The sequence below is a fragment of the Rhipicephalus sanguineus genome, chromosome 9 (genome assembly GCF_013339695.2).
Source record: "Rhipicephalus sanguineus isolate Rsan-2018 chromosome 9, BIME_Rsan_1.4, whole genome shotgun sequence".
Classification (NCBI taxonomy): Eukaryota; Metazoa; Arthropoda; class Arachnida; order Ixodida; family Ixodidae; genus Rhipicephalus; species Rhipicephalus sanguineus.
Genome location: NC_051184.2, coordinates 19,974,678 through 20,037,179, shown reverse-complemented (window position 1 = coordinate 20,037,179; position 62,502 = coordinate 19,974,678). Strand labels below are relative to the sequence as shown.

The 62,502-nt window shown below is 44.9% G+C and overlaps 2 protein-coding genes across 3 annotated transcripts; one reads left to right on the top strand and one right to left on the bottom strand.

The window, feature by feature from the left end:
• The first annotated feature begins 4,522 nt into the window (after positions 1–4,522).
• Positions 4,523–5,410, top strand: LOC119404707 (heat shock protein Hsp-12.2). The gene has a single exon (XM_037671353.2). It carries the CDS (start codon positions 4,608–4,610, stop codon positions 5,142–5,144), a length of 537 nt encoding a protein of 178 aa, XP_037527281.1. The 5' UTR covers positions 4,523–4,607; the 3' UTR covers positions 5,145–5,410.
• Positions 5,411–15,245: 9,835 nt separating this feature from the next.
• On the bottom strand, positions 15,246–49,498 carry LOC119404705 (piggyBac transposable element-derived protein 4). Of its 2 annotated transcripts, XM_037671352.2 has the most exons (10): positions 49,200–49,498; positions 46,652–46,761; positions 45,714–45,766; positions 39,442–39,571; positions 27,821–27,927; positions 27,145–27,196; positions 25,771–26,036; positions 23,458–23,799; positions 22,203–22,571; positions 15,246–19,017 (listed from the first exon to the last, which is right to left on the bottom strand). In XM_037671352.2, exons 2-10 carry the CDS (start codon positions 46,752–46,754, stop codon positions 18,952–18,954), a joined length of 1,488 nt encoding a protein of 495 aa, XP_037527280.1. In that variant the 5' UTR covers positions 46,755–46,761; positions 49,200–49,498; the 3' UTR covers positions 15,246–18,951. The 2 variants fall into 2 exon arrangements, with proteins under 2 accessions (XP_037527280.1, XP_037527279.1); XM_037671351.2 differs by lacking the exons at positions 15,246–19,017; positions 22,203–22,571; positions 23,458–23,799; ... (2 more) ...; positions 27,821–27,927; positions 49,200–49,498 and adding an exon at positions 31,694–33,631 and having other exon boundaries at positions 46,652–46,739.
• Positions 49,499–62,502: the final 13,004 nt, after the last annotated feature.

The window sequence follows — 62,502 nt, the reverse complement described above, 5'->3', positions numbered from 1 at the left end:
CTTCTGAACGAATACAAAGGCTCTGTCGAAAGTATCACAGTTTTCTGACAACACTCCGGTCCCAGCTACGAAAGTGCAGTCCCCAAAGGTGATTTTTCGGTTACTGCTAACAACGTACGCGCAAATTGCCAGCTACGAAATTAAATGTACTCGCCGTATCGCACTTCGCAGCCTCGTGTGCGAGCAAAGCCGGAAATTGGAAATAATGATAAATATGCAAAAAGCGATCTACTACTCGGCTGCTCTGTCGTTGGACCTGTTTCAGCTGAGGTAGCGGGTTCGATTCCATATCGCTACGGAATCGCAGTCTTCTGCGGGCGGAACGCCACATTGAACTTGTTCCGATCTGGCATGGCTTCGAAACACATAGTCAACCTAACGAAACTAACAGACAAATAAGCCAAGGAAGATATGGGGGACATTGCTTGTATGTTTTAACTGCTAGATTAGTAATTATGACAAACGGAAAAGAATCAAAGTGGACGAAAAATCAACTTGCCGCCGATTATGACGACACATTTAAACGGGTGCCAATCCATTCAGCGCGGTGGACAGTCGTCTCAGAACAATCTTCAGACCAGGGAACATCGTAAAGTTTGCTACAAAAATTCTGAACGAGTACAGAATGCTATTCACAAGCCGACGTGCTCCACATATTCGTCGGTCGTTCGCACCGCGTTGCACTGTCGTGCGCTAACAATGCAACAACAAAAGCACAGCCGCAACTGGCCGGGCAAGTCATAAGATGCGTTGCAGACGATCAGCGCACGGCGGACGGGCGGCGACGCTGTAGTCTGGGGGGTTTCTTTTTTACTCCTTGTTTTGTCTTTGTCTGGCGCCATTCACCGCCGCTTTATACTCTCTTTTTACTCCCCCCTCCTCTCTCTCTCTTTGTGCAGTGCGCCGGTGAATAAATGTACACGTGTACAGTGGGTTCAACGACCCGCACATATCGGCCTCGGACGACAGAGACTGCGATACGACCACCGAGTATTAATGCAGACTACTGCAACAGGTGCGCCGATGCAAGTGCAAATAAGAATGGATGCTAGGGGTGGGCAAAGATATACGCCCCTCGAGTAAGCTAGCTGACAGGTACGTAAGACAGGGGCGTAGCTAGGAATTTTTTTCAGAGTTGGGGGTACGACGTCCTCACCTTCATGTAGTACGTTTGTGTATATTTGTATATGTGAATAAAGCACGCAAAATTTCGCGGGGAAGGGGGTTGACACCCCCCCTCCTTAATTCTAACTATGCCAATGACGCAAGACAACGTCGCCTTCGGGATATTTGGCTGAAGCGAGATCTCACAATTAACCAGTGACGTTTACGCAAAATCGCATGGGGAACGCTCCTTCACATCAGTCAGTACCACTTCGGCCTGTCTGTCTATCTGGCCTCCACTGAGGTTGGGGAGGGGGGTGGGGTTCAACGCACCCCCTTCTCCCCTAAAATTCGCAATTTCGCATGCGTTTATATACACGCGCACATACGAACACACACGTTAAAGAACAAAAGATGGTCTATATTTCCGGAGCCCTCCGCTACGGCGTCCCTCGTAATCATATCATGGTTTTGGGACGTAAAACCCCAATTATTAACCATTATTATGCGTACAAACACACGCACGAACATGCGTAGAGGGTGGTTGACCCTCCATACCCCCCTCCCCCCTTTCCTTCAGGGAAAAATTTCTGCTGGCTAGCCCCCTACAGCTAATATATCGAAAAAAACAAAAATTCGGCATATTCCAGTTGCCGTGGGAATCGATGTTATGCGAAGCATGCGGCGGGAAGGTGACAGTGGCGTAATATTTTACGTTGAGCGAACCATGCAATTTAAATCGAGTGCTGGATGGATGGTGGAACTCTATTAAATATAGTCCTGAGAGACGATGGAGGTGACTGCCATTCCATATGTCTTAAATCATGACGGAGAAAGAGAACTCGACCAACAGTCAAATCTTCCAAAGTTTTAAATCATGCAGTGCCCAGCAGTTGATTATGGTTTAAACGAAGAGGCAAACGCTGTCTGCAGGAAAAGTAATGCTGGGGTGACATAAAGAAAGAAAAAAAGAGACACTCAGTAATTAACTTTTTATTATTATTACAGGCATGCGTCATAACCGCGTGTAATGAAGCTCGACAGGTGCGTGTCCATATGCGCCTTCTAGCAAAAATCAGAATCGTAGTAATGTATGTATATCGTGACAGATATCAGCCCTCGAAATCTGCTTTAAGAAGATGGTGTGACATTACTGTTAAGGTGATCTTCAAGTGATTAAAGCACACCCATAATTAGCACCATAAAATCTTAAAAATCTGAAACAGCGAGTATGGTAGAAGTATACATCAGGGCCTGCGCGAGGGAAAAAAAAAAAAAAAAAAAAAAAAATATATATATATATATATATATATATATATATATATATATATATATATATATATATATATATATATATATATATATATATTAATGAGATAAATCACTATGCATAAAAGGAAGAAACTGGTGTGATGTGCATGCGATTCAGTAAACCACCGAAAACACAACAACAACAACAACAACAACAACAACAACAATAATAATAATAATAATAATAATAATAATAATAATAATAATAATAATAATAATAATAATAATAATAATAACAAAAAGAAGAAGAAGTAAAACAATTAGAGACATATCTATCCAGAATGCATTATTTACCGCGTTCGAAGAACATTCCATTTCAGCTGGTTATATGGAACTAGTGTGGTTCGATAATGGTAAATGTCTAATCGTGTGTCTGGTTTGCTGCTCGTCCAAACTACGCATGGCGACACTCGCAACACATATTTCATCAGACAAATGCGCACTGCTATCGCGGTAGGGGAACCGTCGTCTAGATTGCTACGCGCAGCGAGTTACAAGTCCGAGTAACGCGCATGCGCCTCCCAAAACCGTTGGAAGCTGGTGCCGTACGTTGTCGATTTTTTTTTACGCAAAATCATTTTACGCCCCTTAAATTTTGCGGGAGCCAACAATTATAAACTTCGCTAAATAGCTTGTTGTCGCTGTGTTTGTCTTCTCCTGTAACTCCTAAAATTTGCCTGAATGAGCGAGGATCTCTCTTCTCGAGGTTGTCAGAACAAAAATTAAAAGCCGCGGAACACCAAGCACACCCGACTTGCCACGGCGTCAGCGACCACGAAACGGAAGTCCTGCTCTTTTTTTTTTTTTACTGGATCGTGTTAAAAATTAAGCTGCAGTACTGAAAGATCACACCGTAGGCCAGGAGGCGTAGGCTTTCCACTTGACACCCCCCCCCCCACCTTTCTAGTGAAGGGGGGAGGGGTGGGGGTACGACCTTGCAGTTGATGTCTTCTGGGGTAAGGAAGGGGGATATCACGCCGTAGTAATTACGTTGAAATATGCACGCGGAATAGATATGTCGTTGTGATTGAAATATGGTAAATTGATTACACAAGGTCCTCAATAAAGTTATACGTCCATCCTTCCATCACAAGTACAGAAAAAGCAAAGGCAAAAATGAAGCCGCTAATTAGTGCTGTGGAGAAAACTGAAGTTTGCTTAAGCAAGCTGTTCATTGCAGCAGCATGTACAGTATGTCCCAAATAAAACGGCAAAATGACGTCTCCCCCTCGCCTCCCTCAACTAACACTTTTGCGGACGCCAAGCGCGACACAACCACTTTTCCCCACTTCATTTGACTGTGTGCAGAGTTCGCTGTACCAATATAAGAAAAATGCAGTATGCAGGGTTCGCGAACCAGTGTAACATCCATCGCTATCAACGCGTACACGTATGTCGTCGTATTTCGGGCATAACCCGATTAAACAAGCGCCATGCAATCTACATCGAACTTCGAACGACCAACAGCATTCACAGCTGTTAACAGAAATACAACACAGATAGGAGCCGAACTTCACAGCGCCTGTGTTGCGTGTATCTCAGTTCGTCCTTGTTTAATTCTTAAATTTGCGCTGCCGTTCTACCGATTATGTGCAACCAACTAGCCCGCCAGCACCTCCTAAGCATTCAGTGTTCGAAAATTTCGCACTGAAGTAAAAGAGCCGCGTATCTAATGAGACGCGGTTTGTACAATGCCGAGATTTAGATATCTCTTGTGAAGAGCGTGCCAAGTGAAACCATAAATGGACGTGCCAGCTACTTGGCCGGGTCTTCGCTTGTTTGCGTCATTAACGAATAGCCCACGATCCCCCGATGCGCAAAATGAGTAACGCGGGAACAAAACAAGCAAATGCTACGCAAAAAAAGAGCAGAACGCCACACCGACGCGCGCGAAAGCGCGCGAAATTTCTAGAAACCAAACAACCACCCACCTGGAAAACAAACCGAAACGCATTCGCGGTCTCGCCCACGTGGCTCTTCGGAACCAATCAGCGTTCGCGCCGTGTGAGACAGTCTCGCGCTCTCTCTCCAGCTCTCGTTTGTTCGAGAACTTTCCCGAAACAAACGCACGCCTGTATAAAAGCGAGCGGGAGCGCGCCGATCGGGTCAGATTTTGACGATTCGTCAGCGTCAATTCTGAGTCTGAGGACTTGCATCTACGTGAACGCAACGCTCTTAATCGAACAGCGATAATGGCTCTGTTTCCCATGCTGTACGGAGACAACTGGGGTCCCTCCGATTTCGCCCGGCGGTTCTTCAACGACGACTTCGGACGCACGTTCCTTGACGGTGAGCTGTTCGACCCTCCGTTCTTCCACCAGCGGTTCTACCTGGAACCCAGCCGGTTGGGTCGGGCCGTCGCCGAACTTCAGCAGAACCAACCCGGCGAGACGGTTGCCTGCACTGGCGACAAGTTCGCCATTAACGTTGACACCCGGCACTTCTCCCCAGAAGAGATCACCGTCAAGACTAAGGACAACAGCGTCATCATTCATGGCAAGCACGAAGAGAAGTCTGACGACCGCGGCTGCTACGTGAAGCGTGAGTTCACCCGCCGCTACGTCTTGCCAGAGGACGTCGACCCGGAGTCCGTCAAGTGTCAGCTGACCCCGACCGGCTACCTCGCCTTGGAAGCTCCTCGCAAGAACCCTCCTCCCAAGGTTGACAAGAGCAAGCCCATACCCATCGAGGTTCGTCACGAGTCCAGCGGCAGTGGAGACAAGAAGTGAGCACGAACTTTAGCTACTCTATCTGTACCGGTGACACAGAACATCTCGGAAAGGTGCTTCGTGTGACTTGAGTGACACCGCTAAGCTAGCGGCTACTTCGGACCACCGGAAGCCAAGTGTGTAAACCAAAGCGGGAAGATCGAGTTGCGAGCTGGTCTCGAAGCAAACTTCCCTTAGGACTGTTTTCTTCTTCACTATGAACATTTCTAGTGCTCACAAAGTTTCATGTTTGTTGTGCTGTTAATAAATTAAGTTCCTTTCTACTAGTCGAGTGTGCAGTGTGATCATCTTCGGTGCGTCAGTGTAGCGGCGCTACCGAGTGGTTTCACCGGTGTAAAGTTAGTGCGTGCTTACTTTGCTCGAATACAGAGAAGAGTGATGCGAGCCTAATTCAAATAGAGCGAGAGCTAGCTCCTCAGAATGAGCGCAATGTAATCAAAAGAAGCACTCGAAAGAGGGAAGTTTAGTAACCAATTTAGATCTGGTTGGTGAAATTCAAGATATCAATTATGGTGCTGTAAGCTGTCTCCTATGACTGCATTGCTTATGGTATGTTCCTCGATTGCATGGTCCAATACTTTTACTGAACGAATGCAGATTAGTTAATTTTGTGGTGTTGCCTGTGATGTGAAAGTGCACAAAAGTGAATATCTGCAGATGCAAAGCGGACTGTAATGTACACAATGCATCGGAGAGATAACTAACCCCCAGACAAAAAGCAGTGCAGTGTGCACTTCGATACAGCTCGGTATAGGAACAAAACTCGATGAAAATAAGACACGGAAAGGTAGGAAACTGCAAAAGAACAAGACACCATGTGCCAACACTCGTCGTGGAGCTGTGTAAACATTATCTCTTGGATGTTTGAGCATTATTCTGATCGACAAGTATAAATGCAATATGGGGAAATTAATATTTTTATAAGCTTGACAAAGCCGAATAATGTAGAGACAGTCTGCTGCTACCTTGTATTGTGAAATTTATACACAGCTGTTAACTTGAAATTAAGTTTTCAAAGATTATTCTGCTTTTCAGGTTAAACAGCACATAGAATAAATGTTCGAGTTGAGGTGGTATCTAGTACTGTAGTGTACGTAGCAGCGACCTGTAAGGAGAAAGTCGATATCAGTTTTTTCATAACACAGGGTACTGTTATTTGGTAGGGCAAGATGGACTGTTATCAAGGAAAGTCCGGTATCGACACCTTGGTCTAGACCTTTATGTGCAATCCCAGCTGCGGCAGCCGCATTTTCGACGGAAGCGCAAAATGTTGAGGCCCACGTACTTAGATTTAGGTGCACGTTAAAGAACCCCTGGTGGTAAAAATTTCGGGAGCCACTATGGCGTCTCACATAATCATGTTCTGGTTTCGGGACGTTAGACCCGAACAGTCAATCATCAGACCTTTGCACCCAAACCACAGCACTCATGCCGTCGACGATGTGTCGTGGATTCTTAAGCTGTTTTTGTTCATTTGTGCGAGTTTAGTATGAATGAAACAAAACTTTATTCCGCACTTTAAGAGGAGGAAAAGAACTTCGGGTGACAAGCTATACTGTTTCAATTGTACCTTGAGTGTTGCACAGGTACGGAGCTTTTCAAAGCGTCACAATCGTGTCCTTGATAATCTCGAGCACATATGCATGAGCCTTCTAACTGAAAGACAAACCTGACACTGTCATAATGTTGACATCGTACAAAGCCGGCATGGGAGTTTCAAGGCACACGGCCACCAGCATGTCGCAGTATAAGTCTCTGCACAATTTCTCACTAGCTAACACTGGCCCAATTAACCACGCAACCATAGTTTAACAAGCACTCTTATCATTTAATCATCTTCACTAGCATATTTGATGTACAGGATGAATGCTACTCCCAGCCAGCAGTCTCCGTTAACGCCCATCTTTTGCCAGCTGTCTGTAGATCTACATATGCCTACAAATTTCCGAATTTCATTCAACCACCCAGTTTTTTTTTATATCGACATAGAGTTGCCCTTAAGGCAGAATACTTTTGTGTTTGTATGTGTATTAGGTGTGTGCCATAACACTGGTGTAACAAGTGAAAGAGCGTCTTGTGGAATTTCTATGTATCCAGAAGTCATAGCTAGTCGTGTTACTATTGGAAAGGCTGGCTTGCAGTAGCAGATGGGAGCGTTCTGAATGTAACCCTTGACATGTTCTCAACCATCCACAACTGCACTTGCTGTTTCGTGGCACCAACTCTGCAACTCCACTTATGCGACAGAACACCACTTATCCACGACACGCCAAACATAGCCTGCTTATTATCACACTTATCCACCACAGTGTTGGCTACAACCATTTGCTTCGTAATAATCAATGCTGCCGTCTTTTAGGTCCATCATTTCTCGTTCTGTTGGTCTATATAATTTTCCCAACCTTCCATTTAGCTGAATGTTTGCACCCAGTGTTTACCTAATGCAACGATTTTCTTTCGTGCACTGCGGCGAGCTGGCGATGAGATTCCGATTTTGAATACAAGGTTGCAGGCTCCATTTCTGGTCATGACAGTTCGAAATTACAGCTGGAATTGAACACAAGACACTTCCCCATTTAAGTCTGTCAGTGATGATTTTGACTTGTATTATTAACTGCTTATGACATATGGTACATATTTTTTTGCTTTCACCCCCTTTCTGATGTTATCATGCATTCAAGGCATAGAGATGAATACTAAGCACATAATGAAGTTCAGTAATGTTGAAAGTTGGGGTGAGTTGGTGAAAGTTCATTTTGATGTGTGCAGCGGCTGTCCTGTCGAATCGTGTCTTTCTTTTGTGTCTTGTCTTCGTGTGCTGCTTCTCACGTTGAAGAGCATATAATGGTTGATGAATGCATATTTAAAAAATTCCCAGCTGGTCAGAAGTGATCCAAAGTGCTTCACAAAGAGGTCACCCATTGTCTTGTGTTTGTTTTAAAAATTTAAAAGCTCAAAAGTACTTTTCAAGAACATTGGTTCTAATGCGCTACGGTCGACAGTTTGTCAAGCCTGACGAGAATTGGTAGCAGCAACCAATCTTCTAGCTATTTAGTGCACCTGTGCATTTCATGAACTGTGCATCTTTTCAGCATCTCTATTTCGCTGTTTAGTCTGGAAGACTCCTTGTTCTGTGGGAGCAAGGTGCTTCACAATACTGAAATCATCCACGGGCAGCACTCGCATACACTTAAGGACTAAAATAATTAGAAAAGGATAGGAGCCTGTTTCTTGTTAGTGTACATACTTTTACACTAGCTGCCTCTTATGAATCACGATTTCTGAACAAAGGAGCTTTAAAACAGCACAGAACAGGAGAAGACGAACATGAAGAGCACTCATGTTCTTAGCTTCTCTCTGTGCTTCATGTAAGTGCTTCCCTCTGCACAAGATACAGGGTCTGTCCGTAAAGTAATGACAATGGGTCTGATAAAAAGAATTTATTGATCCAATCGGTACATATTATTGGAATTCTTCAATATAGCTTCTTTCTTGCAAAACGATACACTGATTACAATGCGATTCCCATAGGCTCTCTGAAAGTCGGCTGCTGTGAGCTCTCTCAAAGACAGTGACAGCCGGTGGATGGAGAGAACACTGTCGAAACAGTGACAGCTTTGGGAGCAGGAACAAGTCTGCCATGCTCATATCAAGGCTGACGTGGCCCAGCAGATTGGCTGAAAGCAACCCCTGTGACCTTTGTATGCTGACAGTTAATCAGTGTATTAAGCCGTAATTAACAGTTAAATGATGCGAGGAACGCGACCAGGGGCGGCAGTCACAACGGGGGAGGGGTAAACACACAGATTGCAAGTGATGACATGCAAACGATCCCTTTTTTCCCCCAGCGCGTCAATACCGTCAATACTTTATTGCGCAGAACTTCAATCTGGGTCGCATCGTACGTGAAACACTGCGTGAAGTTTGCGTCGCTTGCCCAATGAACAAATGAACACACAAAAAGGCTGACAAGCACCGAAGTTTTGATAACATGGCGACGTGACAGTGGTTAAGAATGCCTTCTCAGCTTGCGGCAGCACGAATCTCGCAAGTGTAACGTCACTTGACTGCCTCGGTATCATGTGTGCGCTCGCGATGCGTGACAACCGCGTACGAGCGATTTCAGGCGTAGTTGTGAGTACGTTGTGCGTCGCGGTGCAATATTTTACCTTGTTTTTATCACCAGTACTTGGAAATGAACAAGTACATGACCGACAAACACTCCTAAATATGACAAAGAGAAGAAACAAGCAGCTGTCACAAGTTTCTCAAGCAAATTTGGGCGCTAAAGCGATATTTTTTTAAACACCGCGAACACTGAAAACAAATAAATAAAACGAAGAAAACGCGAGCGCGATCTCGGGTGCACCACGTGACATAAATGGAATATACTGTGTTCACGTTCAAGACGATGTATTTAAATAAATACTTCTTCTTTTTTTGCCTGTTGATTACAAGAAGAAAGGGTGCGAAACTTGACGTCACCACTAGATTGCAGTACGGGCGGCACGCTTTTCTGCGTTGGCGCCAAATTTAACCGCCGCCATTGCCGCCCACTTCTTCGGTTCGTTGCCTTCCGAAACTAAACCATTGGATAGTCGTCGTTTAGCCAGTTTAATCTTCTTGTAACGCCCGTAGCAGACTAAGCGAGGGCTCGGGCATGCAGCAAGCAGGTATCGCTACTTCTTGCACAGTTTCGCCATTCAAAAGGAGCTGTACAAACTTCTGGCGGAGCAGTTCGGGTTAAAACTACGGCAGGAAAAAAATGCACCTTCGCACTGCCGTAAGTACTATACGTTATTAGCAGTTTAGGGCTCTTGTTCTGGTGATTTCAACGATTTCAAGCTAGGACGTCATGCTTGCGACGACCCAAACGCAATTTACCTTGTTGCTACAGTGAAATAAACCGTGGTAATTACGGGATGAACGTAAACTTAACTAGAGTAACGGTGCTGACGGATCGAAACGCGACAATTTAGGGTAAAGTAATGAGCGTACTTTCATTTACACCGTCTTCTGTCCCTGTCGTATCGGCATAATTTTTACTCGATCACTTATATCAGAGCGAACATTACCTTCAGAGGCCATATTCATGGCGATATGACGCGGCTATCTAGCGCGATTGCGCATGACAGTCGTTATACTAAAGATTTTTATATCGCGTTGCAATCCGTGAGCACTGTACACAGATATGAATGTAGTGATCTTTCAATGGCTACTATAGCTATAATATCTGCTAATGAAAAAAAGAAAGGGGTGTTGCTGGTGAAATAAGCACCTCGAATCAATAGGAAAAAGGACATTTATTTTGGGATGTACGACATTGTGCGCGCGACAAACACAAACCTAACATGAGTATACATATATATAAAACTTCAGCTATATATTTGGTTGTAGCTATTAGACGCTATGTGTCGCATACGACTAAGCAAACAGGAAAATTTTTCTCGCTTGCACATGCAGTATATGCAAGACAACTTTTCACAGCGGCGTGTACTTGGCAAACTATCGCAACAGCGACGAACATTGCAGGTTTTGCTTTCGTGGAAGCGTGCCGTGAAGCATTCTCGTGACTACAGTTTCTGGGTGGTACATGACTAACAGTGACTAGATTTCAGCTCTCTTTTATACACTCTCAACTATAGCTAGGATCAGCTGTAACGTGATAGATACTCCGATATGGCAATCACAACACAAGTGATAACATAGAAGGCAAAACCACGGGTGTCGCAATACGTTGTTTTGCATGAATAGGGTTGCCACATTTGCTGAGAAAAGAACTGGCACGGTGGGATGGGAGGTGTGTTTAGATACAAACGCAATGAAAAAGGGGATATCCTTGAGCACGAATTTTTAGATGACTGAAAATTTTTTAGGGTTTTACGTAAATTTTAAACGGGTCATAAACCAACACTCTGGCTTGGTGAGAAAACACACCCTGTGGAAAGCAGAAACATTTATGAACAGCTCAGCCAAATCTTGCAATCGTGCATGGCAAGGAGGGTACAGAAGTCGAGCGTGAAGTTATCATTTTATAAAACGCCACGATTCTCATACAGAGGCCCGTCCCCACTCTCTTCGGTGGGCGGGGGCACCTACTGTTGGACTTCGAACAACAGATAGCATGCTATTGGCCTATGACCGACATGAATCAAGAGTGGTGTTTGGAATAGATGCACCTCTTGGCAAGGGGTGTTACCACGAGGTGGCGCCTACGCTCCATAGTCTATTGACATTATACAGTGAGCAACACTCGCACACACGAATTGCAGCGAGAGAGAATGGTCGCGTTTCATCATGCGTGCTCGAGGTCATGACACGTGCTGACGTAGCTTCTTTCCCCTGTGTCGGCCCTCCCTGTGTAGCTTCCAGCGTGCTCGTCGGGATGAGAGAAGAGAGAAAGCGCTTAAAGCATGCGACAAATCCCTCTAACTCCGCTCGTTCTTGACTGATACGAGAAATCTTTGCGGTAATCAACTTGTGAGGCAGTAAACATTGATACTGATGTCATTCGATGATTACTTAGAAAAGTGGTTCTGGACCCCATTGACCCCATTAAGAGACTGAGGTGTAAGGAAAACAGCTCATTGACTGTTCCCGCAGCACAGCGAGTTGTGGGCACAGGAGAACGAACAGGACTAACACTGACTAGATTTCTACTCTCTTTTATACACTCTCAACTATAGGTAGGATCAGCTGTAACGTGATAGATACTTAATCTTGCAGGTGTGGACCATACTATCTGCGTCAACCATTGCAATAAGCATGAGCAGTGGTTGGCTGTTGAGAAAATGAGCTGAAGGGAAGCCGCTAGAAGTATTGTGTAGGAAAGCGAGACACGGAAAGACGGGCGCCACAGAAGGAAACCAGACAGCATAACACGGCGCGTTCCTCTTCTCTTGTGTTCGTGTCTGCTCACCTTACTCTACTCTGCAATCAATCCCTACCAACTCAGATAAACTTTCTGTCATTCCACCTAGACACGGTGCTCGATTCCATGATAGAAGGCTCTGAAGAAAAACCTAGTAGTCAAATGAACACCTCAATCTTGCAGCTTCGCATAACACGACAGTTTCAAGACAGCAAGCCATTTGAAAGAATTGGGATTGAATGCAGTCGCGGCAGTTTAGTTGTTTGCCCTGGCTTAACAAAGCACTTGTGATGGACATTATAGTGGTCGTATTCAGGGAGAATCTGATGTCTGGCAAATGGGGTATGCCACTGTTGGAGTGAAAATGGCATCTTGCATAATTAAGGAAGAAAAAAAAAACGTGGCTGTGTTGGCGGAAACCAAACCCGACTGGGCCAGGTGGCAACCCTATTCATGACATGTAACGAAACATCTAAACATGAACAGCACTAGACTGCGGCAGTGACTAGCAGTGGCTTACCAATGGCAACAATACTCACTCTAAAATCTAAACTTGTCTAATGCAACATTAGGGTTTCTCATGCACAGGAATCAAGTGTAGGGTAATAAAGGTGCATCCAACTAACAGAACCTCCAACAAAATACTCAAGGTAACAAAGGTGACAGCAACAATATTTGATCAGCGGTGGGACTAAACAGTTTCGAGCTATCCAACAGAACTTTAATAACTACGTTTTCATAACATGAACAAAACCTACGAAACTTCAGTTTTTCTAGTTCATTTACACCAAGCTATGTCGCCAAACAGTTGTGTGGGCAAAAAAGGCACACTCCAGTCATCTGCAAACATCCAAACAGGCGTGTTACAGAATGGAACAGGGGTAGCAATCTAACAGTAGCGCATAACATGAACATGTCAGTTATCAAGGACTATTTTACAGAGTGATGGTTCATCTTTTTTGACACTGTGTGGGCCATCTGTAAATAAATCTGTGACGGGACCTCCGTGAAATGCATGCAGCGTTCCACATAGGAAACCTTATATGGGAACTTAGACACTTCTTTTACCATATCTGTACACTTATAATCAGGAAAAAGAAATTCCTTTGTGAGAAAAACCAGTAGTAATCACCTTTAGCACGAACCTAGAAATGAGATTCGTACCAATTTCTAAGAAAAAAAGGCTTTCTCAGTGACAAAAAAATTCGTCCTGTTCCGAAATTTGATACCGGGTTTTAAGTCTTTCCATGGTCATCACTCTAACGCCTGAACTTAGAAGATTGCAGCTTGATAGATAGATAGATAACTTTGTTGCATGAGAGCGAAATAATTAACACATTAAAGCAGATGGACCAATCAATATGGCAAGCCAGTCCTGGCTTTGTGCTACAAGCTTGTGAATGACGATTCCCCTCTTTCATAAACGTTCCTCCACCTAGAGAGCTTCAGAAGAACCAATTTTTCATATTTTGTGTTCCTGTTCATTGACTTGTCGATCGATTTGCCCTCGCGCTGCTATCTACTAGTTTCCTGATTCGCTGAGATGGAACAGTGACCGCCCCTAATGGGTGTTAGTCTCCAATTTCAAATCCCGGATCAGGACGAACACTTTGCCAACTGAGAAGCTTTCTTCCTCAGAGATCCGTAAGCATTTCATTGCCATCTCTGCAACACCAATGGGCACTACCAATCTTCCTCTTTCAACAACAGTAACACATTCAGTTTTCCATGGTAGTAAAAAACATCGATTCCGGAAGCTTTTACAGACTAGCAACAAGTTCTCGTATGTGCAACATGTTGTCTACAAACAGCTACACTACTAGTGGATGGCTCTTGCAATTCTAATGCTCATAGACAACAATATGGCAATGATATGAAGTGACAGCATACGGGTATAGAGTGTGCTACAAACACGTTAAGAAAAAAAAAAGTCTTTCTTTAGGATAAAATGTTCGTGCCCTAGCGTGTCTACTCGTTACGACAGTGTGTGGCATGATTTGGAATATGAAAAAAGAAAAGTTACCATTTGTGCGTTATGTTAATGTGCATAAAACACCAGGGTATTTCACCTCGTTTAGAATCACCAGATTTCAACAACGAGAAGTTGTCAAACGGGGGGGCGTCACCAAAGTCAGACGTTTTGACGAATGCCATAACAAAGACGAGCCTCATTGTTGAAGCTCGACTTCCAGTGACATCCCTCATTTGATGACATCTCAGCACTTAAAAAGCCTCCAGCTTCTCATGATGTTCCGTCTTGTTTTAAATTTCAATGAGGAACAAATATAGTTGCATTGTTTAATTAAACAAATCACGACTTCTCCTTGCTATGTCGCTTGCTGCATTGTAACCTACTGTAATACAAGGACTGACACTTAGGACTGTTTGTAGTGCCAAGCAGGTGTTGCCATTTCTCAGTGGTTGCTATAAACAAAGGATAAAGTGTGACATCAAAAATTCATTTTCTGGAATCGCGTCCGTCGACTAAAGCGCGTCTTCGTAGGAGAAGCTTCTAAAGACATTTTGTTTCTTTCTTCACCTCTTCTTGCTCACCTCTGTCCTTGCTTAGCGGGCACTGACAACATGTTGCTGCTCATAACACAGTAGCTGCTACAAATTCTTTCATGTATGAAGACACTGAAGCCTTCACACTTCACAATTCTAGAACCTGTAACAATCTTTGAATTCCCAAGCATTTCTATGGTATGTCATGCATTTCTTAAACATTGTTTGTAGGCTGTTAGCTGTTCGGTGTATCGGGTGAATGATTGAGTCTGGTTTAAATAATGCTTACTGCACCCGGCAAACGAACAGCGCGAAGAGTTCTAGCTAGGACGAGAACATCACAAAAATGACTGCTCACATAGAAATGAGGTTTTACTACTGTATCCATGCTTCTGTGCACGTAATGTTTAAATCTCAGCTGGAAGTCGACCACTTTTCTTTATACCATTGCATTTTGTGACAGTTCTTGATCCAAAATTATTACGGTTTACAAAGGTAACTCAATGGGTACTAGCATACTCACTACACTGCAATAACAGCTGGACGATGGTAAAATGCCGAATTCTCTTCCAGCACATAGCATATATATATATATATATATATATATATATATATATATATATATATATATAAAGAGACGGACCAAGCGCTTGGTCCGTCTCTTTCACTGTCCTGTGTGTCGCGCTGTTTGTCGTATCGTTAATCAATATCATTCATTACACATATTGATGCTGACTAGTTTGTATCAGCACTGACATGCCAGAGTGAAATAGGAACCGTAATAAACAATGTGAAACGCCTCTTGCACTTAAGTTACTTAAAATTGCAGTGTATTGTTGTGGCTTAACAAGTCTCACTTGGCCAAAACCGGAACATCATCAAATGTTTCAAAACACACCTCTACATGCAGAAAGGAAAATGTAATCTGTAGCTTGTTATCTCGTAATTACGTTTCATTTTTGCATGTTAGTGCCACCGGAACGTAATTGATATGTTCCCAGTATGTATATTTTCATTTTTCGGGTTCATACCTCGACAATAAAGAATATTTGACACATTCTATTCAGATCAAACGATACTATAGGTCACACATTTCATAACTCTATATATTTTCCTAGCTCTGTTTTTAAAATGCATCCTTAAATTTCTGCTGTATGTGGTACTTTGAGACGCCATGGTCAGTTGTACTGCTGTTTGACGGCAGAGAGATTTTGCAACTTTAACTTGATGCAAAGCTCAAATGCTTTAAACTTTATCAAATGAGAATGATTTCCCATCTCTCTCGCAGTAATTAACATCCTATCTGCAAGCAGATGCTTTGTACAAACATGCAACAGTGTTTCATACCATAACATATTTTAGGCAATGGTCACATTTGCGGCTTTCCTTTGCGAGTAGCGATAACAGTCACAATCGAAAACTTTACAGACTAGACAACATATGTAATCGCCATCAAAAAAGGGTAAAAATACATTACAAGCATATGCAAGAAGCATGGTCTAACCAAGTACACAGATTTCAAAGATTTCAGTGGCTGCATTTTCATCATGATATTTTTGGAGGTTGCAAAAAGAAACAATTAGTGGAGTTAAAAGACAAAAGTTTTCTCAAAATGAAAGGAAAATTTTCTGTGTACATTTATAAGAAAAGTAGCGAGTCGTATTTAAAAGAAATGCCGACGTTTGCAAACCTGTAGTCCAACTTTACAAACGGTGCCAGGTATCGAAATTGCAGGTGTAACATTTGTACTGCTGTGACTGAACATCCTCCGGTGGTCTATTTTCCAACAACAAGCAACAACGGACTTCTTTGCACTTTTCTTCAACATTCGTAAACCAGTTGGTTCGCTGAAAAACATTCTCGTAACACAGCATAATGCGCTGACAGTGGTATGAACATTTTGGGCAGGGGTAGGACCAAGATCAGAGATTTACGGAAAAAGCCGACTTTTCAAGCAGCCAGTACAACTGTTCAACCTTAAGTTTTTTACATGTACACAGTCAAATGTCGCTATAGCAAAGCCACAGCCGACGTGACAATGGTTACACCAATATGGGGAGGAACTATCTTAGATTTACTTTCTTATATCACGTAATTCATTATATCCACATTTGTTACATTGAGGGTCGACATACTACTAGTACAGACCAGTAAGCATAGAGCCAGGCTGTTGAAATAATCGGCTTCTTCCTGGAGCCTTGCGATCTGTAAACATTTGATGCTGACTGTGGAATGACAACACTTTGAAGACCTGGGACCTCAGGGCCATGAAGCTTTAGAGCGGCGCTAAAAGGCAAGGCATATTGTGTCTGCCACATTGTTCATTTACCCTAGTGGATGTGGTTCTATCATAATAGCTTTGAGGATTAGGAGTGTGAATGGCTGATAATTACCTCACAGGGTAAGAATAGTTTTAGCTTGTATTGTTCTGAAATACAGTAATTCTTAATAGCATTTATAGTATGGTATTCTATGAGCCTGATCTTGAGATGGTTCATATTACCACACCTGTGTGATTCTCATCCATTTGCACGCATGAATCTCAACTGTTTGTACTCAATAGCAATTTGCCTTTACTGCTAGCTGTACTGTAACCACATTGTCTGCTGTAACAAATCCTTACACTGCAGTGTTTGGTGACTCGCACTTAAACACTTCTGCAGTTGAAATCCCGAAAAAGGGGTGAGATAAAGCAAACTTTTCACTTTCTGAACATTCGCTTGCTGTTTCTAGATTCATCGTGTAGTAGCACGTTTCCGTCCTGCCTTGCTGACAGCTGGTGACGAAAAGCATAGCGCCTGATGAATCACGAGACGGCAAGAGAGGTTGTGCTTCTGCAATCTCACCCCGGCCCATCGGGGATAACGTTTCTTTGTACACTTCAAGGCGGTTTTTCCTTCTTTTTTTGTACTCTACACTTCACAAAGGTCAACTCTTCCCTTTCTTTCTTGTACGATATTTGTAAAAAGCGTTATGGCAAGTCCTGGAGTGACAGGAAGTGTTTATAGTTTGCGTAGTAGCAGTACTGTAAGTGCTGAAAGCTCCACAGCTATTTAAAGAACGAGAGCGCTACTGCTTTTTCTACGCGTCGTCAAAGTGATGAAAATGCTACGCAGTACTGACTAAATTAATCCCGGAATAGACATATCTGTGAGGACAGAGTTAAACGTTCGATACGGTAGTACATTCATGAAATTATACGTTCAGGTTTGCACTTCCGAGGAACACTAAATGTAAGTACAAAGTTGAACTAGTGTAGCGGATTATATGTAGCTGGAATTACTGACACTAGCATTATCTGTAGCATGATGAAAGGCCTGACACACCAGAAAAAAAATTTCCGTGCAAAAAGTGAGCATGACACGAAATTCCTACGACTGCTTCCAAACAAGACGTCATGCGTTTTTTGTGCTTACTAATTTCTACAATCTACTGGTTTAGTTGTGCGTAACGATTATGTGGCTTCCTAAACTAACGTCAGCTAACCTTCATTGCCTTCTTTTACGCGACAAAAGGCGCTAGTGATATTAAATTTAAAATTTGTGAGACAAGTGGCTATCTCATAGGCAGAGCAGTCGAACAGTGACAAGTTTCGTTTACATTGCATTGCCAGTAAGCTTGACTTTATCAAAAAACAGTTTAGCGAGACTAGCTATGACGCTGCAAAACTCTCACGCTGGCCCATAGGCCGGGCCAGCTTTGATTCTCAGCAGGCTAGGTGTATGTGAATATGCCTCTCTAATCTAGCTGGACAATAATGAATATTCTGTTAGGACAAAATATTTGAAGTCCATGATAAAATAGTATGTTGTCAGACTAGTTAAAATGCAGTCAAGTCCCAAACTTTAATTTATATCGGACAGGATGGTTGAATGAACTTTCTGACAAAATACCTTTGCTAAAAGACTAGTTCAATGTACCCTCAAGCCTGATCATAAGGCCAGTTGAACTTTGGTTCTCAACAGGTAACATGGCTATAGGAACATTAATTAAACTTTTAATACTCTATTCTTAATGGCATGTTTGCACTCTATGACTATAACAGCACAATGATTTACACAAGCTCACCTAAACTAACTGATGCTGAGCTGTGCTGTTTTGGCGTGACAAACAAAACAAACCAAAACAAACAAAATAACACTTGGCAGATACTCACTTGCGCTATAGTGCGACAAACCAGCAAAAAGTTATAACAAAACTGGTTTTCAACATTGAATCCAACAGAATGTCTGTGGAATATAATGCCCAACTCCCCGACAAGTTTTCTGCAACAACGGTTCCGTGACTGCAGCAAGGCAACTGCAAAGTGAATATCAGTCACGGAGTTAATGAGTAACAGCGACGTAGCAAGTCCATAGCTCAACGATGTGCAGTATCACCGTTTGTTGTGGAGGGCCTGCCAGATATCCAGTCGATCATCGCATTTTTTTTTCAGGTCCCAGGTACAGTTGATGGTGCTACTGTGTCGCCTGGTAGACTACTGTCTCTTGGTTTGATCTGTTTGAAAGAGAGGGAACAGTTAATGGGGGTAATGTGCACACTTGTTCATTTCGGTGAAAACTTTTTGTCAGGATTTTTTTCAAAACAAGTAGAAGCCGCTGTGGCGCTGTAATAGTTCTGCTACCATGGCATTGATGGTTAGTACATTGCATTGATTCAATAAAATGGAAAGCCAGAATAGCTCGTATGGCCCCACATAGTAAAAGGCAACACGACAAATCCAAATACTAGGGATGTGCAAATACTCAAATACTACTCGAATATGAGGATAGTTCAGTATGAGGAATATTTGAATACGAGGATACGCAAACAGTTTGATTCGTAAATAGAATATCTACTATTTGATTTCTCGAATACTCCTGAACATATGAGGCAGCCACTCTTTTTGCATGAGGACTTGTAAAGATTGAGGCCTCTGAAAGTAAAATTTTTCATACTCGACATTCGGCTTTTTTTTTTTTTCAGTTCAGTTCGATATTCAATTTGAAAGCAACTACGTATTCAATATTCGCACACCCATACTAAACATGAGAGAGAAAATCGCACAATGATTGGCAACAGCCAACTGAAAACTTTAATACCAAAACAGATGCTATATACTGACATCTATCACAAAGCATGGGCAGGAAGGAACAGTATGATTGAAAAAAGATAAGCCTATCATCACATATCGAAGTACACAAGTTCTTTGCAATTCAATCAATTTGAGGGCTGCACAACACGTGCTTCTGACAATTTGCTGATATGGGCTGCTTCTGTAGTTTCCCATTGTACCCGTCCCCTGTGACTGTGCAAAATAGCAGTGTTGGCAAGTGGCAGAACTCATTCACGATCACGGTAGTGATGCGACAGGTGCGAGTTGGCCTGTCCTCCCTGGAAATTGCAGTGTTCTTGCAGATGCACAATAGTGCAGTGCTTCGTATCTGCCCAACAAATAGCACGCAATTTCGCGATAAAACTTTCAGTTGGCACTCGGATTTTTTTTTTCCCCTGTGTTTTGTTTTGTTGCAGTTTTAAGAATGAAATTCTTTTAGCTCCCGTTGTCGGCAGCCTTCAAACAACATTGAGCCAAATGCCAGAGCTGATATCCGGCCACTTCAAACAAGACATCCTGGAACTCAAACGAGATTGTGCGGGCATTCAGACAAGAACATCCTGGCACTCGCGCGAAAAAAAAAAAAATCGAGACCATATACATCCGGGCATGTAGCCAGAAAATTGAAAACAGCGCGGTCTCTGGCACAGACCCTTTCTAAAGGACCTCATTACTTATGCTAGTTAGTGCCCAAACAAGCTTTAAAAAAAAATATTGCTTCCGAGTTCCTCTTAAATGTTTGTTTGCAATACTGTATCACTGAAACTGTAACGTCTCGTACTCTGACCTTTTCTCTGCGATTTTCAGTGATGTTCCAAAGGCAGGTACACGACACCGTACACTTCATTTTCATCTTTTTGTGCAGAGAGTGGGTCACCTGAGCTAGGAGGCTGGCGCGGGTGAGTCGCGCTACCTCCGAAAAATGGCTCCAAGCTGCGTGACCATGCCACATGCATCGTGCTTGGGTGAGAAGACGCTTGCATGAGGTTTAGTTCAAAACAGGTTCATTCTAGCTCAATAATCTTTCGGGCCTGCGTCGCGTGATTGCCTTGTACACTAGGCAAAGCCAAAAAGTATATTATACCACACAGGGATAGCAAACAATGGCGTGCATACGGATCAGTGCACAGTACTGGTGCGGTGTGCGTTCGCGAACATGGACTATACCCATTTTAAGAGTGTGGCTATTATCGTGGCCTGCTTTGCCGGTAACCATTTCATGCTTACATCTACACTTGATTACAGGAGATCCAGCCATTTTTTTAATGACGAAAGTACATCGGTGTTCATAATCTATGTGCTTACTGCTTCAGACTTTCCTGTACTGCTAATTATTATACCTTATTGGTATTGGCCTAGATCTTCAAGCACTTGTATGACAAAATATCAAGGACATTAGGGACTGCCTCTTTTACGCGGTAGCCTTTGATACACAATCCCCTTGTGCTGTAATATAGGAATTCCCAGTGCTTCTGGCACTTTCCAAATGTGTTCTGTAAGGCCTACTCTCCTGTATGAGCAAAACACTTTCTGTGATTTCAGCTTTATTTCAACGATTGTGCCAAAATGCTGACCTCTGGGCGTGGCTTTTAATTTCGGGGAAAGAGCAAACTTAGCGGGCGCAACTTGTGCACATGGAAGAGAAACTGTGTTGCCTCTGAATAAAAACTTGCTTGTGTGGAGAGCTCTGTGGTAAGGTTCTCATGCACCGCAGACAGAGCTATTAATGCGAGAGTGTTAAAGAGCCTGTGTTGCAGAAATTCCGGTGTCGGCGGTGTTGTCCTTGAGCAAAAAATCACAATGGATTCTAAGAATAAATATCAGCAGTTCGAGACAAGATCGAACCCAGGCAATTCTGTGTGGCGGTACCACAGAGCCACATCAGTGCTTCAAACTGCTTCAGAAAAAAACGTATACAGGCGTTGTGTAGTGCAAGCAGTTATGTTCACACATGTAATATTGCGTCACACATGTAAACGTCAGCCTGAAATGAAAGATTGGGTGCTGAAATCGGTAGACGCAATCTTAATTTCAGACAGGAAACTAGTAGAAATTAATGAATTTAATGCGTTTTGCACGAAACTGCCGTGTCTAGTGGCTGCAGCATGAACTAGAGGAGGTGAAGTTAATGTCACCGGAAACTGAGTGTGCCAACAGTGCCAGCTGTCGCCCGCTGATTTGCAACCTGCTCAGCTCCCATGACGGTTCCTAGAACCACTACGAACAGCCCTGGTAGCGAACAATGCTCCCGGGTGGGGTAAAGCCCTTAGGAGTGGGGCACATCTTGGCACCTTTGTGGAAGGGGGAGAGTGGGATGTAAAGGAGAGGTGGAGAAAGGGAAGCAGCAAAACAGGAAAACGTGCACCCTGCATCCGTTGCGATGACTCCGCCGTCACGGCTCATGTTGGTGTGAAGCCGCCGCGAGCTGACAATCCTCCAAAAATACAGCCAACTGTCCGAAAATACCTAAATAAACTCTGTTTATCGGAATAGTCGCAGCCTTCCAAGTAGAATTCTGATGTTTTCGTAATTTTTTTCTATTTTTGTTCAGTATCGCTCTAAGCTACATATTTGCATCATGACTTACGGTGACTGCAGCTCTCGCAATGGCTCCCGGTCTCCGGCCGTGCCGAGGCACAAAGTCGTCTTGCATGTCGCGCGGGTCGCTGTACTCGAGGCCGTGCTGCGAGCGGACGTGCTGCTGCCACTGGGTGACGACGAGGAACCCGCGTTGGCACAGCGTGCAGATGTGTGGGTACTCGTGGGTGTGAATGCAGATCTCGTGGCGCTTCATGTTGCGCAGGTGGCTGAAGCGCAGCGGGCAGTGGGGGCACTGGTAGGGGCGTTCGCCCGTATGCGTGCGCAGGTGCACCGTCAGCGCCGAGTTGTGCACGAAGGTCTTGCTGCACTGCGGGCATGCATATGGCTTCTCCTGCACGTGCGTCCGCAAGTGAACCTGGGAGGGGTAATGAGGTCACATGGTACTTATATGGTGCACGCGTCAATATCGAAGTAACCTGAGTGAGTATAGGCGTGCTAAAGGCTACTTCCGCGCCACTTGAACTAGAGAGAGACTGACATAGGCGCAAAATTTCAGCTAGATTTAATGGGAATAAGTGGAATAATTTTATACGTAGACATGTGACATAGCTTGGAAAAAAAAGAAACCAAATTTAGAAATATACAGGGTGTTTCAGCTAACTTGCACCAAGTAAATTTTTAATTTCGCACACTCTAAAGAAAAACTGGAAAAAAATGAAACAGGACAGTTATATTAGCATTGATAAAATAATCTGACATTGCTCAACAAACGTTACAACTTTTCTAGTGGATATTTTTCGTTCGAGTTGCTATTTTAAAGGTTAATTAAGCAATTTTTGTTACTTACCGAGCTTTAAAGACTGGAAAAAAATATCCTGACGTGCGGCTCAGAACAATACTGGGCTAGTTCGACACACGTGGCACATATGTGTGTTTTTTATATACTAGGCGCAAGATAGCTGAAACATCCTGTGCATGTGGAATCGCACACACACGAAAAGCAAAACCAGGCAAGTAAAAAAAAAAGACTGTACAAAACCTTTACAGAGGTTGTAAGCATTCTTACTTCCTATGAAATGCAAGTGCAGATGCAGTAGACCGAGCGAACCGAATCCGGAAATTGTTCAACCTTGTGGACCAGATTGAATACGATCAGACACTCATTGGATCTGATAAGACCGTGTTACACCTTGCCCTTCCTGCTTGGGCCACATGGCCCGCAGTATGGTGTAAATAATAAATAAATAAATAAAAATGATGGCTGGCGATGACAAGCTGTTCCCCACACTGCCACGTCTCACCTGCAGGTAGCTGGAGCAGGTGAAACGGAGGCCGCACACGTCGCACATGTAGGGACGCTCCCCTGTGTGTATGCGCATGTGCGTCCGCAGGTTCCCTGGGTACTTGTAGCTCTTGTTGCACTTGGGGCACGCGTTGCTGCTGCCGTTGCTGCCGTCCGAGCTGCCACCACCCGCCGCCCCGTCAACCGCGTGTGCTGCCTGCGCATGCTTCTGCAGGTGCTGGCGCTGCGTGAAGGTCTCGCCGCACACCTCGCACTCGTGAGATGTCTTGGCTGGAGTCGCCGAGTCACTCGGCGTGCTGCTGCCGTCGCCGCTGGCACCGAAAACGCCATTGTCTCCCTTCTGAAATGGGTGAGTGAGGCATTCTGGTTGTAGTTCGCATTGGTGGTATAGTGCTCATGTGGCTGAAGAAACGTACACCCGCCAGCTAAAAAAACACAAGACAACAGAACTGACGCTTTGGCACCCAATACGAAAGGATAAATAAGAGAAGAACCCAATGTGTCCATCCATTACCTTAATGGATAACGAAGATTTTTTGTTAGATAGTGAATAAGATCTTCTGCTACTTTGTGCCTAGTTTACTGGTTACGTTTTACTTTTGCGGTCTGTATGTCTACTATGACAATGCTTAATTGCGCAGACTAATATTGGTGAGAACTAACAGACAATCAAGCCAAGGAAAGTATAGGGGATGTTATTTGCCTGAAAAATTACCCTTAAAATTGCTCTTAGAATACCCCTTCTTTCCTTCACGAGCCCTTGGAATTCCCCTACTTGAGTTGCGCAAAGTAATTTGAGTTGATAGACTATAAAGGGCCAAGGCCGGGTTGGTCACGAAGTGCTCAGTTCGTGTTTTTTTATGTTCTCACTTTCTTCAATATTACTTCAGTTGAAAGTCAGCGCTGTTAGCCATGATGAATCTATACCAACTCGCCCAGTATTCTATCCTACCCAATACGAATGCCTTGTTCACATTGAACGAATGCATGGCAGTCTTTATTATATATTCGTTGAAAGACGTAATACGCTTGCGTATAACTCAGGGAGTGGACCCACGTGTCCGATTTATCATATCAGTAGTAGTATGCAGAGTGATTCAAGGAGCAGGTGGGATGATAATTTTTTTTCTTGTTTTTCGATGACTTATGCTGATTGCCAGTCAATACTACGGTATGTCCAGTTTTTTGCATGATGCTCAGCCAGGGCATTGAAAACCGTGTGTCCTCTGGCGATTACGGTGCTGCTGCGGCCTTCTTTTAAAGTTTCCCATCTCACCTATCAGGGGCGTAGCCAGAAATTTTTGGGGGGGAGGGGGGTTCAACTATACTTTATGTATGTTTGTACATGCGTTTGTATGTGTGCGTGTATATATACGCAAGCAAAACTGAAAAATTTCGGGGAAGGGGGGTTTGAACCCCCCAACCCCCCCTGGCTACGCCCCAGTCACCTATATATAGCATGCCTGGCAGTCTTGTTCTTTCCTCGCCAGATGAGTTTTCGTCAAAGCTTAGATTTTATAGTGGCTACAGTGCTCGGCTGCTAACCCGAAAGTCGCGGGTTCGATCCTGACTGCGGCGGTCGCATTTTCTATAAAGGCGAAATGCTAGAGGCCAGTGTACTGTGTGGTGTCTGTGCACGTCAAAGAACACCAGATGGTAAAAATTCCCTGAGCCCTCTACAATGGCATGCCTCAGAATCGTAATGTGGTTTTGTCACGTAAAACACCAGATAATATTATCAGACATTTTGATTGTATGCCAGAGTTAAGACATTGGTTCGGGTTGGGGACGGTGTTCTCGAATGATCGCTTTTGGGGATGCAGCGGCCCGACTGAGATTTCTGCCGACTTCGCACTGTGAACACAGGTCCCGGCACAGTGCTATAAGTGCTAACCCATATGTCATAATAATGTATATTATATATTGTGAAAGCAAATGTGTCCTTGAAACCTCAATTCTTTTTTATGATGCAATCAATGCAACAGTGTATAAATTGCGCAAGAACGTAAAGCCTGCTTCAAAAGGCCACAGCTTTCTACTTTTTCAAATGTTTATGAAGTATTCATGAACTCCACATGCTACACACAACTGCGAAATTTGGCAGAGGTGTTCGCAACAGCTCCATGGGATGTGGTTTCCTCATCAAGCCCGAGCTGAGGCCCAGGACTCCATTATCTAAAGGAAATCAACAACTTCGAAAGTATAGGTCAAGCTACTTAGCCAAATTCCTTAGTCGGCCAACTCGCTTAGTACTTCTCTTCTGCCGGGGATTCCCAGAGACTCTTATCACAGCTGCAGTTGCACTACTCACCTTGTCGTGCAGGCGCAGGTGCACCCGAAAGTACTTCTTGCGGGAGAAGCGCTTGCCACACATGGGACAGCAAAATGGCCGCTCGCCCGTGTGCACGGGCAGGTGCTCGCGCATGGTGGTTGCATTGTGGGTTGTGTACGGGCACAGCGGACACTGCAGTGGCGTGCGACGGCCGCTCTTGATGGCCGCTGCCGACAGAAGGGGTTGGCTCTTTGTAGTCCTCCCATCACTGCTGCTGCCACCACTGCCATTGTTGTTTTTGTCCACTGCAGTTTTGACAGAGTAATCAAATGTCTATAGTTAGAAAATAAATTGGAAAAAAAGGGGACTAAGTATACTCATGGCCTTCACGACCTAAGCATTAAACGAATTCATAGTGTTCATGTGGGGAAGCATGTGGAGATGACCTGACAGTAAGCCACATCTTATTTTTCTTGCACAGAACTTGATACAATAAGAAAAAAATTTTTCACACCATTCTACAATGAACACCTACCTATTCACCCGTCACTGGTTTTAGGCAAAGGTGCTACAGGTGACGACTGAAAAGTTGACAGGCTTCTTAGAAACAACTGTTCATGAAGTCAACGTCTCAGCCCAGGACTGTGTGTGTGTTTGTGTGTGTGCGTGCATGTGTCAGATGGATGCAATGTGCATCAAATACTGAAGTTGGTCAGACCAGGTTCTATGGTTCTGACTCTTATTTTGCAGACATTTCTACAATTGCTGTGCGCAAGCATTGTGAAACGTGTCATTCAGAGCATGTCCTGAGGAGAATCACTCCGCGATGCCCTTTTACTGGCTTCACTACCAGTTCTCTTTGTGGTGACATAATGGTGCCATTACAGGTCCTAAATGGCACGGTAAAGCATTTACGCGTGCCAGAAAATAAGGCACACCCTCGCATGGAAGCACCTGTGTATATATAGTTTTACACAGTCCGAGCTACACTCTAAGGGAAACAAGAGTGTTTGAGGCGTCTTTCTGCCGCGCAACATAGCTTGCTTGCATTTCCTTTCTAAAAAAACTGTGCGCTCTTTATCTCTTTTTCAAGAGTGCTGTGTCACACGTCATTCGTGACAGGAAAATACCTGGCTTGCAGTGATAATGTGAAGAAAATAAGTGAGATAGATGGCGATTATTGTTGTGTGGCAGAAATATGCCCAAAGTATGCCTTTTTTTTGTCTTAAAGTGTAGGCAGATGATTATTTCCTGTTTGGGGACGAGACGCACCCAATAAAGTGTAAACTATGTTTGGAACGTGCTGCAAGCAGTAGTCCAGGCAACCAATCTTGTATGACGTTTTTTTTTTTTTTTTGAAATACGTACTGCCATACATTCTCTACTTATACGATTGAGCAGTAAGGTTCTCACCCAACGAGTCGCTGCCAGAGCTTGCGTGATTGTTGACCCAGGGTCCTGCGGTCTGAGAAATATCGATGTCATCATGCTGACCCTCATTATTTAAAGCGTTCCTCGGCACTGTGCTATTTACAGAGGGCCATCACTGACAACCCATGACAATCCGGATTTCAACAAAGTCTCGGGCTATCATTTCGATTTGAAGGGGAGTTTCACGTCATGTATCGAGAAACGTATCGACACTGATCACCAGAATGACTGAAAATCAGGACGCCGATTCTGATATATATAGTTATTGTTCCACGGTAATGTTTCGAAACATTACCATGGAACCGCACCACATGGGGTGCCGAACGAAAAGAATGCTTGAGACCAGTCATGTCTTTGTAGTTCATGAATGTACTTATTAAGAAAATTAAAAGAATATGGGACGAAGACAGTCGTGTGAGCCAGGCTGCTGGCGAAACGTCTGCGGACCACGTGTTTGAGACCCCTGGCACTGCTGTGCTTCACTCATATGACTGGATGAGACGTAACTGAAGAGTTAAGTTAATCAAGGAACATCGATATTACGTCTACCAGTGTGAGATCCAAATGATGTGATGCGGTTTTGCCACGTAAGGCCCTAGAAGTTCACTTGTTCCCCATCCAGCATTTCTTTGGAGGAGAGAAGAGGAAGGTGACCCACCTCGCCAACTTCAAGGCACACTTGTAGCGGCACAGCACCACCACGTCCATCTTCAGACTCCGACTCCGTCTGGTCGCGGCTGCCGCCGACATCGTTGGAAGCTGAAGCTGCAAAACGATTGGCAACACTGATGCTTATAGGTATGCAAGAGTCAGGAGTAAGCTCACATGGAAATGCAAAGACTGCACAGTTACTGTCGTCAGCCTCTTTGCGATAGTACCATATAACTAGGGTTCCGTGTTTTCGGATAAATCCGAAAAAATCCCATAGACCAACCCAGTATCTCATAGACCGCACTTATCGCACATTTGACAAAAGGGCTTGTCGCACACGGAGTGAGAGACATGAACGCACGTAGGGCCCTGGGGAGTGTACTGGGACAACATCTTGATATATGGTCCCCTGGCGTCACTGGAGGGTGCCAGACATTGAATATACAGACCTTGTAAAGTATGCTCGCGTCTATTACAACAAGCTTTCAGGTCTTAATATGCAAAAACAGAGGTATTTTGTATTCAAGTGTCTGTGCTTGTGTGTATATGTGTTTGTGCATTAAAATCCTCCCGACAACTAAAATACGCTTCGTGTGTTCTGATGCTTTTGTGTTTAGATATTATTTCATGTAAGATATTGGACTATTGATAATAATGCAATATTAAACTCTGAATTTCAGAGGTTATGGGACTTATGAAAAAGAAACTCTGATGTACGTCAAATTTCCGTCAAGAAATAAACTCCGAAAAACACCCTCCGAAATTCAAGAAAAATAAACTCCTAAAGCACGAACCCCTATAAGCCAGCTAGCGTGGTAGTAAAGGTGAATGGCATTTGGCTAGGTAGTGTTGCGTGTTACCAAGTAAAGAAACGGTGCGTACGACACGGACAGATGTGGTGTCCCACTTGCTTTGTCCACGTTGTATGTGCCATTTGTTTACTACATAGTGTGGTATGAGGCAGCTCATCTTGGCAGTGGAGTGAAGGCTAGAGAGGCGGGGCTTCTGCACATTTATGATACTCCGCTAGTATTATGGCAGCTTGCAGCTTATTTCATTTCCAGTTTCGATTTTGCAAGCTCGCAGCGCTAACACATGTAGAAAAACATATCCATGAAAAACATCAATGGGAGCGACACATTTAGATCGTTCAGTGTACATTTCAATGTCAGAGAAATATACGGAGAATTAGTGGCCGCACATGGACCAACACACATCAGGGGCGTCACGTTTACTTTGAAAAAAAGTCTTGCAGAAGATTTGCTAAGAATTGTAAAAATAAAGAGGAAATTTTTATAAAGTGAACAATAACTTTACTTACAATAACCTACAACTTTCCATAACTGTTCTAGTCTCATTAAATAAAGCCGTATTTATTTGAGCAGGGCAAATGACAAGATTGCCAATAAAATTACCGTATTTACACGATTGTTAGTCGACTCGAATGTAGGTAGACCCCCTAATATCGCACGTCCAAAAAAAAAAAGAAAGAAAAAAGCGCGAGCGCATTTCATAAACGAAATTTATTTACGACGTCGTTGAAAAAAAAGCTAGAATTTCTGTGCGCAAAGGTGGCTTCACGGCATTGCTTTAAAGCTATACAGGAAAGGTAGTTTCGCGGCAATACGCGTGGGTCATTTTTTGAAAATTTTCCGCGAATCGTTGCTGAAGGTGCGGGTTGTACACGAAAAAAAAAAAACGATGTATGTTACAGACAGAGCCGTAACGTAAACAGAATGTCGTAACCATGCGACAACGTGACTAATTTCTCGTTGGTTTCGGTTTCGATTGTAAGACCTTACAACCGAAACTAGTTTCGGTTTCGATTGTAAGTCGACCCCCCAACTTCGGATTTCAAATTAAAGTAAAGTGGGTCGACCTACAGTCGTGTAAATAGGTATATACGATCTCATGGCGTGCTAGCAGGCATATGATTCAATTCTGTAGCTTTGACAGCACTGCCAAGAAAAGTTGTCCTCATGTACGGTAGTCATGAGAAACAGTGCCAACACTGTGATGTGTACAAAGGAAGACCCATAAAAGTGAAATACAGTTACAATCAAATATAACAAAGCCAGACATGGCAAATTATTCTCAATAAGTTGCACTGGGGAACTTACTGGGCAATACTCATGTATATGATAGCTCCTTCGTAACGAACTGGTGGTCATTGCATCTATCGAACTTGAGGTGTCTGCTATGAGGTCAACGAAAGAAGAGAATTTTAGGGGATTGTTTCTTTGCTGATACAACCTTAATGAAAACCAACAGATAATGACGTCTAGAGAGCTATAGGGGATGTTAATTGTACTGTTTTAACTGTATTGTAGTAATTACGACAAGATTGCCAAGAAAGTAAAGTGGACGAAAAGACAACCTGCCGCTGGCAGGGACCAAACCTGCAACCTTCGGATAACGTGCACGATGCTCTACCAATTCAGCAACGGCGGCAGTCGTCCTCTTGTTTTATGGGGTATTTATGTGCATGTAAACCGGTGAGAGTTAGTCAGCACCGCTCGTAGCCATGACGGTGAGTGTGGAACACACTTTTTTTTGCCAGCTGGTATCACATAGCACGTGATCTTCTTTTTTTTAATGAGCAGACAGCTCGAAGCCCTCGCATACTAGTACCTGAAGGCATCAAGTCTGCCGAAACGAGACCCTCGCTACGAATGATCGAAAGAAGAGAACTGTAAGGGCTCGTTTCTTTGTTGATAGTACAACCTTAATGAAAACCAACAGATAGTGACATCTAGGGAGGTATAGGGCACGTTAATTGAACTGTTTTAACTGTGTTGCAGTACTTACGATATATAAGTGAAGAAAGTAAAGTGGACTGAAAAGACAACTTGCTGCCGGCAGGGACAGAACTTTCTCAAACACTTGATAGTGAAAGACTTCGAAGCGAAACGCGCGAGTATTGCTAGGCTACCGACATACCCCCCCCCTTACTATGTGGCAAGTCTCCTTCGGAAATGTTGCTTAATTACCAAGTTCGTTCATGCTTGGATACTTGAGTGCCATCTCTACCTCGGGGTTATTCACAGCCTTCCAGGGACCCGGTGTGGGTGTGCTACTTCGCCCACGGGAGGCGTTGGTGTCCAGGCATCATCAAAGCCACTGAGAGTTCTCAACTGGTAACAGCCGACACTCCAGATGGGCCAACCCAGCATCACTTGGACCAGATTTGCGGGCGGGCACCTATGTCACCTGTGGCTTCAAAGGGGGAGGCTGCCGATTCAGTACCGCCCTGATCCGACAACGGGGAACAGCAGGCATCAGCACGAAAGGAGCCGTTAACCCTTTCAGGGCCGATTTTTTTCGTTTCGACCCCTCAGGGTCGATATTTTTTTTATTGCAGATTAAAACTCTTCGGACGAATCTATTTAGAAAAAAAAATTATGGTGGCTTCGCACCAGTTGTGCCAAGCCTGAAGTTTTCTTTCTCTGTTTCTAGTATCTCTTTTCTGTATCTGTTTCTATTTCTTTCTCGCTCTATCTTTATTTCTCTTTCTTCCCTTTCTTTGTTTCTCTTTGTCTTGCACTTTTCAATCTCTTTCTAGCATTTTTTCTATCTCTTTTTCGTGTCTGTTTCATTCTAGCTCTTTTTCTCTGTCTTTTATCTTTTTATGTCCTTATTCCCTTTATTCCTCTCTTTCTCTCGTTCACGTGTTTCACGTGCTCTACTTCACCGAGCAGAGTTTTCGCCTAACGCTCGCACCTGCTGTACTCGGTAGGGGGGCTTGCCCAATTCCTGTTGCGCATACCCACCTGTGGGGTTTTGCATGACGGAGCACAAGTTACCGATAGCATAAACAGCTTTGCTGTTAAAAAATTGTCATAATCTTTTAGGGTGACCACAAAGTGACAAAAAAGTCGTTTGTGTGGTTACATACACGTGGTTTATTCGTGAGATGACAGCAAGCAAAATTCTAAAGAACACTTATAGGACTTGTAAAAAATAAAAATGATGTGTTGTAATGAACATAGTTTTCACAGACGTACAAAAATGAACACACCAGAGTACTTTTCTGGAACAAAAAAATGTTCTTGCTGTGAATCTAATAACTCTTCAGCGTGTGATAGTCCTCGAAGCATGGCTCCACACAGAGTGCTTTGTTGCACTCAACACACATGTAGCGCGTGTCTTTGCGAACTTTCTTGCGCCGAGTGGTGTTGGCACAGACATGGCATCTCCTCTGGGTCCTGTTTTTCTTAGCATCGGTGGGCGGCAACTTCTGTATGAAGTGTCGCGCTGTCAGCCTCAGAGGATGGTCTCCAGTTGGCCTTCCCCGCTTGCTCTTCTCCGTGTGATGCTCCTCGATTAGCTGGCTCACTACCTGCCGTTTGAAGTCCGCAAACGTTGTAGTGGACGCGGTGTTTTCACGGAAGAGAATGAAAGCGTTCAGCAGTGACATGTCCAGCAAGTGAAAAAAAAATGCCTTGTTCCACTTCATTGCTTTTCTTATGCTTTTGGAGAAGCTCGGTTGCACGTCGACTTTGTCGACTAGTCCCATTTTTTTGTTGTATTCTAGCACGCATTTCGGCATCTTCTTCTTTTGACCCGCTCTCCAATCCACCTTTTCAGCTTCGGCAAGCTCCGCGCCGTGCATTGTGGACAGCATGTGGACGTCTTGTCTGTCATGCCATTTCAGCGCCAACATGGCGTTTGAGTGGTAGCTATCCACTTCACCTTGCTGCAGCTTCTTAGCAAATTCTGGAAGCCCTTTCCTATTTGCGTGCACCGTCCCACAAGCATTTGTCTGCCTGCTGAGGAGAAACTTGAACAGTGCTGGGCTGGTGTACCAGTCATCCACGAAAAGGGAATGCCCCTTGTCCAGAAAGTCCCTTAGCAGCTCTACCACAACGGAGCCTGTGAATCCCAGCTCCTTCGTAATGGTCACACCTGTAGTTGCTCCGGTACAGACAATGAATCTCAAGATGTAGCCTGTATGAACGTCACAAAGCACGAACGTCTTCACTCCAAACCGGTGCCTCTCGGAAGGAATATACTGTCGACAAGAAAGTCGTCCTCTCCAAGGCATCAAGGACTCGTTGATGCACAGGTCTTGAAAAGGAGCAAAAAAGGCGGAAAATCTTTCCTCTATTTTTTCCATCGTCGGTCTGATTGCTCTTAGGCGGTCCTTTCTATCAGTGAGTGAACTAAAATGCAGCACTTGCAGGAGTAGGCAAAAACGCTTGACTGAAAAGATTGACCGGAAGAATGGAGTTTCCGACATGGTGTCCTTGGACCAGTAGTCTACCAGGGTATTTTTCCGGACCAGGCCCATCAAGAGCACAACCGCTAGAAAGCAGTAAACTTCTGCAACATCTGTCTCCTGCCACGACCGCAGGCGTGACTTCCGGGGAAGGCTGCGCTCTTGAACCTTCTTATTAGCATGCTTGTTCGTTGCCGCAACAATCTCCGAGACTAGCTCTTCATCAAAGAAAAGCTTGAAGTACTCTACTTCTTTCGCATTTACTGGCAATGCAGAGGGAGACACTTGTCCAGAATGAGTGGCGTCAAATGGAAACACAGATGGAGAATAGTCACCTTTGATCCAGTCAGAATCGTCTCGCCGCGCACGCTTTTGGGAGGTCGCTCCTTCATCATCCGAGTCTGAACTCAGTAAGTAAATCCTCGTCTGAAGGGCAGACATCCAATGAATCAGATTCTGATTCGGCAGTTGGGGAATAGTCCACATCGGAGGAATCGCCGCTCGACTCACTTGCAGCAGAGCAACCAGCGCGCACTTCCATAGCGTAAGCGATCTGCATGGGCGAGTGCACTGGGGAAAACTGTATCGTTGTGGGCCCGTCTGGAAAGCAAAATGAGGGAAAGAATCTATAATAATCCTTCGTGTTAGCGCCAACGAGACCCAATAAATTTTTGTGAGTCCCCAAAACAGGAAACGCAACCACGGTGGCATCGGTTTGTGTAATTCAGCGCCTGCACAGAAACAGATGTAATCGCGCCTTGGTGAGCAATAAAGGAGAGAGTAACAAGCGGTCACTCTGTGAGAGATTTGAAACCCGAAAGCCATCAGTTTTGCGGATGCAAGAAGCGGTGACCGCCTAATGGACAAAAATAAAACTAGCCGCCCCGCCTGCCCAGATGCGCAAGCGATAGCCGGCGCGCCGCTGTAGAAAAGCATTAAAAAAAAATTACGGAGAGACATTGGTGCATGAAAAAAAATTCCACATATTCACTCAGTGTGGCAGCACATGCCGAGCAAGAGAAATGATCGAAAAAGGCGGGTTTTTTTAACGTAACAAGTGGTACCATACATGTAGGTAATTGACCATTTTGAAGGTGTTTGTGGAGGACGTACATGTACGTCACTGACCCTGAAAGTGTTAAGCCCGGCAGTTCCAGTACCCAATGACACCGTTCCTGTTTCCTCGACAACACCGCCAACATTTCTTTAAGCCGAAGAGGGTGTCCTAAGTCCGCTGGTCCTACGAAGGTACTATACCCGACTACAAAGACCCGTGCAAAGACTGCAGTTTTTCAGAAAGGCAGAAGTGACATGAAGAGCAGTGCCAACACATTTCAGACATGATTTGCTGTTTTGTGTTACGTCATAGGCAAGCAGCCAATATACATTTCGTTGTCTGCAACTAAAGCTGTCCTGCGCCTGTTCCTGGCCCGGCTCTTTCACTCTGTCACCCACTACTACCATGATGACTGCCGCCTAGCGTAATAGGGGATGTCCATAATGCTTGGTGCTCCAGCAACACTGGGCGTGTCCGCCCTTTCTCGCTGGGTGCCATCGCGGAAGCGTCTGCTAGCGGCTCCATAAGGAGAGGCCACGGAGAGGCTGAGCAAGCAGTCGTTGGCGGAGCTTTCGGACCAAAAAGGTGTGCAGTTTCTCTTGGAATCCAGCGCCGAATGGTCAACGTACCTCACTGTGCTGCCACAGATCAATCAGAACACAATATCGGAGCAAAGCTTGAAACAGCAAAACTGGACAATTGTGAAGACTAATCTGGTTGCTTCTAGGTTGTTTGTAGGCCTTAGCTAAATGATGCTAGGTTGTTTCTGCGTTGATTCTCAGTGCAGAGAGGTTAGAGTTAACCACAGGCAATCACAGACATGACACGGTTGTCCAAACTCCAGAGACAGAAACTCGCGCTGAAACCAAGCGTTCGCACCTTTCATAGGTCTATGGGCACGTTGTCGTTGGCGTAGGCCTTCCATCGCTTTGGGGGTCTTCTCGCAGCCGCCGTTGCCTTTCCCGTTCCCTAGTATTCTCTCGTTGTACGTACTCAGGGTCTTCAGCTCGCCGCCGTTGCTTCGCAGCCATTTGTTGGGCTAACTGTTGCCTCCTTCCTTTTTAGTGGAAGTTGTGTGTAGTGAGATTTATACAATTTCTGTGGCAGATACCACTTTATCATGACAGTTTCCTGATAGGCCGCACAAATTTCTGAGGCATATACCCGTTTCTTGGGCTAATTGTTCTTCATTTTTAGTGGACCAGTGGTGAGCATCAGGATTTACCCAATTTCTGAGGCACATACCTGTTTATGATGATGGTAGTTTTTCGGTTCGTCGGAAAAGGAATGATTGGCTAAACAGCTTTGCTGTTAAAACTCATTCGGACAGCAGCTGCAAGAGGGGCACCGCTTCGCAAGGCCAAAGTGCTGTTCTCTAGTGATGCGTGCTTCTGATCTGACATAGGCATTCAAGAAAAGTGTTCGTTGCTGAGTATAGATGTGACTGTCAAGCTTCTAACACAACCTTGTACTGCAATACATCTCCATTGTACTTCCCACTGCGATTATAAACACAGTCATAAACACATGTCAAATATCGAAACCCCGTTGTTTCTGCACGACATGTGCCATGCTGTGCTGCTTTTCTCGGCTCATTTCTGTGGCCACACGTATCTCTACAGCCTACGCAATGGCGTGTTTCATACTTTTTTTCAAAAGAAGCAAGGCATAGATGTGTGTGAGCGGTGTGCCATAAAACAAACAAACAAACAACAAACAAGACTGACCTGTGCGTTTCAACTGTATACAAAGAGAGCGGCTCAGGTGCGTAGTGCTCTTTTACGACACACTAGTTGTTTATAATGCGTTGTGGACGTGATCTATTGCGCGGATTTAGTATTGTCACCCTGGTTTTCTTGCAACGCTATACATGTGCATTTCTTGACATATATTTTTACAATACTGCACTCTTTGCTTTCAGATCCCACGATGGCGTTGCATTACCGTGCGCTATTGCGAACAGCATACTGAAGGCCCACGATAACCGGAATGATGAGTGCGATAATCTACAGAACAGCAAGCTCCATCCACTGTATGGGCTTCGTAACTCTAGCTAATGTGTCCTGCAGCGCATGCTGACTGAAGAAAGCTGAAGAGAGATAAGGGGGTGTAAAGCGATGCGCAGGTGCAGCATGCGGACTACGAACTTCGCTGCACACTGCCTTGTGAAGCTTGCATACAGATGCCTATTGGGGCCTTAGCGCCGATCGAGTCTCGCGTGGTGGCACTGATTTCGCGGATATGCACAGCAACGTGTGTGTCACTCATCTTTGAATACATGTGCTTCTCAGCCTAAGCCATCGATGGAGCCTTGCACACATTTATATACGTAAATCATCGCTTTTGTTTATCTGCAATGCCGATCGAGAGAGCATCTTGATCAATCATGCTCTCTTGTGGGTATGCGACATCCGTGTGCATAAAAATCCGTATATTCAGTACTGAAATTTTGTTCTGCATGTCTAGCTTATATTGCAGGCGAGCAACTAAATTTCACGGGGAAATAACCGAGGTTGAACAACGTTTTTGCATGCGCCGGTCATTCCCGAACCAAAGCGCAGCGCCGATCTTGTTGACGAAACAAGTTCGCGTCGGTACTTTTTATTTTTCTTCGTTCGGGTAATCAATACATTACATTAAAATCAGTGTTACCTCGCTCCCAGCATTGTCACGGCTCCCTCGTTCTCTGAACAGTGCACGAAGCAGTGGGAAGTCATCACTGAGCAAAGACAAAAAACCAGCAGCTAGCACCTGAGAGGCCATGATATGCAACTGGTTTCGTTTTCGCGCCCGGCAAAAGATGGCGGATCGAGCTTTGGGGCTTGTCGACAGATGGTGCTGTACACTTTGAATATCCCCTGTGTGTAGAGCATTGGGTGCGTTATCCGAAGGTTGCAGATTCGGTCCCTGCTAGCGGCAAGTTGTCTTTTTGTCCACTTTACATTTATATTGTAATTACTACAATACGTGCAGTTGAAACAGTACAATTAATGTCCTCTATGCGTAAGTGTGCTGATCACATGTGTAGTACACTGTACTATGTAAATGATTGATCAACTGATTGAATATAAAGTATATCTCCCTAGGCGTCATTATCTGTTGGTTTTCATTATGCTTGCTATGAGGTCAAACGTCACATTGCCCCTTTCACTTCTGGATGCATCTTGCGGTGCATGAAGTCAAACCTAATTGCAACAAACTTCATTATATATGAAAGGTTCATTATATATGAACATTTGTTATAAACGTTCATTTGCAACACTGTATCACTTAGATGACTGTTTTTAATTTACTTAGTTATAACTCATAATTCGTTACATCCATATTTGTTATGTTGAGGTTTGACTGTGTGCTGCATTTGCACTGTGCTGACATTCCAGATGCAGTGATATTTCAGACAGCATAAGAAAGCCTAATTTCAGGTAGTGTTCGGTACAGAGCTGTGAAACAGAAAACCTCTGTAAAACATCTTTAAAACGTTCAAAACCTCTGTAAAACACTTTATAGAGGTATTGTGTTTCATGGGGAAGAGCGTCCGGGTAACAATGTTTTATTTAGAAGGGGAAGTTTCAGGCATAGCTCACAAAAATAGCCGTTTAGCTAAAAACAAAAACAACAAAGCTGCTGTTAACACCGCTCTCGGAAAGTGACGCATGACAACGGCACGACCTAAAATGCATGCCTCCTTGGCATATACTCTGAGATCAGAGGATGTAGGAACGTCCTTGGGCTTGCGGTGCCATGGACCTAGTACATACAGTACTCACAGATTCAAATGAGACATCATTTTTTTACTATAATGACTGGTATGTGCAATTGCTGGACATAACGACGTTACGTTGCGACGAGTCTGGTCTCCAAAGATAAGGTAGGCTCTAATCTACATGTTCAAGTCTAAATTACGCTGATATGACCCAATCTGAAGACTGTGGAAACAAAAGTATGTGCGTTACTTAGCCCTAAATTGTCCTGTTTCAATCCGCGAGTACTGTATACTGTATGCTGCCAACCACTATGGCGCATGGATCACCTGCTTAGATGCTGTCTGAAGGCTGCTGACAAAAGAAAACTATACGATTACCAGCCTGGAATAATTGCTAAGGTTGCCACTAAAGTGGTACTATATGTACTGCTTGATCGTAATGAATTTAGCGCCAAAGCAAAATTGCATTGCAATGGAAAGCCCACGCAATCTGGTGCATGGAGAATGTCACTCTCGGTGATGCTCGGGAACACGCCAAGGGCCACGTGCAAAGATTACTGCTATCTACGTGCCGTTTTATTTTCAGTAAATCGATTACTTTCACACTCGTTATCTTCACCCAAATAACAGATTCACTTATAGTGAAGGCTTCACAAAGGTTTTGGGTTTGTCAGAGGAGAGACTGAGTATATAGAATTACCAGATGTAGAAAACTAACTTTTAAGTGCGTGAGCTCTATAACCGAGTTCTAAACTGTTATAACCACATTCAACTGTGTTTTCAATGTAATAATGCTAAACTTGCTATGTGAACAAGCAATACTCAAGTACACTCATATACTAATACAGAGACTGGAGCGCAAGTAAATGTGGCTTTTGAGCATGGATCATGCCACCATCTGCTTGTCTGCAGCGTGTTTCATTTTAGATGCGAAGTATCTTAAGGTCGAGCTCAATCCGGCGGCGGTGGTGGTGGTGGTGTGCGGCGTGACCACCCTCACTGCGCATGCGCATACCCTCTCCACATACCTCCTCTCCACTTCCCCTCACAATTCCCCTTCCCCTCTACCCCTCTCCACTCACCCTCCCCCTTTCCCCTCTCCACTTTCCCTCTCCACTTTCCATCTCCCATCCCCCTTTCCACTCTTCCTCTGAAACGCGGGCTAGACATGCCGAAATTCTCTCCTGCACAACGCCGCGATGAGCTCGAGCGCATGCGCGTCCCCTCCCCTTCTCTCTCCTCTCCTACGCTGCCCCCCCTCTCGCCCGCATGTCGACCGCGTTCCCCGCTCGCCCTGTGAGAATTAACGGCCCGGCTAGATGGAAGACACGACGCGCGTAGTGTCCCTCTTCGCGTTCCACGACACGAGGTCGGTAGCATGCCCAACGAACGCCAACGGAACGCGATCGTGCAAGTGCTCCGGCTTCGCATCGCCTCATGGTCCCCTTTAGCGGGAGATGGCGAAACTTTTTTTTTGTACTGGCTCAAAGCTGGTCAGAGTGCAGCTGTACTTGATGCGAGCTAAAACACATAAGCACTGGACGCGCCATATGAGGTATTGCCGAGAGCAGCGGTATATTGATAAAGCCAAAAGAAGCTGCTGGCAGTAAAATTAACTGTGCACGTATGCCTTGTAATGAAGTGCAGCACCTGGTGGTGGCGATGTGTTCCTCTTCGGTGTTCGGTGGGCAAGCGTTGCTGCATGGTCACCAGCATCTTGATCTTCGAAGGCTGGTGACCTCCTCGGTGAAGCTTCTGGCGACGAGGTGGGTTCCTCCTTCTGCACGCACATTAAGGAAAGGTGTGTAATCAGTGTGCCATAAATTACACATAAACGGCACTGGGTAACACCGAAGATCCCAAAGGAATGACATTGATATATATATTGAATTTATATTAAAAACAACTGCTGCAACTTCCGAGGAAGAAGTTGCTGCGCAGATGCTCAAGCGGTGCAGGTGCTCGAGACGCGTTTGGCTTTGCCTGTGTACTCACAGGTCAAGAATGAGTTCTGCTGTATTAAAGCCCTTAAGTTCTCTGCCGAGGGAGTTTGTCCCTTCAACTATAAACAGACTCATCGCAAAAGCAGCCATACAGTGGGTAACCGATGATGTATGTACAGTACCCACGAAATGAAACGCACAAATTTAAGGCTAAGTAATGCACATACTTTCATTTCCAGCGTCTACAGTTCGTGTCATGTCGATGTAATTTGACTTGAGTGCTTACATCAGAGCCAGCGTTACCTTTAGTAGCCAGATTTGCAGCGACACGATCTGATTATCATGAGCAACTGCTCACTGCAGTTTTTATACTAAAAAAAATTATGTCGCGTTTCAATTAGTGAGTAGTGTACGAGGTACGCCACATTTAGGGGGAACATCTTATCAATTACTATTCAAAACCTCACAGCAGCTTTTATTTAACACGAGATTTAGAAAAGCATTCGTTCATTCGTCAACATCATTGTTATCATATCACTGTTTCGGTGTAAAAACTTACAAAATTTTTTTCAACATCATTGTTAGGCATCCACATGAGGCAAATTTCGCTCGTGAAATATAGAAAAAAATGTGGTAATCATATCGGCCTGAATACATACTAATGAAATGTGTCTCACGTACAGGTAGCCATAGTATCACGGGTGAAAAATGTGTACGAAAGATCAATCAACTTTCAATCAACATCTGAAACTTTTATCACTAGTTCACACTACGCGTGGAAGTTTGAGTTTGAGTTTGTGTTATTTGTCAGGTACAGTTTTACACTAAGTGGCTGAGACGAGGCAAAAAAAAAAAAGAAGCTGCATTAAAACAGCTTGACAAGCCCCACATCCCCAGGTTCACTGTGGCAACAAGACAGCAAAAGCAAAATGCATTTTGAAGTCAGTGTAAATGAACAATTCGCATGCTGTACAATGTATAAAAAGGAAACAGCTTGCATTAAGTCGCACAAGGCTGGGTAACAGCAGAGCTGGTGGGCACCTAGCTGGTCCTGGCTTGGCTTGGCTAGGCTTTTACCCTCTCACCTCTCTTTCCCACCCCTCGCTATACTATAAGATACATCGCCATGCTCACTCTCTTCTTTTTACTCTTTATTTTTAGTCGGTGTTTCTATCTCTTTCTGTCTATACGTTCCTCTCTCTTTCTTCCCTTTCTCTCTCTTTATTTCTCTTTCTTCCTATGTCTCTTTCTCTCACTCGCCTTCTGCCTTTTTCACTCTTTCTTCCCTTTCTATCTATTTCTCACTTTCTATCTCTTTCCCTCTCCTGTCTTTTTCACTCTTTCCCTTTTCTTTCTATTTATTTCTCCTTTTCTATTTTTCTTTCTTTCCCTCTCTCTTTAAACTCGTTCTCCTCTCCTTTCCATCCTCACCCACCCACTTTTCCCTTTCCCATCCCTTGCTGTACTATGCTTATACAAGGCTATGCCATTCTCTGCTAGCGTGCCTGGATAGCCGAGTGGTTATGACGCTCACCTTTAGATCTTGGTGACGTGGGTTTGAGACCCGCCATGCCAAGATATTTTTTTCACTGAGAATTTCCCTCTTACTTTCACTTTACTTTTCCCTCTCTCTTTTTTTCCCTGTCTTTTTTTCTTTGTACTCGTTCTTTCGCTCATCAGAGGTATTGCGTCCCACGCCGGACAAATCAACGCACGTGTTCTGGGAGCGAAACAGAAGAGGAGGGCGGTGAAGAAGAGGACGAAGAGGGCATGTGCCGGTTCATGGAAATGATAATTTTATATCTACGACACACGGCAAACCTCAACCATAACAGCTTGGCGGTAAAAAAAAAAGCAAGTATTACTATGGACGTATTTAACAAAGCATACGTAACAAAGCGTCTGTGCTTGCCGCTTTTGCTTCACTTTGAGTGCTACTTCTTTCGCCGGGCTCAAGTTCGCCCAATAAGCAGTTCAGTTCTTTTCGGCCCGAGTTCTGTGGACATTATCGCCATGACCATGTGACAGTACTGGCACGCGTGATGCTAGCGAACTGGTTATCTTCGCCTCCTGCGCACGTGTTTAGTTATCGGATTTTTTTTACATAGTGCGGCATTTCAGATAAGCAAGGCACATCAGAATAAGTTCTGCGCAAGTGCCGATGTCAAGCCCGATGATGAACATGCGAGAGGGCGAGGAGAGTGTGCAAGCCGTTTTCTTTTTTTTAATCGAACGAGGACAGTCGGTTGTGGGGCGACGCTTCTTCTCGGCTCTCTATCAGCCACTGTGCGGCTCGTGTCTTGGTTTTGTTTTTGTGGGCACAAGTTCGCTCAAATAAAGACTTCTCTTGGTTGCTGCTTTTACACTATTCGTGCCTGTTTTCCTGCATCCCACTAATATGTGACATCGTTTTTGGGTGTGACAAACAGGAGATCAGATGAGGCGAGCTTTACTCAAACGCCATGCTTATTCACTGAGAAAGGTTGAACACAGCTGATGATGATAGCCGTGTTGTGTTATGCTATTGCAAAGCGGCCCTTGAGGACCACACCACCCTTGTAACACGCACCTGTTATGTTAACTTAGGTGGCTGAGGTGTTGTGCTGCTAAGCTTGAGATCGTTGGTTCGATTCCCAGCCCCTGCGGCCGCATTTCGACATGGGCAAAATGCAGTAACATTCGTGTACTTGTGATTTAGATGCATGTTAGAGAAACCCCAGGTGGTCAAGTCTTCCACTGCGGCTTTGATAACTTCAACCACCTGGGGTTCTTTGACAACGTCCTATCTCTATGACTACGGTGTGTGGTAGATATGCCCGCATAAGCCAGTGCGGAAGTGCAGGGTGCAGACAACTGCTGTCATTGCAGTGTTTACAGGGCCTAAAGAAATCTGTTTTGATTAAGTGTTCAAACTAAACAGTGTACCTGAAACTTGGAGTGAAGTGAGAATTCAGTGAGAACATCTCACTCTACAGTGGTTTCTAATGATTCACACTAGCATACACTGCATACACTATGCTGTGAAAGTGGTACTGCTTTCTTAATTATTTTCTATCGAAGTTACCTCGACACCAACATTATATGTGCACTCGCTATAGTGGTCTGGTGGTTATGGTGCTCGATTGCTGACCCGAAGGTCACGCGAGCAAATCCCGGCTACGGCAGCCGCATTTTGAGGAAGGCAGAATGTTAAGAGGCTCATGTGCTTATTAAATTTAGGTGCATGCTAACGAACCCCAGGTGGTCGAAATTTCTGGAACTCTCCGCTACGACGTCCCTCGTGATCATATCGTGGTTTTGGGATGTAAAACCCCAACAATTATTATTAACATTTTATGTGCTTCCTCTCGATTTAATAATCCTGTACACTGAGTGATAAACTAGGAACGTTAATGGAAAAAATATACATTGGCTGTCCGACTTAAAGACAACTTATATGAATACATCATTCAGCCATCTTTTGTGTGATATTGAGGCGGAGGTGAACTTGTTCAGTTTCATTTGGTCAGCATCCTCCGAGAAAAAAAAAAGATTCAACACCTCGAGGGAAAAGTTTTTTCAGAGAAGTGAAATTTTGGGTAGAAGCTTTAACAAGGGTGGCATTAATTAAGAGATAAGGCTGGTGTCGTGGGCGGAGCTTGTTCTGAAGGCCGAGTGGCGGCATTACTGTAGGTGGAGTGAGGGTGGCACTGTTGACAAAATCTTCGATCTAGCTGGAGCTGCTTCTGAATGTGAAGTGATATGGCTGTATTGTGGCCGGAGTAGTGCTGGTTAGAGCACTGCACGGGCCCGGGCCGGCCCGAAAGCCCGGGCCGGGTAAGGGGTTCTTGGATCGGGCCTGGGCCGGGCTCGGGCCCTTGGTCTTCGGGCTCGGGTCGGGCCTGAGCCAGGCCCGTATTAGGCCTGGGTCTCATACGTATAGGTATAACTGCGTGTGTACGTTGTGTGGCTTTGTTTTTGTTGTTTTGTGGGGTTTAACTTCCCGAAGCGACCCAGGCTATATGAGACGCCGTCGTTGAGGGCTCCGGGTAATTTAAACCACCTGGAGTGTATTGGCGTGCATAGAAATTGCACAGTACGTCTACAATTTTGCTCCATCGGTATGCTACATGGGATTTCAAGAAACGCCTAATATAAGTTTCCGCCATTATAGTGAGTGAAAGACGTTCTTGGGTACCGTGTAAGGAAAAACAGCGGTAAATTGCCTAGATTAGTGTGTATAAGATGTGCGCGTTTGTATCTAGGGAAACATTTCGAGTATGCAGCTACGCTTGCATGCCCGTAGACTGGCCAACGCGACTTGTGAGTCATTAATATCTCAGGAGCTGTTTTTCGTGCATTTTAAGTGCAAGATGCGGAACGACTCTTATCCCAGGGCAAACGCCGTTGTTGATTTTCCCATTACTAGTGGCGATGCGCCAGACCATAGAGACACTCGTTTCCCCGAGTGGCGGTGACGGTGGCGGTGACTCGGGGAAGAAGGGTGGGACAAAGAACCTTGTTGTTTTGAACACGAAAACGTAATGTAGGTTGGGTGCAGTTGCCTGCCGAGGAGTCAACACGACAGCTTTAATTTATGTAACGCTGCCCAGCCTGGCGTATTCCTCCCAGAAGCAGATAGAGCACGTTTTTTTCCCCATTGCATTGTGCAATAGATGAGGTTTGCAGGAAACTTGCTACTTTTACTCAACAGCCCTAGCTCGTATGCAGTTGATGTAGACTCAATTTAAAAATGTCTGCCATGCTTTTTTCTCCACTTTATGCAGGTATTATATTTTGTAGTTGTTCTTTGGAATGCAAAAATGAGATTGCGTGGTTAGCACTGCATGCGTACATGAAATAGCCAGCTATGACTAATTATATTTTATATTGCCCTGCAATCATTTCGCAAGAGTGTTACGCGCGTAATTCACCGAAAGTATACACAGTACCGGTGAAAGTTGTGACACTGAAAAAAGTTCCTAAAACAATCTCTAGAAAATATCTTGTGTGCGGCAGGTATCTTCACAATAACCGAAGGTTGGACAGTGCCTCCTTTATGCTCAAGGCATCACTAGCTGAAACGGGCCGGGCCCAAACCTTTAGGGCCCGGGCCGGGTACGGGCCACATTTAGGAACACCGGGCCGGGCTCGGGCGGGCCGGAGCATGGCGTTTTCGGGCCGGGCCGGGCCCGGGCCGGAAAAATCGGCCTGTGCAGTGCTCTAGTGCTGGTACCACTGGTGAAGCTTTTGCCGATTTCTTGGGTTGTCAACGATTATATTTTCCTTTAAAGCGCAATGTCCACATATGCGGATACAACTTGTTTTTGCCAGTTCTTTGGACTAGTCGCCAAGAAAGAGCAAGACGCACTACACATAGGATAAATGGAACCACTGCATAGTCTTGACTTAATCTCATTGTGTTGCATAGGACTGGAGCTGATCACTTTCGCGAAGGCACTACAATGTCCGAAAGGTCGTTTGACATGCCGCATTCTAGGATCCACGTCAGAAGTATTCATTTCCTTTGCTCGAAATTAATGCAACCAAAAACAAATTGTGCATGCATTTGAAGCCTAAGATTTGAGTCTTTTTTATGCAAAAATGAAACATGACTGGCTGCAGGATAATCAAATAGTTAATTACGTGTCAAGTTCAATTAATTGCTGTAACTCGCACAAAACAACATATTACTTCATTTTCTTTTCTGGAATGTAATACCTACTGCGTCGGAATTATGTTGTGGGGATTTTACACATTTGCAGACAGTCCGTCATGATTCACGCCCGAAGGCAATAGACGCAGATTTCGCCTGTCATCCTGCTAACACTACGAAGCGACACCAAACCGGTCTTTTCTGCTGTGTATATATGCATTTACTCACTAACCAGGAAAGATGAGAAAATATGACTGAGCAGGTAACACAAGGTAGCGAACATTAGGAAAACGAATACAGGCAAGGCTAATAATAGCTAGGCAAAGGAAAATGTGACTGTTTACCTTTACAGTAAGATGTGGGAAATGTGGGCCCCTGTACAAGTCTGGTGTCACATCTGAAATGGAGGCAGAGAACAAGACAGTCAAACGCAGCTTCATAATTAACAAGAGGAGCTTGCTTAACTTATTTGTTGGAGGCAAGGGACGAGGCAAGAAAAGCATGGGGACAATTACGCAGTTATGCTGCTTCGAATGCACGGTACCATATGAGCAATGTTATAGCATTTAATTTGTAATAAAGCATTATAACAGGAAAGAGCACGGGCAAACAGGACAAGAAAGACTGACAGGACTTGGCGCTGGCTAACAACATGAGCGTTTATTTCGTAGGTACAAATATATACGCTTCTTGGGAAAGGGAAATAACAAAAAGGGGGAAGGGGAAGCCCTACGCATGCGTCCCGACTAGTCCATGAATGCAGTGTTCAAGAGTGGAGATATTTAATCTCCTTCGAAATACGACCTACGAAATAAACGCTCATGTTGTTAGCCAGTGCCAAGGTCAGTCTTGTCTCGTTTACCGGCGCTGCTTCCTCTTATGAAGCCATGGCAACAAGCTCGAGTTCATACCCTTTTTAAAGTAATAAAGCATGCAAATGCATGTTTGTAAAGGGGGGCTCCCACTGAGTAGATGTGAAAAGCTTTTCTGTTGATTCAAAATACACTCAAACATCGATATAACGAACATGCATATAACGAATTATCGGTTATAACGAAGTAAACGAAGAACAGTCTTGTAATAGCTACAGTGTTACAAAGAAACGTTTATAACGAATTTTCGGATATAACGAAGTTATTTTTGCGGCAGATGCTACTTTGTTATAATGAGGTTTGAGTGTAACAACATTATGCTTTTCTTTAGTTTGTGTCAGCATACCGAGCCAAATTTCATTCACCTTCATTGTGCGCGGTTCATTGTTAATAGAAATGTCTATACGTACATTCCTCCTCTTCTATGTCGGAGCCGGGTGGTGAGACTGGTTCCTGCTTGATTTCAACATCTGTGTTTGGTTGCTGTAGTTCATGGCTGCTCGATGAGTCCATAATTAACCTGAAAGAGAGTAGTTGAATGCGGCAAGTGGTTCAAAGAAAAAAGGTTCTGCAACGCTTCTCATTTTTTGTTAAGTGGGGAACTTCTATTAGGTATTTCACACAGTATTGTTCGAAACTTAATGACAGAATAAAACTCTCTGCGTACACCGACATGCACGCTTCAACATATTAAACACTGTAGCTGACGTAATTTTCATAGCACACAGAGCAGAATTAAGACAACACACTTTTGTGAATACGTCTTTACGAACGTGTTTACCAGCTTTTGTGTACATCCCCTTGAGGCGCAATGTTCACATACGTGAATGCAACTTGTTTTTGCCACTTCTTTGGACTAGTGGCTTAGAAAGGGCTAGATACATTGCGCATAGGATGAATCAAACCTTCTGCGTAATTGACGTGCCTCGACTTGACATCAACGTGCTGCATATGACTGTAGCTGATCACTTTGTTGGAGGCACTACGATGTTCGACGGGTCGTTCGATGTGCCCCGTTCGAGGACCAACATTAAAAGTATTATTTTTCTTTGCTCGGAATGAATACAACCAAAATCGAATTGAGCATGCATTTCGAGCCTATGATTTCATTGTATTTATGTTAAAATGGAACATTACTGACTGCAGCACTTATAAATATATAATTATGCGCTAACTACAATTAGTTACTGAAACTCGCGCAAAGCAAAAGGATCGATAGGTGGGCTAGACAACACGAGCGCCCACTAACAACTAACAGTTGCTAGTGGCTGCTCGTGTTGTGTGGTTCTTCCTTCATCCATTCCCATGCTCCCAGTTTGCTGAATGAATATCGCACAAACAATTATATTACTTCAACTTCTTTCTTGGAAAGTAATATCGAGTGCCTTGGAATGATATGCAAGTTTCACACATTTTGAGACAGTCTACCATACTTTGCGCCTGAAGGGGATATAATGTAGTAACCGGTGTTAAAACTTTAATTAAAAGGAAATGTTATTTGCTCCCACTTCGTACTGGTACTTTTTTGTTTTACTTTCTCAAGCTTCCATTCTAGCTTCATCATAATAAATAATAACAGTAATAATAATGGAAGGCAGCCGCACTCAAGAATTCAAGATTGCCAAACCAATGACGTCACTTTGACGCATGCTGACGTCAGCACATGACGTTGGTTCGACAATTCGCTTTAGAAGTTGTATTTTGTATCACGCGCGCGGAATACAGCTGATTCGTACAGCTACAAGTACGAGATAAATAATGGCCTCCAAGATGACCACAAACCGGATTCGGAAAACAATGCGACCGAGTGCACGCCGCGCTCTAAAAGATCGATATATGCAGATGCGTAGATTCGCTTAGAACTTCTGTCTCTGACGCTAATGGCGGGTCGCATGATGCAGCACGTAAACAAAGTACTGTTGTTTTCTTTTTTGTTCCTTGCTGCCGTCAGGCACGAATACGTTGCCATCGAACAGAACTTTGAACGCAGTCGCGATTTGTTCCAGCCGTTCTCGATCGCTAGATCACATACGCCGTTCCAATCGATTATCACTCGAGACTCTGTTCATCGTAAGGAAATAAAAACTCGTCGATAACGCGATGACTTTTGTGCCCTTCCATACTCGATCGGCGAACTGCGAGGTTTCGTCACAGGGAAAAAAAGGCTTCGTAAAACTTGCGCAGTGCGTTTAGAAACGAACGCGCATAATCTGCTTTTCCCGTGAAACGACCTCAAGCGCGAGACCACACTGCCGAGATAGAGAAACGCGAGCTATTAGTCGAAACGACATATTCAAATTTAATGAACCTTCACGTACTGCCAGTCGTAACACGGACGTTCAACCGTTGAGAAAAACCTATTGCTAGCAGACGACGCGCTGACGCAAGACGTAGCAGACGACACGAGAGCATCGAACTCTCAGCCCCCTAGCGGCTTCAACATGCGGCAGAGACTGGAAACAAAAATATTTATTCGGTCGACTTCGACACGATTGGTAGCAGCGAAACCACATCGAATATTCCTACATTAAACTCGAAAAGACATTATACGCGCTGTTCTCTCAAATTCCCGCGAAACGAGAGAGCGCGTGAACGCCGGGAGAAAGTAAAGAGAGAGAAGCGAAAGAGCGAATCAGCTGGACGTTTCCGACCTAGCCCGCTAGGCCTAGAACAAATAAACGAATGTACGGGCCGGCCCATATTTAGGCGCTCCCGCGTTCCGTTATTTCAGACTCGAGCGCTTCGAGACTAGCGGGGAAGAAATGCGCGATAAGCCACTCGACAGATAAGGGCCGGAGGCGCAAAGCGATATGCCGGTCCGTTACGTAAAATGCGACGCATGCGTTCCACGACTTAACGTTTCGGTTAAGACGCGGCCCTCGTCGCGTACCACCGAACGCGCGCAAAGCCGCGTTCCAAACTAGTTTTAGAAATGAATAGAGAAAACGTTTTACTCACAAGATCCTCCGCGACGTTGCGGAGACGGCGGCAAAATAGGAAAAGCAAAACCCGGTCGAAGCGGGCGAACGCCACAGCCGCGGCCACTACGCTGAACAGACGACATTTCGGCTTGCAGACGACGTTTCTCCGGTTAGCCTGCTAGGCCTCGCGATGCGATCGTGGCTCGTGGGATACGACCGTTGAGTCTTGCTTTCGAGTGGACTAGCGCCCATGTTTGCGCCGTTCGGAAAGGTCGCGGTCGGGGCGTACCGCAGGCCCCAGCGAGCCCGGGCCGGAACGTCGCCAAGAGCGTTTTTTTTCTCCTTTGTACGATTGCGCGCGCTGCCGGTAGGGTCATCTGGTGGACGGCGGAGCAAGCCTCCGATGCCCGCGAAGCGATTCGGCGCGCGCTTTTGAAAGCTTGTGTTTGTACGTGATCCAGAGTGTGCCACACCCGAGGGGCAGGGGCGGCGCGAGAGGGTGAGGGCACGGGGGGCGACTGCACACGCTTGCGGCCTGAAAGTCCAACGAGACGGAATGTCCAATAGTGGACATTCGGGCTCGTTGGACATTCCGTCTCGGTTAGACATTTCGTCTCGTTAAACATTTCGTCTCGTTGGACATTCCGTCTCGGTTAGACATTCCGTCTCGTTGTACATTCTGTCTCAGGTCGGAAAATTAAAATGAGACGCCAGTCGCAGGAACCGAAATTGTACGTAATAGATTACATGTAACCCGGCAAAGTAGCCACAATATTGTGGGCAACCTTAGTGTCACCCTTTCCGTCGGTGGAATCCAAACCCGCAACTTTCGAAGAAAGGAGCTCCTCGAACGATTCCCCTTACTAACGTGACAGCGTTAAAGAGCTCGTTTCGCAGAAATTCCGGTGTCGGCGTCGGTGTGGTTGGCTGTGAGCGAAAAATCATCCTCGTCCGTGACCGAAAAATCGAGAAAGATGCAAATAAAAGAAATAATAAAAAAACTTCGGTTCCAAGTGAGAATCTAAGCCAGGCCGTCCGCGTGGCAAGCAGATGCTCTACCACAAAGTCACGGTAATGCTGGAAACTGCTTCAGAAAAAAAGCACTATATGAATGTCATTTAGTGGAAGGAGTCTCCTTAACCCATGCAATATTGCGTGGCAGGAGCGTAGAAACGCGCCAGGCGTCAAAACATGCGAATTGCGCCACGAGTGGGTGTTTTAAAGGCCTACCCATTACAAAGCGCTAGGACATATTTAATCATCATCAGCTACAAAAGCGTCAACAAAGTGAGCAGCTGCGTAGGTTCGCGTGTTGCCTTGCGGACGTGTAGTGTGCCCTTCGCTGATTCGCAAAAGGAAGAATTAAGGCGTATATAGTGGGCAGTTAACAACTGTACTCTCAGTAGGCATTCTAGGATAGTTTGAAGCACGCACAGTCAATGTCACCAAGGGCGTCCGCAGAACTTTTTCCAGGGGGGTGCATCAGCAGAGTGTGGGGGAGGGGAGGGGGGCATACAGCATAGGTAGCTTTTGTTTCATTGCCGTGACATGACCGGCAAGATAAGTCCATAGCAGTATGTAACGTGCAAAGTTGGCTGGTAATCCTGAATGATGTTTCACGCGGATATGCGGGACAGGGGTGTGCTAATAGCTTACTGCTACTGCATAGAAAATTATTATCCAAAATTCCAAGGGGTGGGGGGCAGCTGCCCCCCCTTGCACCCCCCTCCGGACGCCCATGAACACTCTAAAAACTGAAACTCCTGCAGTGAGAGTTACAGAGCTGTGTTACTCCCACAGATCTCATTATACTCTCTCTCAGGGAGGCGCTTTACTCTCTTTTGGCCAGGAGGAGTGAAAAGGCCTTTCACTCCTCCTGGCGAAGGAGAGTAAAGTGCCTGTTTCACTCCCGCATCCCACGAGAGAGTAAAAGGTTGTTTTACTCTCTTGCCATATAAAAGCTTGTGTCAGAGCTTGTTTTAGTCTTGCAACTCTCCAAATATAACGAGCTGTAAAGAAAAGTTCGAGCAGTCTAATATCTTTGGTAGTAGCTCAATCGAAGAAGTGACGGCGATAGATTCCTCGTCAACTTATCGCGACGAAAACCGCTGACATGCACAAAGAATCTGTGATTATACTCACACGTACGCACACTCTGAGTCAGGTCCTAGTTATTAACTGACCAGAGACGGCACGCCGCAGCGTACGCAATAAAATGCTGTGGACAGAAAGCACGAGGAAAAAAAAAGAAAAAAAAAGGGGGGGGGGGACTGTTAGTTTCGCCTTTAAAACGCGACAGCGGTATTCGTACACACGCATGGTCGCGCACACACACACACACACACACACACACACACACACACACACACACACACACACACTATCGCCTTCTCAATCGCTAGCTTGCCTGCGCTTCTCGATGGAGACGTATACACAGTGCCGCAAGGAAAGCCAAAGTGCAAACGCCCTCTGTCTCTTTGCATCTACCTCGACTTTTCGCTCACGACCAACCAACGCTGCTTTTTCGCTCAGAACCAATGACGCCGACGCCGCCGACACCGGAATTTCTGCGAGACGAGCTCTTTGACGCTATCGCGTCCAAAAAAAAAAAAAAAGATATATATAAACGCGACTTCCTTCAAGCAGCCGCTAAACGGGAGGGCTGTTACATGAGCCGCCGAGAGAAGCACGATAACGCAACCTTACGACGCAGGCACGCAGGCGCGAGCGAGGAAAGACAAAAAAAAAAAAAAAACAGACACACACACACACACACACACACACACACGCGCGCACCAGGAGAGGAGAAGCGTGCGTGCTCAAGTCGAAGTCTCGCCGTCGCCCGTCGCTGCCTTCGCCATTTTCTCCCGTTGCCCGGTCATCGAAGTTTCCGAATTGCTCAGCTGTGTCGGCTGTGCGTGCCCGTGTCCTGTGTGTGCGCGACTCTTATCTCAACGCTGGACGTGAACGGCATTTAGCGACGGCAGTGCAACATCGCGTACTGTGAGCGTGTTCGTGTTGGTTTCATGATGGTCTGAAGACTCAAGCGTGCTTGCACCTTCGTGTATTCGTGTTCGGCCAGCACCTGGTTAGGCACTAGAGGTGTGCATGGGCTCCGGGTAGCCCGAAAGCCCGAGCCCGACCCGGCCCGCGGGCCGGGCTCGGGTGGGCCGACGTATTTTCACCTCGGGACCGGTGCCGGGTTCGGGCTACTTGGAGTTTTATCGGGCCGGGCTCGGGCCCGGCGCAAAGCCCGACTCAAGCCCGAAATATAGAGAATGAGCGGGAATTGTTTTCCAGCACGCATACAGCGCCTTTTCCGCGACCGCCCTTTACCGCTTTTCCTTTCCATTCGCTACTTTAAACAAAAGGGGAGCAGGTAAAGCACTGCCTCTGTGCACTCCGCAAACAGAGAGTAACACCACCTGAGCTACTGACGGCGCCACGCGACTGTTCCCGCTAGGTTTAAGGCCAAATCTCATATGAGTGAAAATGCACGCGACAGCGACGAGCGACCCGACGTAGATCGCATTCGTGCAAGCTGACGCTTGCATGGGCATACCCCATACACGTGACGGCTTTGGCGAGCGAACTCCATCGTTGCTGGCATGAGGCCGTCAACTTGTATAGCAAAAGTGCCGCGAACAGTCTCTATTAGAGAGTGTTTGTCGCGTGTCGTTTGATCATATTTGATATGCTCAATAAAATGGCAAATTACCGGAAAACGATTTTTTGTTTTCGCAGCGAACCTTCAAAAAGTCGGGCCGGGCCGGGCCGGGCCCGGGATTGTGTTTTCGTACGTCGGGCCGGGCCGGGCGGGCTCGCAGCCCTTTGCCGTCGGGCTCGGGCGGGCCTTCGACAAAGTCAGCGGGCCCGGGCCGGGCTCGGGCTCGGAAATAGGGCCCGTGCACAGCTCTATTAGGCACAGTCGGAAATGCGAACGGTAAGTGGTGCTTCTGTGTTCTCAGTTTCGCGTCGCTCACGTGTGTAGTGCTGCACAGTGTGTCGCGTGGAAAGTACAATAAAAAGCAGAATGGAAAAGCATTACGCGCACATACGTGTGATGCCTGATGCGCGTTTAAAAAGCTTTTGTGAAGGCACACGCTTCGCACGGCCAGTCTATCGAAGAGCGGGTACGCCTCAATGAAGACAATTTATGCTATACAATTCTTTGCTTGCCATTAAGCGTGAATACGGCAGCGTGCTTTCAGAAAATATAAACAAGCGAGAGCCGCGGTTATCACTCCGTCATGTGTGCATTAAGGCTAACTTTTGTTTTCAGTTGATTCAGTTATTGTAGTTGTCAGCCTCGGTTGTACGATGGTTGCGGTGCTCGGCTGCCGACCCGAAAGTCGCGGCTTCGATCTCGGCCGCGGCGGTAGCATTTCGGTGGAGGCCAGGGGCGTAGCCAGAAATTTTTTTCGGGGCGGGGGGGGGGGGGGGGGGGGGTCAACCATACTTTATGTATGTTCGTGCGTGCGGTTGTATGTGTGCGTGCTTATATACGCAAGCAAAACTGAAAAATTTCGGGGGGGGGGGGGGTTACGCTAAACGCCTGTTGTAACTCTGCGATGTCAGTGCACGTTAAAGAAAACAGATGGGCGAAACTTCCGGTGCCCTTCGTTGCGCCTTTCACTTTTTTAGAAAAACGCCTATTTTCATAATTCATTTTCGGTAAAACACCCCCCTCCATCAGAATTTCGCTCCCCCCTTCCCTGTGGCTACGGGCCTGGCGTACGCTATTCCAAACTCCCTAATATTAGTAAGTGGGAATACTTTTCGAATAACAATTTTGCATTGCGCACTTAGTTCGTCTCTAAGACAAAAAAAAAAAACAGCATACCCTATATGGGGTAATAACGTCATTAGGTGGACTAGAACGAATAAAATTATGCTGCAGAGATATGATTATGGCCAATTATGTGAAAGTTGTCCTGCTAAGTGAGAGCGTTTATGGTGAAGCACGTGCATTTTACGATATGTCACTTAATTCGTGACAATTTTGTGACATATTAGTGACATCTTGAACTTTCCTGAATTTCATGTGGATATTCTCATCGAGTTGAAGATGTGTGAGCTGTGCCAGGCTTATTCAGTCACATCAGTGGCAAGATCAGCTCATGCAATACTGATGGCAGAGGGACAATAATTAAAAAAATGTGACTCTCATAGACTATTATGAAGCTTTGAAGCAAGGCTAAGCAGCCATTAAACATTAATCACAGTTAAAAAAAACTAATGTTCAGCAAGAACAGAACACCTTTCGTCATCTCTAATGGTTTTACTTCGTTAAGTCATATGTAAGCTTCCTACCTTCATGCTTCTTGATGAATGTGAATATTGTGTTTAGCAGCAGCACCAGAAGCAGTAGACAATGGCACGCAAGTCACCAGATGACTCTATCGCAAATTCTCAAAGGACGTGCTGTTGTGCACCTACTCCTTGCTGTATCATGCTTTGTTTTGAGCTCTTTCATTAGCATGATACACGCAAACAACTTAATTTATCAAAAACTCAAGTACTGTGTCTTTGACGAATGGGAGGTGTGGAGTGAACTTGAAACCACAAGTATTTGCTTCTAGTCTCGCACAGGCAGTGAAATTTTGGGTTGGCTGTAGGTTGGCTGTAGGTTATGAATGTTGTGTGCAGTTGGCAACGCTACACTACTGAACTTGGTGTGTATTTTGTAAATGCTGCAAGACTTAAATGAAGGAAGGAAAGAAAGAAATAGATGGGAAGACAGGCAGGTTAGCCACTTCTCAAACTGGCTGGCATGCTGTGCAAAGGAAGAAGGTACGAGGAATAAAGGAGTAATACTAAGAAACTTTACAGAAAAAGAACAAATGCGGAAAGAAGAGTATGATGCCTCGTAAAGGTCTGTCTCTAAGCTCACTTTTGCGGTAAGACGCACAGCAGCACTTTCAATGTTAACCTCAAACGGGAGCAGCAAGGAAAAAGCTCTGGAATCTGTTTTCCTGAGATTAGAAAAAAAACGCTTATCTACACTGCCAGTTTTAGTATTAGTACTGAATAGTTCTGGTGTTTGAGTGCATTAGGATAATAAACTTAGAGTTAAAAGATTGTTACATGCATGGACGTCTAACTGAATTTATGCCTGGTTATCCGAATTAGGTATTGTGTGCTTTACAGCTGTTTTAGTGCAGCATGAAATAGTGAGTCACTGCAAAAAATCTGTACATTTTTTTTTCTTTGCAGATGGTGCTCAAGAGGGCACATGCAACGCTATGCAGCTGTGGACACCAGCAGCTTGATAAGAACTCTTGAAGCTCATCTGGATGCTTCACAGAACCTGGGTTGGTAGCAGTAATTCTCGTTTGGAGAGAGTGATCAAATAGAATCCATTTCTGAATTGTGCAATGCATACCTGTGTTTAATGAAGCAAGGTCATTGATACATTGGAAACCATTGAGAGTATCACTATTTTGAGTCCAATGTCATGGTAGCTCTTATCTCAATCATCCGATACAGTATGCAGAATCTGCACCTGCACTCTGTCACGCCTATAACACTATATTGAATTTACAGTGGAGTGCCTCGATAATAGACACCTGTAGCATGATATTGACTGTATTGTGAGGGATTCATAGTGTCCTGGCGAAATGGGTCAGTACTTATATACGCCAGTGCTAAGAAGACAAGGACAAAAGTAGCACATCAAGAGCGCTTACTCACAACTGAAAGCTTTATTGCACTAAACTTGAACTTCGCCTATTACCCGCCAACTAGTTCACATTCCCGTTTTGCTTCAAACGATCAGTATTGTGATGCATTACCTTAACAATGAAGTGGCATATACATCGATATACATTGAAGCCTCACTAGCGCATTGTTATTATGGTGTTTAACTTTATTTTTGTGTCGGTAGTCGCAAAAACCGCTCACAATTTGCGACACAAATGTTAGTCCTGTTGTGAGTCACAACAGGACTAACATAGGATGGCTGCATGCGCCTTGTGATTTAAGTTATCACTGTCAGGAAAATTTTTACATTCATTTCCACTTGATAGTTATATAATTGCTTGTCTAGTTTGTGTTGGCTAGGGGAGATTTAAGGTAACAGCAAAGCAGTAAGCAGCATATAAATTTTCAGTATGCACGCATTTCATAGTTGGCAGAAGCATGATGGTGCAGTGCTTACAGGCAGGTGCTATGTGCCACAGCTGGGTTAGTCCGAAGTGCTGTGAGAAGGACAACATCTGATGTTGCTTTGGCATAAACAGAGTTTTATATTTAAATGTAAATTAAAAATCGAGGCTGTCCACTGTTGCATGGCCTCATAAGTACTATATATCTATATTTTGTCCCCGTCTAGCCTAGGATTTTATATATTTATTTGGGAGAACATGCACTAAGTTTGAGGATCAAATGAATATTTTGTAATAGGAGTTGCCTCCACAAAACAACAAGCAACACTGCCACTAGCTATTGTACCGTGTTCTTTTGCTAGGTGTATAAAAACATGCAGCAAAACATGGACAAGCAATTGAGCCTCGTCTTTCTGTATATAATGCTGCGTCTTTCTAGATATTACAAGAATGAAAGTGTGCTGCACACTTATGGCATATCTCACAAGAAAATACTTGCAGCTTCCTAATTTTGTATTTTTCTGTTTTTTCGGAAAAGTCTGCAGTAAGAGAAGACAAGTGGGTATTTTGTATAGATGCAGAAAGCTTAATGGACTTCTTTGCTTGATATCTTTTTCAGGAAGACTGAACACTTTCGGCAAAGCAGCAACAGTTCTGGCCCACCTGTTTGTCTACAAGACGATCTCTTCTGTGAACACTCCTGTGCCTTACAGTATACATTACTGATGATCTTGTACATCTCTCAGTATTCAGGATTGTCAGCACTTGGACTGCTGCATTGTGTTATGCACGGTGCTGAGTCCAAACTTTCCAATAACAGTGTGCATTTGAAAATTTTACATGGCTTGAAAAGATGCTGAATGTAAACTCATTTAATTTACTAAGCATGGTTCTTGACTGTTTTACAGCCGTTATTGATTCCCTGTTCAATTTTTATTCAACCTCATGGCATGTCCAGTCCTTGGCTCTAATGTGCCAAGCCACCACCAGTATTGATGGGCAATTTTTAATTCAAAGCATGTTATTGCCTAACTCCGAGGTAACGTTCTTGTCACGGTATTCGCGGATTCAATTTCAATGTGGCACTTCTGCATGAGCCATAAATTGAGCTGTTGAAGGTGACGAAGAACCAATTTTCCGGTCGCATTTCATGGAACTAGCTGGCATGTAAATATTGTAACCATTGGTCTACTATTTATACATAATAATACGGGTGAATAGGGTTGCGAAATAATGCCATGTTCCCAAGCTTAACTTTATAAATTTACATTATTGCTTAAAAATATGTGAATAAAGGCGACTGTGTTTACAAACCTTGGCAGATGGATCTATGGTCGACACCACAGGTCTTTATACAAAACATTGACCTGCACAATCATGCGTAACATGTTTTCATGCCTGAGGGCAAACTAATGCAATATATAAGAAAAATGGTACACCACCATGCCTAAGTGTTGCAAGCCTTTATTACTTATCGAGTTGCCTTCATGTGTAAGCAGACACCAAGTTCTCTGTGCATCAGGGGCATAGGCAGAAATTTTTTTCGGGGGGGGGGGGGGGGGGGGGGGTCGTCTCCTTGATTTGAAGTGGGAGCCGGGCAGGCATATGTGTTCAGTTGTCATTTTGGGCTCTGTATGCCATAGCAAAAAAAAATTTCGAGGGGGGGGGGGGGGGCGAGGGAGGCCCGGTGTGCCCCCCTGGCTACGCCACTGCTGTGCATGCCATCTCTTTGGATTGTACTTGCATACTGGCATTGCGAAGTGTATGTGTCTTGCTTTGTGATGAATTTTCGAACTATACTTTCATAATATTTTACTGCTGTGAATTAGTGCTCAGGTTGCATTGTGTATGTTGTTTCATCTGTGCAATAATGAGCATAGTTTCTGTGGTAGATGAAAATGTATAATTTACATTGACATTGTGAATGTTATTGTTTTGATTCTAATAAAGTGCTACAACCAGCATTTATTGTATCATTTGAAGTTTTAAGAATTTGTAATGAATTCAAACAAAAAAGTCCTTGTACATGTAAAAGAAATTGTTCAGGCTCTGATATATAGGTCGTGGTTCTCAGCCATGGATGTTTTGGAGACCCCTTGTGGACTGGTGGAAGTGATGAGGGACCCCTTGCAGTGAGAAGGAGGGGGGGGGGGGGTGAGGGCTTATAAATTAGCACAACATGCAGCATGAAATAGGTGCCTTGCGTTTCTCCGTGGCAAAGAATGGTCAAACTAAAGTGCCACGCCAATTCAATCTCAACAGCTTGTCACTAAGTTGTGCGATCTGCCGCCACATTTCAGCTGTTTCTCGCTACGCTTTCTCTTCAAATATGCAAGCCTGGAAAAGCACATGTGCTAGAAAATTGCAGTGAAAGCTTTACAGCCATCTCATGAAAAGCATAAGCCAGCTCCGCCGCAATGCATAACCGTTATGCGGTGAAGCAAAACAAAAAATGGGGGCCGCGGTCATTGGACGTACTGTTTCTTCAAAAAGGGCGTATTTTCTTTTTTGTTCGAAGATTCGTTTCGCGGACCCCCAGAAATGGCTTCGCTGACCCCCCCCCCCCCCCCCCCCTTCTTGAGAACCACTGCATGCTACAGATAATGCTTGCGTTACCAGATGGGTTTAACCGATGATTCTTGCAAAACATCGTGCAAATAAGCGACAGGCAGTAAACGAAAACAGATCAACTGTGATCGAACATTGATGGGTTGATCATTCATCAATGGTCGCATAATTTGTAGATTTGGAATCAACTACAGGTACACGAGGTAGTAGGAGTGCACATGGCACCCACTTTTTTCAGTTCTTATTTATCTGCTGCACTCATGTTCGTGCTATGTGTAATCTGAATCACGAAAAAGTCAAGTTGTGTCCTGCCGTGACAAAATATCCTAATTAAAATGACACCTTATTTTCTGAAGAACAGCTGTTTCACTGAGGCATACAATAATGCCTTTTTTTTAATAGGTACTGCACAATCTCTTCAGGAGTAGTGCCAACTACACGCGGACGTTCGCAATACAGAGGCGCAACAGTATTATCTTTTCTATTTAAGGGAGACATGTCACTCGCGAATTAATGGACATCGTGCTTAACCTTGGTGGACGCCTTCGACATACATTTTAACGGCGGCGTGATACCGAAGAGTAAAGGTTACTTAGTAAAAGGTAGCTAGTCTCCGAGTATAAAAGCAATTAAATACTGACTATGACTAATTCAGAAGCACTGTATGTCGTGCTTCAGCGCGCGTAAGTGCTCATCACGCAAATATTCGTCTAACTGCTCAGAGGTGCCGCTGACCCTGCGTGCAGATCGCAACAGCACCTACACGCGCAATAAATGCACGAGCTTGTATAGGTGCACGCTAAAATACGCTTGCAACTCTGACATCGACGTATGTAACAAAAATATGTGACATATGATGTCTTCGAACAGCTGAGAACGCACTGCCGACACTTGCAGCTCGCGGCAAAAATAACCAAAACTGCTCCAACACCACACGCTCGTAGAATAGACATACGTGAGTTTCGCTATCTAAAGGTACTTTTCACGCCGGTATGAGCAAATTTTTGGGCGAGCGAGACATCCACGATGTATGGTGAACACACAAAAACACACGTTTATCATTTCTCTTGCGGCACGACAAACAACGAACAGAAGTCGGAGCTGAAGGTGCTAACGGTGGCCTTCGTGAGTTCATGGAGCCGCGCTAACTATTTACTAACCTAATCCACGCGCAAACACACGCCGATGATGCAAAAAAAGAAGTAGCAAACTCCACCCTCTCGTTGCAAACCACTTTGTAAATATATAAGGCCGTGAAAAGTTAACGAAGCATGCGGCAGCTCTGTGGCATAGTGGTTAGAGTGTCTGCTTTCGGTGCTTGTGGTCATGAGTTCGATTCCTGTGTCGTGTGCGATTTGTATGTGTTGTCATATGTGCATGTTTACATTGATGTCCATTTTCTAATTACCCCTAGAGATAAGCATTACAGAAATTATTCCGTGAAACGCTGTTCGAGTGCCGAAATTTTTTCTTTTTCGCAGCCGCTTTGTGTGCCGTAGCTGCCGCCACGTCAAGCTGCGCCAGCTATGGAGGGTAAAAACAACTAACTGACACATAATGTATGACCTTCGAGATTCCGGGATTGTCACTCGCTAAGCCTGCATCGTTGATTATTTGAGTATGGCTCTCGAAAACGGTGCCGAATCGACACGAATACCTTGCTGTCGAAGCTTAAGGACGTGAACCTAAAGCAAATAAAAGCATCAGTTCGGAGATAACGAGCGACAGAGCGAGCGACGGCCACTTGATAGATCCGAGGTGGGCGGCAATCGCTTTCGGCGGCGCGGCCATGTTTACCGGGCGTGTGTATGCGCAGTTCACACCCGGTATTCTGGTACACGCAAAGCAATTTGAGTATACCGGTGTGCCGGACAGACTAAAATCCTCTAATGTATGCGTTTTGGTTGCGAGCGCTCTACGTGTTTTGGTTGCGTCAATGTGTGCGCGTATGAATGTGCCATTTTCTGTGCTCGATTAATTTTATTTCAAAGCTGTTTCAACGTGATAGCTTTACTCCCTCGGAGGAGTGCTTTCACTCTATCGCAGACGGAGTACTGTATTCCATGAGGAGGCGTTGAATCACTCCCTGTCTAGAGGGAGTTGTTTCACCCCGGAAAAGGGAGTGCCCAGCGGGACAAGCCAAAACTCTCACAAAGGGAGTGCCCCGACGCCCTTTCTTCTAAGAGTGAATGTCACGCGCACAGTCGTTCGTTTCCCTACGACACGGTTGAGGCATACACCGAGAACCGGTCAGGCTAACAGTTGAGAAGGAGATGCGCACGGGGTCCGATTACACTGTCGCGTTCTACTCTTGAAGGCGAAGCTCAAGCGTCCTCCAATTTTTTCGTACTTTCATAGCGAGGGCTTCGTTTCGGCAGACGTGATACAGCATGTGAGGGTTAATTGGTCAGCTGCCGGCTCGTGCGAAGATCACGTACCTCGTGACGCCCTCTGACAAAAAGAGTGTTACACACTCGCCGCCTTGGGTATACGAGTGGCGCTTGGGGACACTCCCAGGGACTAAACGCACATAAATACCCCACAATGTGGACAAGGGAGCGCCCTCTTTCGTAATTCTTTAAGGGGCTGTGATGTCGGATTTCTGAAATCACACAAAGTTTGTAATCAAACAAAAAAAGAACTTATGAAATACACATATGAAAACTAAAAACAGAAAAAGATAAAGCAAACAAACGTTGAAATTATGATAAATGCAGTAATTTAAGTTTAATAAGGGAACAAGAATACGATATCCAACGCCACAGTGAACATTTACAAAACACAAAGAAAATGCGATCTTCCCTTAGGCTATCTTAACGCAATGTATCAGTTTACTGACAAATTTCGAACAAGCGCCAGTTCTTCTCTTCTAACTTGAACATTCCGTCTCGTTGGACATTCAGACTCCTTAGACATAGTCTCGTTGGACATTCCGTCTTGGTTGGACATTCCGTCTCGGTTGGACATTCAGACTCGTTGGACATTCCGTCTTGGACATTCAGTCTCGCTGGTCACGTGACCCATTGGACATTGCGTCTCGTTGAACATTCAGGCTCTGAATAGACTGCACACCCCCACCCCACCAGAGAAGAAATTTCGCCTGACCCCCCAACCCCCCTCCCCGCCCAGGAACAAACGCTGTCAAAACACAGCGCACAAGTTTCCCGCCTCCCCTACCCACTCAGTAAAAATTAAATATATATCCTGGTGCCGGCCCTGTCCACGGGAAACGTCTGTTCGAACGACTGGAGTATCCAGCCTTACCGCAATATTAGGCTTGATATTGCGGTAAGAGAGGTAGAGGGCGGGGACAATTATCTTCCTTCCCCCTTTTAGGAAGTGGTAGCGAAAGCGAAAGCAAGCTGTGGTGCGATCTTGTACGCATTCCAAATAAGCACGGAGGCGTGGCGTTGCATCCAGCCGCACGCGAATGGCCAATGTGAACCGCGACAGGCGTCACGGCCCTGCATTGACCAATCGCTTGCGGCTGGATGTAACGCCACGCCTCCGTGTTTATTTGGAATGCGTACAAGGTCGCACCACAGATGATAAAGGAGGTGGACGAAATGCACTGAAGGGAGAGGGGGGATGGCGATCGCCCCCCTCCCTCGGATCCGCCACTGCACCTGCCCCCGGTGTGGATATAGTCACGGCCACCTGGATCGC

Excerpts from the sequence above, each read along its gene's own strand:
- LOC119404707 (XM_037671353.2), top strand. The coding sequence starts at position 4,608 with ATGGCTCTGTTTCCCATGCTGTACGGAGACAACTGGGGTCCCTCCGAT.
- LOC119404705 (XM_037671351.2), bottom strand. The coding sequence starts at position 39,507 with ATGCTGGTGACCATGCAGCAACGCTTGCCCACCGAACACCGAAGAGGA. Across the intron at positions 33,632-39,441 it reads GAACACATCGCCACCACCAG|ACGGGCCCACAACGATACAG; the intron begins GTGCTGCACTTC and ends TTTGCTTTCCAG.